Source organism: Camelus ferus, chromosome X, assembly GCF_009834535.1.
Source record: "Camelus ferus isolate YT-003-E chromosome X, BCGSAC_Cfer_1.0, whole genome shotgun sequence".
NCBI lineage: Eukaryota > Metazoa > Chordata > Mammalia > Artiodactyla > Camelidae > Camelus > Camelus ferus.
Genome location: NC_045732.1, coordinates 80,977,960 through 81,034,067, shown reverse-complemented (window position 1 = coordinate 81,034,067; position 56,108 = coordinate 80,977,960). Strand labels below are relative to the sequence as shown.

The 56,108-nt window shown below is 38.0% G+C and overlaps 1 protein-coding gene across 19 annotated transcripts; it reads left to right on the top strand.

The window, feature by feature from the left end:
* Positions 1-14,142: 14,142 nt before the first annotated feature.
* FMR1 (FMRP translational regulator 1) lies at positions 14,143-51,284 on the top strand. Of its 19 annotated transcripts, none has more exons than XM_032475960.1 (17): positions 14,146-14,464; positions 23,627-23,679; positions 27,174-27,267; positions 29,863-29,934; positions 30,196-30,344; positions 31,421-31,514; positions 31,600-31,716; positions 33,928-34,098; positions 34,196-34,274; positions 37,872-37,981; positions 38,683-38,817; positions 39,317-39,379; positions 41,659-41,745; positions 44,258-44,453; positions 46,078-46,185; positions 46,686-46,768; positions 48,857-51,284. In XM_032475960.1, exons 1-17 carry the CDS (start codon positions 14,414-14,416, stop codon positions 48,965-48,967), a joined length of 1,773 nt encoding a protein of 590 aa, XP_032331851.1. In that variant the 5' UTR covers positions 14,146-14,413; the 3' UTR covers positions 48,968-51,284. The 19 variants fall into 19 exon arrangements, with proteins under 19 accessions (XP_032331863.1, XP_032331862.1, XP_032331857.1 ...); XM_032475957.1 differs by having other exon boundaries at positions 48,806-51,284; XM_032475958.1 differs by having other exon boundaries at positions 46,039-46,185.
* Positions 51,285-56,108: the final 4,824 nt, after the last annotated feature.

Below are 56,108 nucleotides of genomic sequence, written 5' to 3'. Positions count from 1 at the left end.
TCCTTTAATTTTTAAATGATTGAAATATTTTTATTTTTATGTCAGTTCTATAGGGGGAGTCTAAACCTTGCTATCCCTAGGTACTAAAGGTTATGGAAAATATTTCTTGCCATTAATTCTAAAAAGGAAGTTTTGTCAAAAAAGAAAGAGGAAGAAAGCTCTAGAATGTTGCTTTAGAATATAACCATCATAAATTATATTTCTGAAGTTGAGCTTTCTTTCACTCCTTTAAAACAGGCAATCTATTCCTAGAGGCGAGAAGCAAAAATCTTTACCCTTGACTTACATCCTCTGCTCTGTCTACTAGTTTGCAGCTATGAGCCAGGGTTTCCCCAGCTATTACTGTTCCACGGTCAACACCGTGGACACAGAGTGTGGCACTCAAGTCAGCTGCACACCCAACACCATTCACAACTTCCTCTTCCAAAAGAAATCCAGTTTTGTTTAGGGCAGCAATGTTTCTGGCTGAAAAGTGGCAATCTTCAGGCTTCCTTGCAGCTCTGTACCATCTTGCTGGCCAATGTAACATCTTGCTGGCCAATGAGATGTAAGCAGACAACTACTGAATGGGGCTTTTGAGAAAGCTATGAATTTTCTGACTTAAAAAAAAAAGGAAAAATGAGCAGCTAGCAGACGCCTTGTGCACTCTATTCTTCCCTCTTTTTCCTTCATAAAATGTCAACTCATGGCCAAGAGGAGGAGTGGTCAACTTGTAAGCATGGGGACATAAAGGACAGTAAGCAGAAAGTAGAAGGAGCTCACATATCAGCTCCACACTGTCTGTCTCCAGAGTTTTTATTACATGTGAATAATAAACAAAATAATATAAAAATAAAACCCTTTACTTAAGTCAATATTTGTCAGTTTCAAGTGATATGTAATCAAATGTAATCATACTGATAAACAGAGCCACACTTGCAACATTCACTGACCCAGTACTACAGTAGACAGTGACAGTCAGTAACCACTTTGAATCATCTCTGAGAAATCAAGAAGATTAAAAAATGCCAGGATAATGGAGACAGACAATACTCCACATTTCAAAAAGGACATACGGACCTCCAAACTTAGTCAATTCCTGGAAGAACTCTGAACACGATTCTTACTAAACAAAGTCACACTTCCAAAGGACTTCAGTTACTGCCCTTCAGGTGAAAGTTCACTTAACTTCGGCAGCTCATCAAGCCCAGATGAATGATCAAGCCTAAGTCTGTTGTAGCTTAGAAACATTGCTCTGCCCTGGTACGAAGAGCCCTTCTTGGAATACTCCTTGATGTGAGGAGAATAAGCCGGTCACGTGTGCTGCTCCCCAGAGTGAGGAAACATTCTATGTGACTTTGTGGCTGGGGATGGCAACCAAGCAGAGAGCTAGAGCCACAATCCTGTCCGAACATCATTAATACAACACTTATCATTTGCAGACACTGGTTAGGCTCTTTACATAGATTACATAGATTAACTCATTTGATGCTCAAAATGCCATATGAAATGCATACCATTCTTATCCCCATTTTACAGATGAAAAAGAAAACTGAAGCACAGAGAGATCAAATAACTTTCCCAAGAAGACTGGCTGAGAAAGAGTTTCTTATTTCTAATTCAGAAAACTTTAGAAATACATCCTTTAATTGGTTCCATCAAACCCCCACCTCCATGAATATTGTCTTTTTCTCATGCTACTGGTCACTGACACTTTGAACTTACACAGACTCAACATTCCCTCCCCATCTCATGAAACATATGTATATAACAAATGGCAATCAGCAAAGCTCCAGTCCTCAGTATTTCAACATTAAGACTAATTTTTCCTTTCATTCTTTGAACAGGGTAGGTATCAGCATAACTCTTCCGCTGTAGCTAAACTTATTCCTGCCTTTCCTAGTGTTTATCGATTGGATTGATTTCTTGGTTTTGTACCTCAGATTGCATATAGGTTACGTGCTCCATCAATCAGAAGTGCATATGGCTGCAGGTTATAGAAAAGCCACCTTAGGAAGACTTATTCAAATAGACGTTTATTTTTCTCATACAAGACGTCTGGTGGTAGGTGGCTGCTGGTAAAGGTTCACTGATGCCACTGTAAGTCTCCTGGTTACCCCCTCATGGTTTCCATAGTTTTAGGCATCACATCCATAATCAAGGCAGGCATTACAGAGGAAGAGGCAACATCAGCCAAACTTGTCCCTTTTTCTCAAAAAAGCATAAGCGTTCCCAGAAACTTCCAAATAAATTTATGCTTCCATCTTATTTGCAAAGAAATATGTCATGTGGTCACTCTAGCTGTAGGGTGGCTGGAAACATGCATATTTAGGTTTTCCAGCCTCCAGAGTAGAGGCAGGCAACGGGGAATGAAGCTGAGAATGAAAGTGGAGTTAGCCAACCCAGTGTCTGCCACAGAATGCATGCTTATTTGTTCTTAACAGATAAAGAGAAAATAATGTGATTATCTCATAGTGAAGCAGATACTAAACTGACCTTGAACATTAATACTTCACTTGTGCAGGTTTATTGGTGACACGTTTGGGCTATGAAATGAGTCCTGACACTGAACCCCAAGATATAGGAGAAATTTCAACCCAAATGTTAATATTGAACTCTGAAGTATAGAAAGCTTGGAAGTTGTCACTCCCAGCCTTACAACAAGAAAAACATTGAGTAAACCAAAAAGCAACGACTTTTCTTAGACCCAGAGAACTGAAGTCACAGGGCAAGCCAGCCCCAAAAGTGGAGAGACAGGTGAACATAGATAATCACAGCAGAGATCAGATTACCTGAGGCAGAAGCCACTGGAGCTAATTATTGGTAGGAATACTTAAATGGTGGTTTTGATGAATTGCTTGAGGCTCAGTGTAGACTAGCATCAGCATTGAAAACTCTTGGGGTACCAATCTTAGGGGAAGGCCTACAGTTTCATGGTTTGTGCCTCCAGGAACCACCCCTACTCCAGGTTGTCAGGGTGAAAGTCAGAAAAAAAATTCCCTCCTGTTTCCTGCAGGAGAAGGGGGAATACAGCCATTCTGAAATGCACCCAGTGTTCTCTGTAACAAAGGCCTGCCCCTCAAGGGAAATCACCTTAACAGAGCGCTTCCTAACCTGGGAGAGGAGCTATTAGCCAGTGCTAGTCCCCTCTAACCTCTCACCTAAAGGAAGAGAAAAAAGCTAAAAAATGCTTCTGAAGATCACAGCCCAGGAACTTAGGGCCACTAAAAATCTGGGAGTTAATCATAAGATGATAGAATGCTCCCCCCCCCCAACACCTTGCCACCACATCAACAGGTATCCAGTATAATAGTGGATTAGAACTAAAAGAGCTGAGAGACAGACTATACAAGAAGGAGTTCTTGGACAACAGACTGAAGATTTCTAGTCAAGATAGCAGAGTGGTAGGACAGCGAGTTTGCCTCTCCTCGCGACTACAACGAAACCACAACTGAATGCTAAACAACCACTGAAAAAAGACTGGAACCTAGCAAAAAAGACCTTCTACAACTGGAAACATAAAGAGGGAACCACAGAAGGATGGTAGGAGGGGCATGTTCATAATATAATTGGGCCCCATACCCCCCGGGTGGGTGACCCACAAGCTGAAAATTTAAGTCTCAGAGGCCCTCCCACAGGAGTGAGAGCTCTAACCCTCACATCAGGCTCCCCAGCTCGGGTCCTGGCATTGGGAAGAGAAGGAGACCCCAGGACATCTGGTTTTGAAGGCCAGTGGGACTTGGCTCTGGGAGCCTCACGGGACTGGGGAAACGGAGACTCCATTCGCTTGAGAAGCGTACACGGAAATTCACATGCATGAGGTCCAAGGGCAGAGGCAGTGATTTCATAGGAACCTGGGCAAGACCTGCCTGCTGGATTTGGAGGGTCTCCTGGGGACATAGGGGACGGCTGCGGCTCACTCAGGGGACATAAAAGCTGGTGGTGGACATTCCAGGAGTGTTCATCTACATGAGCTTTCCTGGATGCTGACATCTTGATTGGATCATTAGCACCAAGACCTAGCCCCACCCAACAGCCTGTAAGGAAGCCTCAGGCCAAACAACATACACGGTGGGAGCACAGCCCCACCCATCAGCAGACTTCCTAAGCCACAAAGGCCTCTAGACACAGCCCTGCCCACCAGAGGTCCAGGACCAAGCTTCACCCAGCAGTGGGCAGGCACTGGCTTCTCCTGTCAGGAAACCTGCATAAGCCTCTAGTCCAGCATCATCCACCAGGGGCAGATACTAGAAATAAGAAAACAACAATCCCAAAGCCTGTGGAAGGAATACACAAACACATAGAAAGATAGAAAATATGAGGCAGCAAAGGAATATCTCACAGGTCAAGGCACAAGATAAAATCCCAGAAGAAGAAATAAGTGATGAGGAGGTAAGTAATTTACCTGAGAAAGAGTTTAAAGTAATGATGGCCAAGATGTTCAGGGAACTCAAGAGGAGTGTAAGATGCACAGAGAGAAGTTTTTAGCAGAGTTGGAAAATATAAATAATACCCAAACAGAGTTGAAGAATAAAATCACTGAAATGAACAATACACTAGAAGGAACCAAGAATAGACGAAATGAGGCAGAAGAACGGATCAGTGAGCTAAAAGACAGATTAGTGGAAATCACTACTTCAGAACAGAAAACAGAAAAAAGAATAAAAAGGAATGAGGATAGTTTAAGAGAACTCTGAGACAACATGAAGTGCTCTAATATTCACATTATAGGGGTCCCAGAAAGAGAAGAGAGAGAGAAAAGACTTAAGAAAATTTTTGGAGAGATAATCACCAAAAACTTCCCCCTTTCCCAACTTGGGAAAGGAAACAGTCACCCAAGTCCTGGAAGCACAGAGTACCACACAGTATCAACCCAAAGAGGAACACACCAAGGCACATAGTCATCAAATTGACAACAATTAAGGATAAAGAGAAAATATTAAAATTAGCAGGAGAAAAGTAACAAATAACATACAAGGGAACTCCCATAAGGTTATCAGCTGATTTTTCAGTAGAAACTCTACAGGCCAGAAGGGAGTGGCACAATATATTTAAAGTGAGGAAAGGGGGAAACTTACAACCAAGAATACTCTATCCAGCAAGGCTCTTGTTCAGACTTGATGGAGAAATCAAAAGCTTCACAGATAAACAAAAGCTAAAAGATTTCAGGACCACCAAACCAGCTTTACAACAGATGTTAAAGGACGTTCTCCAATCATCAAACCATAAAAAAAGAGAACAAAAAGAAGAAAGAGGGGGGAAAAAAGAGACCTACAAAAGATTGCTTTGGCTGTTCGGGGTCTTTTGTGGTTCCTTTTAAATTTTGAAATTGTTTGTTCTAGCTCTGTGAGGAATGTCGTGAGTATTTTGATGGGGGTTGTGTTGGATCTGTGGATTGCTTTGGGCAGTGTGGCCATTTTGATAGTGTCGATTCTTCCACTCTAAGAGCACAACTCAAACTGAGGGCCATTTTACAAACTATTCTTTAATCTTGAAATGTGTCCAGGGCATGAAAATCAAGGTAAAACCAAAGAACTGTTGTAGATACATGGCAATTACAGAACAACACAGGTTTCAACTGCATAGGTCTACTTATACATAGTTTTTTTCAATAATAAATACTACAGTACTATCCAACCTATGGTTGAATCCATGGATCTGGAAGAACCCTAGATTCAGAGGAACCATGAATACATAAGAATGGCGATATAGAGAGTCGACTATAAGTTATACTTGGATTTTCGACTGTGTGTAGAGTTAGCATGCCTAACCCCAATGTACAGGGGTCACTCATAAATGTAAAAATATTATTCTAGACTGGATCCATTTGCTATAAATGGCTTTACAAGGATAGAGTATCCTTGGCCAAACTCAAATAGAGTATCAGGATTAACTAGTAGTATTTTATTGATGTTTTATTGATGTTAACTTCCTGATTTTGATGTTGATATTGTCATTATGCAGGAGAGTGTCCCTATTTGCAGGAAATACACAACGGATGTATCTGGAAGTAATGGGCATCAGATCAGGAACTCACTTCCTCAACAGATCAGGAAAAAAACCTCTGTGTTGCACTTAAATTTTTTCTGTAAGTTTGATATTGCTTGATAACAGAAATAATAAAATATGTATACACATAAAAAGGACAAATCAGTAGTGTAAGCAAAGAGATGAAATCTCTAGTCTATAAATGACAGAAATTAATAAAACCACACTGTAACAGAAACGAAGAATGCCTTAGATAGGTTCATCAGCAGACTGGACATGGCTGAGGAAAGAATCAGTGAGCTTGAAGGTATATCAATGGAAACTTCCCAACCAGAAATGCAAAAAGGAAAAAAATAATGAACAAAGATAAAAACAAAAGAGAATATCCAAACATTGTAGAACAATTACAAAGAGTGTAACACATGCATAATGAGAACACCAGAAGAGGAGAGAAAGGAGCAGAAGAAATATTTGAAGTAATAAAGGCTGAGAATTTTCCAAAATTAATAACAGACACCAAACCACATCTCTAGAAATCTCAGAAGACTTCCAGCATGACAAATACCCCAAAACCCACACCTTCATGTTGAAACTGAAGAATATTAAAGACAAAGAGAAAACTTGGAAGAAACTAGGGGAAGGGGGAATTTCCTATAGAAGTATAAGGATAAGAATTATCTGTCTTCTCATCAGAAACCATGTAAGGAAGAATGAAATAAGATATTTAAAGTGTTGAAAGGGAAAAAAAAAAAACTAGAATTCTGTATCCAGTGACATTATCCCTCAAAAGTGAAGAAGAAATAAAGACCTTTACAGCCAAAGATTGAGAAAAATATTTTTAAAAAAAGAAATATTAAATTTCTTCAGAGAGAAAGAAAATGGCACAGGTCGGAAACTCAAATCTGCATAAAGAAAGGAAGAGCTTTTGGGAAGGAATAAATGAAGATAAACTAAACACTTATTTTTCTTAATCTTAATTGATCTAATAGACATAACTGTCTTTTCAAATCAATAACAGCAACAACGCATTGATGATTATAGTACAGGGATAAATGAAATTAAATAGGATGAGGGACAAGAGAAGGGAACTGGGAATATTCTTTAATAAGTTACCTGCACTATCCATAAAGCAGTATACTGTTATTTGAAAGTAAACTTAAATTAGCTGTAAATACATATTGCAAATTCTAGGGAAGCCACTAGAAGTTTTTTAAAGAGGTGTAATTAATATCCTAGCAGAGGAGAAAACATAGAATCATATAAATTCTTCAATTAAAACCAGAGAAGCCAAGGAGAGGAAGAACAAAAAAAGAAACTAAAAACAAGCGCAATGAATAGTAAACAGTTACAAAATGGTATATTAATCCAACTATAACAGCAATCACTTTAAATGTAAATGGTCTAAATACCTGAATTAAAAGACAGAGACAAAGTGGATTTAAAAAGAAAACACAACTATATGTTGTCTAAAAGAAATCTACTTTAAAGACATACCTAGACTAAAAGTAAAGGAGTGAAGAGAGATCTATCATGCTAACACGAATCAAAAGAAAGCTGGATTAGCTATGTTAATTTTAGGTAAAGTAGACTTCAGAACAAGTAACATTATCAGGGATAAAGAGAGAAATTACATAATGATACACAAGTCAATTCTCTAAGAAGAAATGTTAAATGCATATGCAGCCAACAAGAGTGTCAAAATATATGAGGCAAAAGCTGATAGATCTACAAGTAGAAATAGATCCATTGTTATATTTGGAGACTTAAACACCCCTCTGTCAGTAACCAATAGATTTAGAAGGCAGAAAATCAGTAAGGATACAGCTGAACTGAACAGCTCCATAATCAACTTGATCTAATTGGAATCTATAGACTATTTCATCCAACAAGAGCAGGATTCTTCTCAAGTTCACATAGAACATCCACCAAGAATGGTCCATAAAACATATAACAAATTTGAAATTATACAAATCATACAGACCACAATGGAATTAAACTAGAAATTGATAACAGAAAGATAATTGGAGAATCCTCAAATATTTGGAGATTAAACAACACTTCTAAATAACACATGGGTCAAAGGAGAAGTTTCCAGAGAAATTTTAAAATATTTTATACTAAATGAAAAAATAGAACTTACCAAAATTTATGGGATACAGCAAAAGCAGTGGTTAGAGGGAGATTTATATAACAGGAATGAACAATTGGAATTTGAAATTAAAAATACAATACCAGTTACATCAGCACCACAAAATGAGATACTTAGGCATAAATCTTACAAAATATGTACAGTATCTACATAAGGAACACTACAAAACCTTGATGAAAGAAATCAAATGGAGAGATAATTCCATGCTCATGGATAGGAAGATTCAATATTGTTAAGATGTCACTTCTTTCAACTAGATCTATAAATTCAAATGCAATCTCAATCAAAATCCAGCAAGTCACTTTCTGGATATTGACAAACTGATTCTAAAGTTTATATGGAAAGGCAAAAGGCTTAGCCTATAGCAAATACAATATTGAAGAACAAAGTTGGAGGACTGACTTTAAGACATATTTTAAAGCAACACTAATCAAGACAGTGTGGTATAGATCAATGAACAGAACAGAGACCAGAATTAGATCCATGCAACTATAGCCAAATGAGCTTTTCCAAAGGAGCAAAGGCAATCAATGAAGAAAAAATAGTTTTTTCAAAAAAATAGTTTTTTCAAAAAAATAGTGCTAGAATGATTAGACATCTATATGCAAAAAATAAATTAAAATAAGCCTAGACACAGACTTTACACTTTCCACAAAAACTAACTCAAAATGTATCATATCCAGCAATCCCACTCCTGGGCATATATCCGGAGGGAACTCTAATTCAGAAAGATACATGCACCCCAATGTTCATAGCAGTACTATATACAATAGTCAAGACATAGAAGCAACCTAAATGTCCATTGACAGATGACTGGGTAAAGAAGTTGTGGTATATTTATTCAACAGAATACTACTCAGCAATAAAAAAGAATAAAATAATGCCATTGCAGCAACATGGATGGACCTGGAGATTGTCATTCTAAGTGAATTAAGTCAGAAAGAGAAAAATACTGTATGATATCACTCATATGTGGAAGAAAGAAAGAAAGAGGACACTAATGAACTCATCTACAAAACAAAAACAGATTCCCAGACATAGTAAACAGTCTTACAGTTATCAGGGGAAAAAGACTGGGAAGGGATAAATTTGGGAGATTGAGATTTGCAAATGTTAACCACTATATATAAAAATGGATTAAAAAAAGACAAATTTCTTCTCTATAGCACAGGGAACAACATTCAATATCTTGTAATAACCCTTAATGAAAAAGAACATGAAAACAAATATATATATAACTGGGACATTATGCTGTACACCAGAAACTGACACATTGTAACTGACTATACTTCAATTTAAAAAAAAAATGGATCATAGACCTAAATGTAAAACGCAAAACTATAAACTTCTATGACACAGGAGAAAATCTAGGTGAACTTAAGTTTGGTAATGACTTTTTTGGATACAATTCTAAAAGCATGACCTGTGAAAGAAAAAAACTAATTAAGTTGGACTTTTTTTAAAATTAAAAACCTCTACTCTGTGAAAGACTGTTAGGTGAATGAAAAGACAGCAACAGACTGGGAGAAAATACTTGTGAAAAAACTCTGATAAAGGGCTGGTATACAAAATATACAAAGAATTATTAATACTCACTAATAAGAAAACAACCCAATTTTAAAATGGGCAAAATATCTGAATAGAGACCTTACCCAAGAAGATATACAGATGGCAATAAAGCATATAAAAAGATACTCAACATCATCAGTCATTAGGGAATTGCAAATTAAAACAACAGTGAGATACCACTATACACCTATTAGAATGGCCAAAATCCAGAACACTGATAACACCAAGGATTAAGTTGGGCTGGCGAGGATGTGGAGCAACAGGAACTCTTATTCACTGCCGGTGGGAATGCAAAATGGTAGACACTGTGGAAGATGGTTTGTAGTTTCTTATAAAACTAAACATATTCTTACCATAAGATTCAGCAGTCGCACTCCAAGGTGTTTACACAAATGAGTTGAACACTTATGTCCAAAACAAACCTGCACATGGGTGCTTATAGCAGCTTTATTCATAGTCGCCAAAACTTGGAAGCAACCAAGATGTCCTTCAGTAGGTGAACGGATAAATAAGAAGTGATACATCCAGACAACAGAATATTATTCACCCCTAGCAAGAAATGAGCTATCAAACCGTGAAAAGACATAGAGGAACCTTAAATGCTAAGTCCAAGAAAAAGCTACATACTGTATGATTCCAACTCTATGACATTCTGGGAAAGGCAACTCTATGGAGACAGTGAAAAGATAAATGGCTGCCCAGGGTTAAGAGGTTAAGTTCATGAACAAATAGGTGGAGCACAGGGGATTTTTTTAGGGTGGTGGAACTGTCCTATATGATACTATAATGGGGAGGGCACATGACATTATGAATTTGTCAAAGCCCATACACTATATAACACAAAGAGTGAAACTTAATGTAAACTAATGTATGGACTTTAGTTAATAAAAGGTATCAATTTTGGCTCATCAATGATAACAAATGTACCATAGTAATGCAAGATGTGAATAACAGAGGAAACTGGGAGAGAGGTGTCAGGGAATTGATATGGGAACTCTCTACTATCTGCTCAACATTCCGGTAAATCTAAAATTGTTCTAAAACATAGGTTATTATTTAAATATTTTTCCTAAAGTCTAGTTCAAAGGAGTTGAGTGTTCTAGTTCAATTGTAGAGTGTGTCACAAAAGAAGTAAGGCCTTAGCTGGGTCCAAGAGGTACATAGGATTTCTAGGGTTGGAAAGGACAAAGGGCATTTCTCTTGGGATTGAGGCATCAAAAAGACTTAAAAGGGCTCAAATTTCGAAGGAGCAGGAAATAACACAGAATAAATCAATGCAAAGACAACAGGCAATCATTTAATGGAAGCTAGGGGCCCAGACAAGTCTAGAAGTGCTGAAGCATCATTCCAGTATCAGATAAATATAAGCATGGAGCAGATTTGACCCAAGCTGGGTCCTCAACACATATTCATTCATTCTTTCGATAAATATTTAGTAGGCACCTGCTATGTTCCAAACACTGTGGTAGGCTCTGGGGACAAGCAGTAAATAAAAGAAACAAAAACCTGTTTTCACCGAGCTTACATTCTAGTGACAGGAGACAGAACCTGCCTGATGTTTTCAAGAAACAGCAAAAGAGCCAGTATGGCTGGAATGGAGGGAGGTAGAAGGTGAGATGGAGGAGATAACAGAGGCCAGTGGGTGAAGGGCACTGAGGCCAGAATAAATAAGGACTTTGGCCTTTACCCTGAGGCATTTAGGGAACAATTAGAGGGTTTTGAATAGCAGAGTGACTTGATTGACCCCCGAATAGGGTCTGTCTCTGTGTTGAGAAAAGACAGGGGATAAGAGTGGTTGTAGGGAGACCAGTGAAATGGTTACATTAATCCAGGTAAGAGAGGACAGGGATTTGGACCATGGTTTTAGCAGTGCAAGTGGTGAGAAGTAGATCGTGGACTCTGAGAGGATTTGCTGATGGATTCGATGTGTGAGAGAAGGTCAAAATGACTCAGTTTTAGGCCTGAGCAACTTCCTGGAAGAAGGGGTTGCCAGTGACCCAGAGAGAGAACAATATGGGAGGAACAAACTCACCAGCAGGGCTGAGCCCGGGTCTGAATTCAGCCAAGCTGTCCTGCTAGGAGGAATTCACAATCCAATGAGGGAAACAGAAATATAAGTGATTCCAGTATGTTAAGCATCACAGTAGAGGTATTCAACATTACTGAGTCCCTGCTACATGCCAAGCAGTGTGGTGAGGAAGCAGGAGGTATGTTCTTTAAGAACACAAAAAAATTTTTTGCAAAGGTTTGTAAAGACATTCACAGGAGTTTTCACCACAATGTGACATCAGGGAGCTGGCAATAACCTAGACACCCATCACTAGGGAAATCATGGTGCACACACAGCAACGTGCATATAGCTCAAGAACGCAGTGCTGAGTGAAAACAGCGGTAACAGAGATTTACAGTCCGGTACCATCACCATAAATGTAAAAGGGGTGCACACAACACTGCATGTCTTAAAGTATCCACGATCTTTATCAAATACATTGCAATTTGTGTCTGAAAGAAGAATGAGAGTGGGTCTTGAGGAAGACAAGGGAAAATAATACAAACAATATAAAATAACATAAATAAGACAGGGGCCTTTGCAGGGACTGATGATGACAATGTGTCGAGAATTGAGGAGCAAAGCTAACTCTCTGCACCTGAGATACAAGTAACACGCTAATAGGAATCCAGCTGATAACCATAATAAGATTATTTGTGGGGGCCAAGAAGCATGTGTAGAGACGTGAAGGCATGAAAGTGCATCACAGGTTCAGGAAACAGCACTAAGTTTAGTGCGGTGTGTAGTGGTTGTGAACGGCTGATAATATTTGAAAGCCCCAAGTAAACTGAACAACACCCTACACATGGAAAGTATAATCATTCTAATCAATCTGTCCCCATTCACTACATCGGGGTTAAAGCTCACGCTCGGCCCCGCTTCCATACCTATGATGAGATTCTCTTTCGGCCCTATTGGAATCTTTGCATCTTGTGACTACTCCAGAGACCGTAGTTCAATAGGTCATTCCTGTTTACCGTGGCCTCAAGGAATGTGGCCCTTGATCTGAGGCTTTCATGCTGGAGCTCTGGCTAGGAGTGGGGTGGGAAGGGAACTGGAGGCCCAAGGATGCCTTGCATTCTGGGGCACCTGCCTGGGGCAGTTCAAACCACCGCCACCAACTCAGTGCTGCCAGTTAATTCTCACTGGTCACATTCCAGCTGGAGTCATTTTCCAGCTCTGACCACCCCTCTCCACCCCAGACTGGATCCTGTCCCACTATCCTAGGTGGATCTATTCTTCATAGCCTTTATCACAGTTGCAACTCCAGGTTTACTTTTCTGATAATTTGATTTATGTCCATCTATGCCTCTGGGTTCCAAGTTCAATGCTGGCAGTCTTTTCTTTCTTTTTCTCTTTTACCAATGTTTCACTAGCAGCTAGCACAGTGCCTGGCATATGGTAGGGGCTCAATAAACTCAGTTGAATAGAGGCCTTCCAAAGGAAAACTAGGTCAATGTGGATACAAGCACGGTGCAGAAGAAGGAATGAGAGTTGGGTTTTTCCACACTGTGGAGGGTAAAGGGGAAGAGCTGCAAGGAAACAAGTGCACGGCCCTGTAGATATGTCGCCTGACTGCTGTCCACATGCCCACCCCATCCTCTGGTACAGGGTGGGCATACACCATGCGTGAACTACCAGGAAGGTAAACTGTAAAGCAATTAGCAAGTGTTTAACAGATTTTTTTCTTTTTTTACGTATGCCAAGTAAAAGTATGAAACTGAAGCGAGGGAAGTATGTGGTCAGTGCTGGGTCTGAGGGAAGACTAACATTTCCAGAGATCCTGACACAATGCACTGGCTCTCAGAGGACACAGGATGTGTCCACAGGACAGCCCAAAGTCTCCTGGGGAGGGGGCGGCGTTATTCTCACCTTCTGCCTCTAAGGGTCACACAAGTCTGGGTCACGGTGGTTGCCACTGTCACTAGTTCAAAGTCTTCTTCAATCTATCTTCAAACTAATTCTTCACCTTTATTCTTGTCCCCCACTGAACCTCCAGCTCAGTCAGGCTCTGCCCCACTTTAAAAAACAAAAACAACCTCCAACCCAAGCCAGCCCGGACTCGGGTAAGTGAATACACTTGATGGCTACGGAGGCCCCTTCCCACTCCTCGGCTTCCCCGTCTAAAGGAACAGGCGCTCTGGACCTCGCCAGGCGACGCGAAGCAGCGCGACCTCAGCCAGCGGTGCGACCTGTCGCCGTCCTTCTCGCTTCCCGCCCGCCGCCGAGCCCACGCACGCAGAGCCCGCTCGCCTTACGTCGGGCCCGGCCCCCCCCACCCCCACCGGCCGGGCTCCAGCAGCGCGCAGGCGCGCGCTCCTGGGCCCGCGAGGGGAAAGAGGGCGGGGCCGAGGGGGCCGAACCCGCGGGGGGAGGGGCGGCGCCGGTCACGTGACGCGGTTTCACTGTTTACACGCGGAGCGGCCGGAGCGTTCGGCCTCAGTCAGGCGCTCGGCTCCGTTTCGGTTTCACTTCCGGTGAGGGGCCGCCTCGGAGCGGGCGGTGAGCCGACGGCGAGCGCAGGAGGCGGCTGTGACGGCGGCGCCGCTGCCGGAGGGCGTGCGGCAGCGCGGCGGCGGCGGCGGCGGCGGCGGCGGCGGCGGCGGCGGTTGGGCCTCGAGCGCCCGCAGCCCACCTCTCAGGGGCGGGCTCCCGGTGCGAGCAGGGCTGACGAGAAGATGGAGGAGCTGGTGGTGGAAGTGCGGGGCTCCAATGGCGCTTTCTACAAGGTACTTGGCTCCAGGGCAGGCCCCATCTTCGCCCTTCTTTCCCTCCCTTTTCTTTTGAGCCTCGGCCGGAGACAGGCCCGGGGCCCTCTTCCTGAGCGCTGCGCCCGGGGGCCAGGGCGCGCTCGGCGGGATGTGGTTTGAGAGGGAGGGAAGGACCGGACTTAGGGCCTGTAGGAAGCCCCTCGAGCCTCGCTGCCTCTCCTACGTGAGGCCCCGGCGCCTGTCGAAATTAGAAGCGGGCAAGGAAAAGGGGGTGCCCTTTCGGGGGCCGAGCCCCGGCAGGGAGAGCTGGGGATGGGCGAGGGCCGGCGGCAGGTAGGGGATCCAGGCGGGAAGGGCCGGTATCCGCACGAAGTGACGGTGACGGCTTATTTTCTCTTTTCTTAAATATCTTCTCTCAGTGGGATCCGGGCCTGACGTGTGGGTAGTTGCCGAGGAGCGGGGGGCGCTTCCGTCAAGCCACCTCCTGCCTTGCGAAAAGGGTTTGAGATCTCCTTTGGCTTCTCTTTTCCGGTCCAGCATTGGGACTTCGGAGAGCTCCACTGTTCTGGGCGAGGAGTGTGAAGAAAGAGTAGTAAGAAGCTGTAGTCGGTACCAGGTCACAATGGCAACAAATTTTTAGTGGCCTCTCTCTCTGGGTTTCAGAAGAGATTTTAGATCCAAAAGTTTCGGGAAGACTCTGACATACCCGAGTAGTGCTTTAAAGAAGTTGGTAATCTTGAATATTCGTGGTCCCCTTCCCTTGTTATAAATGTGGGAAATTCAGAAATACAGATGCTTCAGCGTCTAAAAACACTGGCAACTCTGCCACTTAAGAAAAAAAATTAACTCTCCAAAGGCCTGAATATATGCCATGAAACTTCAGGAAATTAACTGAGAGTATATAATTACTAGGGATTTTTTTCAAGTGAGTGGAAATGATTGTTCTGTGCTCCAAGTACTTGACTATCTTCTCTGAATGTGTAATGTTGCAGTGGATTGTATTGTTGAGGTTTTAAATAGGCATGCGTGGTTTTACTGCAAGTTTTTCTTTTGTAAGTTACACCATTGCAGAACAACTAATATCTTACATTTTTCAAAAGGTTTAAAAATATTTTCATGTGTTGGCAGTGCGTGTGTTGGTCAGTTTATAAGTTTTCGTTTCCTCTTGAATGTCTCTAACTTTTGTAAGTAATATCTCACCTTACTATAGTATTTTGGCATCAGAAGATGCACATAGAAGGAAGCTTGGAAATTAAATATTGCTATTGTCCAAACGCAATTCTTAAATTTATTTAGAATAACATAAACATTTCAAACGAGCTATAGGAAAATAAACATTGGCTTAACTATGTTATGTGTTTACCAATTTTATGGAGCTATTTGGAGATTAGTGTATATCATTAGTGAGTAAAGTGTGTAAATTGTTCCATACTTTTAGCAAAATGATAAAACCTTTAGCTGTAAAAAGAAGAAAAAATAACCCAGCATTTATGTTCTTAACAGCCTCACCAATAAAAAACTGTTCCAAGTGACTCTGCAGTCAAAATTCTGGATGCATTTATTTCAGTGATCCATAATTTCTGTTGGTTAGTTTGTGTAAAATTGTTCTCTAATTTCTTCTGGTTTGTGTAGAGTCATTGTTTCCTAGATTGGTAGTTTTGCTTGCTAGATTTGTGGCACTAACTGTAACAAATATGAGCAGGGGCTAATGGTTGAGCAGTGTGCTAATTTGTGATACTAGCTTAGACAGGATGCCACTCTTACTTTTTTAGTGGAGTTTGTTTGCTATAGAGGGCAAGTAGCACATCCTGGTCTTGAAGGATTCATTGTTCCATTCCAGCAATCTATGATTTGCTCCCATGATTTGGCTTGCAAACTTATTGGAATATAAGAAATGCCCTCTATCTCTCTTCTTAATCCCCCCTATTTTTGTTTTTTAACAAAGTTGTTTACTTCGAAGGTGAATAAAAGGAATGTGTTGTCCCTTAGTTCCTTGAGGGGAAATGTGAAACATGAACAGCCGTGTGCACAGAAATTGCTATTATGTTTTTTTAATTAAGGTTTATTTTAAGAAAGCCTCAAATGGTCTGTATTGGTGGAAAAATGGTTTCTATAATGAAAAGGTTTAAATTTTTATACAGCTCACAATATTGATACGAGTCATAAAAGTAAAGTAGAAGTAAAAGTAAACTGAGTTGCCTGTCCAGTGGGAAGGGCAGAAAGGAGGGGAAATAAAGACCAATAAAAATGAACTGTTATGGAGAAATGTTACATTTATGAGAAAATTAGGAACCTGGGTTCATCAGATTGTAAAGCCTTAAAGAACTAAACAACTCAGATGGCTTCAGTATAATTGAATTCAGACTTTGATTTGCCTAACAGAACCCCATGTTGCAAGGTACAATTCTCCATCTTCTGAGCACATGGTCCAGATTTGCAGTATAGACTGGGTAGAGTGTAAACTGGGAACAATTGGATTGTTTTCTCTAAAACATTAACTCAAACTTAGGATTCAGAATTAACAGAATGGTGAAACCTAAACCCTAAGATTGTAACAGCTTATTTCTATTTTTCCCTCTGGTGTTTATTCTGAAAAACTTGAAAGAAGTTAGGTTTAGTAACTGTCAGAGCCACTACTTGTGTGCTTAGGGATTTCTTTGACTTAGAAAAAGTTAGTCACATGTACAACTTACAGAGCCTTATGTTATTTAAGACATGATGACACTTGAATTATACCTCACAACATTTTTACAAAGCATTTCCTAAGCAAATAATGTTGAAATAAGGTCCTATTGTAGGGAAATGTACAATCAAGGAAGTTTTTTTTAATGAAGACGTTAGTGGCCCAACATGTCAGCTACATAGCCTGTAAGAAATCAGTTTTACCCACAAATAAACTTGCATAAAGCACTATTCACATTTTCTCTGAAGTCTCTAGATCTAACTTTGCATACAGGTGTTATTCTTTACTTCGAGGAAGTAAATTATTCGGGTCAACCACATTTTTTTCTTCCCAGGCTAAATAACCTTTCTAGTGTTTAGTATCTTTGTGGAAGCATCATTATTCTCCTTTTGAACTGAGCATTTTTCAGCTTTGTACTCATGCACTTTGAAAACCTCCAAATTATTAATTGAATGCAAAATTCAGTGGTATAATAATTGGGTTTCTGATTCCTGCCCACTATGAGAATGTACCGCCTGAGATGACTATGGTTATGATAACTGTTGATAGGTGCTGAGAGCTTTCTAGGTGCCAGGGACTGTTCAGGTACTTTACCTCTGTTAATTTATTTAATCATCTCCCACAACCCTGAGGTACTATTGTTATTCCCATTTTATAGATGAGGACATAGATGTACACAGAGATGAGATAAGTGACTTACTAAGTGTCAGAGCTAGTAAGGGTCAGATCTCAGATTTGAGATCAGATCAAGTCTGATTACTTGAAATGATGAAATTTATCTTGAAGAAATGAATTGGGTATGATTTCCTGCCGATTTTTTAAATTTCATTGTAATCTTTGATTGTATTTGTTACTATAAATTACCTTAACATTCTGTAAGTACAGTTGCAAGGCGATACTACCTTTTTTTTTTTTAACTGCTGATACAGAGATGTCATGAAATATTCAGCTTATGTATCGGCTTCCTTTTTATTAACTTTTGCACCCTGGCATATTACCCTGTACTTCTTCAGATGAATGCTTATCAATGAAAGATAAAGTTAGGTATCTTTGTTACTGCTGTGAAATTTGCTTTTATTACACTGGGAACACATAAGAACTGAAGTATTCAAAAGTTAGAATACATACACAAGGAAGATTAATAACTCATTCAACACTATTCTCTCTGTACTTGTGTGTTGTCTTTGGGTCATTGTGAACCAGAAAGAATGCATTTTTCTCAAAACTTGTGGTAAATGCCCAGGTGAAGTCAAATATTCCTGGACATGCACTGTGGTTGGAACGGTTGTTGATAAGGTTTATTTTACTTTTCCCTTTCCGTTCATTCCCATACATTCTTAGTGCCCATATACAAAGGGTGGCAAAGCAATAACTTGCTTTTTATTTGAAGCCTTGGGTTTGAATCATATTTTATCACATTTCATATGTCCTTATCATCTATCTCCTACAGATTTTCTCTAAGAGGGATATTTTGCAATGCTCTAAGTTTTCTCTAATTAGAATTATCATTGTACTACATGTACTGTCTTCAGTAATAATGCAGTAGTTGTTCATTGGTGGTCAGGGCCTTACACAGAAATTTCTCTGCACAGTCACCTCTCATTTGTGAGAGAGTTTGCTGCGTCAAGGGGTGAGACATAGTGGGGGAGTAAGAGTTCACCCAGATAGAGATGGACTTTCTTTTAGTTTCATCATTCCTGGTAATGTAATGTTTGAATTGGACATCTCTAGTCATTACACACTTCAGTATTTTGTGATTGCCCCTGTGGCCCAGTTGCCAATGAGTTGGGAGATCCCATAATGATTTTTTGATTTCCTGTTTATTCCTCCCGATAAGGAGACTTTGTCTTTAACTGTACCTTTAGCACCTTTTTCAAACCCCAAAGATTTTCATCACTTTTTTTTCCTTCTCACAGTCTACATAACCTTTTAGTATTTAATATCTTTGAGGAAACAGCTTCCTCTTTTTCTATCCTAATTTTTAAATCTTTTTTAAGTATGCTTTTGTTGAGATACAACTTTTCAAGTGCAAGAGTGCTTATGATTCTGCATCTTTCAAAAAATATACCCCTCTCTGCTTTACCTCTCATTTGTTTACTGCCATCTTTGTGCCACGCATTGTGCTAGGCACTAGACATGTGTGATTTCATTATTCACAGCCACTTTAGATGGCAAGTCCAGTTCCCTTGTATCCATTCTTTACTTGCAGACAAGGAATCTGAGGCCCAGAGACCAGTTATGTCATAGAACCAAAATTTTGAACCTAGCTCTCATCCAGTCCCACGCAGCTCCCTCCATGTATTCGTTCAAACCCATTCAGTTGCCTTCTTTGGTAACCTCTCAGGAAACCCCTGACCTATCTTCTCATCGACTTTGCTTCATGTAGACAAGTAGAGATCACAACAAAATGTAGTTTCCCAAGTTGGTGGTGGGTGAGGTGATAGTGTTCTGGGCATGGCCAGGGGAAGAAAGGGTATGAATGGTAGCATAAGGGAGGGTCAGGGCCAAAAAGAAGGGTTATTGGAGAAAGTATGATGAGAAGCAGCAAGATAGGACCTTTGTTGGAAGTGAGGGTTTAGCAAAAGGCCTTAGAAGTCACAGGAGGACTTTGTCTTTGGTGAGAGTGCAGGCCAGAGGCAACCTGTGAGTTTCTTTTATTCCACTTATTACAGCAGCAACAAGATGATATTATATGCCTGCTGTATTCACTTAATATGCAAACAGTGACTAAAAATGACTGGTTTTGGAATAGTCATGCAAACATTCATATACAGATAAGCCTCATTAACTTGAAGGCAATGGCCCTGGTGAGGCTGTGATGATTACTCAAACCATTTCTGACACTCTGCATCCGGAACTGCTTTCAGAGCATTTGAAAGCTTTTTTTTTTTTTTTTTTAATAGTCACAACAGTTGCAGATCTTCCTCCTTTGAAGGAGTGCTTAATTTGAGGAAATAGGCAAGTGTGGTAAATGAGTATGATTAAACTGTGCAATAAGTTTTTGGCAAATAGAAAAAAATTAAAATAGAGCAGTGAAGTAATAAGACTACATTTTAGAGTGCTTTCAAGGTAAATTTGAAAACAGTCCCCAACATTTGTGAATGTTTGAAATCAACACTGTCCATTGGAACTTTCTGTGATGACAGACGTGGTCTCTGCCTGTGCTGTCCGCTATGGTAGGGACTAAGTCACGTGTGACTACTGAGCACTTGAAATGTGGCAAGTGTGACTGAGAGACTGATGTTTAAATCTTATTTAATTGTAATTAATGAAATATAAATATTCAGATATGGCCAGCAGCCTCTCTGGTGAACAGCAGCACATTTTAGACAAGGACAGTAGTATTGGAAGGATACCAGATTTAGTGAGAACAGTTCTTCACCCACCTGAGGCAAGGTTCTCTTAGTAGACTAAAGGATTTAATATTTTCAGCATGTGGTAAACAGTAAGGAACTAATATTAATTACTTGTGGAAACATAAAACTGTAGACAAGGATGAAGACAGAAGCAATGACATTTTTTGGTAAATAAGGGATTAGCTCCGAATAGGAGTCCCACCCTCAAAAAGCAGATTGTTGATTTCGTATTAGCCACCATGTAAAAACAGGGGAGAAAAGGGGTGGGGGTCTGTTCTTCCATCCTCCATGATTTGTGGGACTTACAAAACTAAATGACCGATTCTTCCAACTTTAATTGAAACATCAAGACTTTCTGTTGCTGAAGCAATAGTGAGGCAACAACCCCTTAGAGCACTAGGGGTGTGCGCCCTTATGAAATATAGTGTATTCTAAAATATCATGGTCAGTATTAAACTAGAGTTCTCGAAATATTCTGTGGAGAATATGTGTGATTTAAATATAGCTGAGGAGAACTGAGAAAGATCAAAATGATAGGAAGAAAATGTGGATCCTCTCCCCCTCATTTAAACCAACAACAATACATACACATGCTTGACTTAGAAATAATAATTTAGCCAGCTTGGGTATAGCAGAACACCTGGATTCAATTATAGTCCACCTTGATCTTACAAGGAAACTTTTTTTCAGCATAGCTTTGCTTTTATTCTTTTAAACATAATTGCAGAAGTTATGTATCTCTGTTTAGCTTCCATGTACAGTCGACCCTTGAACACACCGAGGCTTAGGGATGCCAACTCCCCCTTCACACAATCTGCCTCAGAAACAAAGAAATTGATACAGGCTCACCCAAAGGCAGGAAGATGAAACTGTTTGGATAGACTCAGAACTCAGACTCCTCGTTCCTTTGATTCCATGTATTGTGATCTCTAATTGATCAATTAGAACTTAGTGAATTTAAAGGTCTGTAAATTGAAAACATAGGTACTATGTTTATTGAAAAAAAAATCTGCTTAGAAGTGGATCCTCACAGTTCAAACCTGTGTTGTTCAGGGGTCAACTGTAAATGCTTTACAGGGCCCTGCCTTGTTTGCCATTGTTTTTCTTAAAGAACAACTAATTAATACTTTTACTGATCTGTTTTAATTTGGTATTTTGAAAAGTTGCAGTTTTTTAAAAAATGCTTTAACTCTGGCCTTTAAATATGTTGTTGCTTACCAAGACATTTGCATTGAATCATTTGTTTATTTAACACATTTATTGGGTACCTACTATATACCAGAAATTGTGCCAGTTACTGAAGATACAGAACCTAAAGAATGGTCTTAATCTGAACTGATTATCTTCCTACTATCCAAAGTCATGAGGATTTACTGCTATAGTTTCTTTGTAAGAGTTTTATAGTTCTAGCTCTTACATTTAGGTCTGTGATGCATTTTTAGTTGATTTTTATATATGGTATAAGGTAAGGCCAAAATTTATTCTTTTGCATGTGGATATCCAGTTTTCCCAGCACCATTTGTTGAAAACACTTTTTTTTTCTCCACTGAATTGTCTTGGCTTCCATGTCCACAAAGAATTTCTTTCTACCACACCCCAAGCTGTTTCTCCAGGTCTTAAGCTTTTGTTTCTGCTGCCCATTAGGCATGCCTTTCCTCCCTGTCCTTCACTCCCTAAGCTGGATAGCAACCTCACCCTTTTCAGTTTGTCTTCCCTGATCAACATACCACCCCCCCCTCAAAGTACACATACCTTTCCTCCCAGGCTAGGATAGGAACCCCTTAGGCAATGGTCCATGATAACAGCTATTCATTGAGTTCTCAGTAGATATTCTGAAGTCCAACAGTAAATAAAATAGGACCTATGTTGCCCACCCTCAGGAAGCTTACTGTCTAAGAAAATGGGCGATAATAATGTAGTGGGGTAAGTTTATAGCAGGGATGTGCATAGGATGCTATAAGAATGCAGAGGACCAAATTGAACCTGGTGTTCTGGGTTTCCCCATAGGAGGTGACATCTGAACTGAAACCTAAAAGACCGTTAAGAGATAGCTAGGTGAAAAGAAGGGAAGGACAAGAGGAAAGGAGGAATAGCAGCATGTACAGAGAGAGGCCCAAGTAGTTTAGCACTGCTGAATCCCAACCTCCAAGGATGTGAAAGATGAAGCTGGGAGAAGTCGGCAGCAGGACGGGTCACGAAGGGCCTTTTACGGCCAGAATAGTTTGACCGTAATCCTGCAGACAGGGAGAAACCATGGAAAGACAGAAACATGTACAGAACAAATTTGAGTAAGAAGCTTAAATCTCTCAAGCCATTTTAAAATGAATTAAGATATAAAGCCCCTTGAGTTTCTTTATGCTTTATCCTACTTCTCTAATTGTCAAAAACAAAACCTCCTTTTCTGCACCTATTAAAAACTTAATTTTATAGAATTACAGACAGCATGCTGATTAAAGAATTCTTGATAATTAGTTAGCTATTACTTTTGTTGTGTCGTTCTGCAGATTACTAGCAATTGCGTCATCAGATTTAAAAGATTTAAACCTCTGTACTTCATATTACTGTTTTGCTCTCCAAGTGCCTATGAGATTGAGAATTTAATTAAACTCTGGTAATTGGACTTTTTAGTGGTATTAGCAGCATATTGTTGGAGAGAATTTAGTGTACTTGTGTATACATAGATTTGAGATTATATTTAGTTATTTATGATTGTATTCTAAAATTTTATTATGAAGAAAAACGTAGGTTACAACAGATTTATACTAGGTGGCATATAGCTCTGGAACAAGTTTTTTGTTTCTGTTAATTCTAGCCTGAAGTGTACCTCCAGCTTTGCGCTCACCACTTGCATTGTAATTTTCAATTTACTTGTCTCTCCTTTTCTTATTAGATGCTGATCTCTGAGCAGTTTTTTCTTGTTTTATTTTTAACTAATCAGTATTTCTAGGGCCTAGCACATAGTAGGTATCTAAATATAGATATGATTCATGAATGAGTGATCTTCACAAACTGCCAGACTTTCGTTTGAAGCTCCATTCTGTTCTTAAACATAAAATGTTCGGTATCTCTGTAAAATGTAACTAAAAACAAAAATGACATTTAAGGTTAGAAGTTAATTTAACTGTGATATTTTTCTTACAGGCATTTGTAAAGGATGTTCATGAAGATTCAATAACAGTGGCATTTGAAAACAAGTAAGTGTCTTGATAAAATTTGAATAGTTAGGTTCTTTAATATTTTTATGCTAATTTTTATTTTTACTCCTCATTAAAAAAATTTCAAGTCTAGTTTGAGTGTTTTTCAGGAATGGATCTTCATGTTATTGACCAGGAAGTTCCTGAACAGCGCAGTATTAAACCAGTGGGATGGCTGTTCCTGCTAATGACCTCAGAGATCTCTTTTGTATAATCTTGATCCTTACATCTCAGCCCCCTTGAATGTGAAGAAAGATACCAGATTCTTCTGTATTAGTAACTGAGAGTTTAGATAGGAATATTTGTAAATATTAAAAGATAAAAATGAATGGGTTCATGGGTATTGGGAAAGTAGATGTGAGTTTTGTAATATTAAATCTAAAATTGATGGTTTTAGTTGTCTAGTACATTTTATTGGAAATAATTGTTTGCCCATTAACATTTTTTATCTGTTTCATATGTTTATGGTCTTTAATAGCAGTAACTGATCTTCTCTGCATTCTTCTGCTAGTTGAGTAAATAAAGGTACTTTGAGGCCTAGGAACATTAGCTATATATACGAAGACATCAGTAGTATAGATGTTAACGTTTCATTGGGGAAGACAATTCTCTTGACTGAATTTTTTGAATGCTAATAAACAGCTGTTTTCAGACAGGCCAGTCAAGATTCTAAAGTATGTATAAACTTCTTAGACAAAGTGTAGATGTGGTTGTGATCTTAGGATTTTACTGAACTCTGAAGGTGGTCAACAATGATAATGTTTTGGCTTTTATTTGCCAAGAGAAATTAATAGTGTATCAAAAACAGATTGCAAATCTATAGAGGGATGAAATAGATTAGTGGTTGCTTAGGGTTGGTAGAGGATGGAGAGCCATAGCTAAAGAGTATGAGGTTTCTTTTTCAGTTGATGAAAATGTTCTGAAATTGACTGGTAATGGTTGTGCCTATCTGTGAATGTGCTTAAAACCATTGACTTGTATGGGTGTTTTGAAGATTGAAAAATCTTGTTCAGCATGGGTGACCACCAAAAAGCAATCTGAAAGTGTCTGTATGTCACAACTGAGACAGTTCGGGGAGTTTGTTGTTTAATGTCAACTAAAATGTACTGTTTAAAAAAAATTGATTTGTACATACTCTTAAGTGGATAGGTTATATGGTTATGTGAATTATATCTCAATAAATCTGTTAAAATACAGTATTTAACTCAGTCATGCTATAATTAGACTGTTAGCAGAATCTTTTAGCTACCAGCAGGACAAAGTACAGTTGACCCTTGAACAACATGAGTTTGTACTGCATGTGATCACTTACATGTGAATTTTTTTCAAAGTAAATACTACAGTACTACACAATCCAAGGTTGGTTGAATCCACGACACCAACCTCAGGTATGGAGAGCCGAGTATAAGTTATACATGGATTTTTGACTGTGTAGAGGGTCAGCATCCCTAACCCCCGAATTGTTCAAGGGTTAACTGTAGTAGTCTCAGATGCCTGAAACATATTTAGGAGGACAGAGATAAAAGGATTTAGAGTACCCTACCCTGTTCTCAGCTCTAGACAAATAGTCTCGGCCCAAAATACAAGTTTGGATAATAGAATGAATACCTTTCTCTGAATACAGAAAGCCAAAAGTTCCAAAATCTGCCTCTTTGCATGTTTATCCATGTATTATATGCTAGACAATAGCATCACACCTCTAGCAGAGGGATTTTTGATAACTCGGAGAGTAATTTTTTTCTTGTAATTATACTCTTATCTGCTTACTTCCATCACTAGGTAAACACTGTTTTCCAAAAACAGAGAGCTATCTTTATTTGCCACTCTAGTAGTTTCTCCTATAGTCCTTAATCTAAAGTATTAAGCAAACACTCATTTCCTCTATTCATTTAAGAATGTGTCTAGTTTATACACTGATAGATCAGTTCTCTTTTGTTTTCAATCAGATTTCTACTATTAACTTAAAATTATTCTGTCTTTGGACCTTCTAATTCTCTCCTGTACTATAGCTGCATACAAGGTTCTCTTCAAGCTATTTGTCATCCTGGGAATTTGAAATAGATCAGCTTTTTCCTTGTGTTTGTGAAGTATGCATGAGATTCAACACTGGGTTTGAGCATATCACCAGGATTTGATAGGTCCGTACTAAATCAGCTTCTTTGTACTTCCTTGTGTTTTTTGTTTTTCTGTTAAAAAACAAAAAACTGATAATCTGTAAAACTTCAGACACTTTCTTTCCTTTCAGTCGTAAAGGAACTCCTATAATACCACATTATTTTAGATGCTTTGTTTTTACCTTCTGTATTTTACGTTTTTGAATAAAGAATTTGAATTTTTATCTCTGTATACTAAAGACTTAAAATAATTCTTCCTTTTTTGAAACCAAGAAAATTATATTATGTATTATTATATGCTTTACAAGTCAAATTTAGCAGTACATCTGTAACATGTTAAGCCACTAATGTCAGTAAATATATTTTTAAAAAGTTGTTCTGAAGTAAAGACAGTTTACAGTTTTCAAGGGTGTATAATAATTCAAAGAAAAGGTTCAGTCTAATATATGCCCTAATAGATTTCCACAAATTCTGATTCAGTTACCTACTCTACTATCTTATATAATAGCTCTTCTCTAAAGAATAAAATACGCTTTTCTCAATAGGATTTTACTAAGAAGGCCCTTTAGCAGTAAACCCAGAAATGACTGCTTTAGCAGTTGAATCCTCCAGTATTTTTACAAAGTTTATCTTTTAATATTTTATATCATTGTGGATATAAAAGAATAATTTGGTGTTTTTCAAAATTGTTCCATATAATTTTAAGTTAAAAACCAGAGGCAACTTACTGAACTCCTATAGGCTGTCTCCATCGGGTTTCTGTGGTTTAGGAGACCCCACCAGGCCAGTGCATGCTGGTACATCATACAGATCAGCAGCCAGCTATCCATGGCAAGAATTGAGCACCTCGCTGGATCTAAAATTTAAAGGGGGAAAAGTGAGTTGTGAATTGCTAATGTGCTGACTGCCCCATTTTGCTTGGGAACTAGAGGGCATTTAGGACCAGTTTCTGTGGTTATTGGAATGTGGTTAAAATTCTTTTGCAAGTAGATGTATGGTGATACTACTAACACTTACTGATACTAACGTATTTAATTTAAGCATTAAAAGAAATTGCTGTTGTGGCCTTAAGTTTAGAACTCTTAGAGGTTGAAATTACTGGAAGAAAGACTTGTTTGGAAAATGGTAATGTTGTTATATTGTGTTTAGAGAAATACTCCAAACAGAACTACAAGGCTGCTGTGCTGCATGCAGACTCTGTTGAAGTGTCTCTATGTTGCCATTATGTCCCACTCAGCAAAACACTGACAGTTTTAAAGCATTTGCTTCTTTAAAGTAGAAAAACAGAGGGTCACACTTAACTAAAAGTTGATGGCAGCATGGTCATTGTTTCCATTAAGCCAAAAAGCATGTAAAATAATTTCGTTTGCTTATTTGCAGCTGGCAGCCAGAGAGGCAGATTCCATTCCATGATGTGAGATTTCCACCACCTGTGGGTTATAATAAAGATATAAATGAAAGTGATGAAGTTGAGGTAAGTTTCCCCTGCCATCAAGTTATTAAGCACTGAAGAGGTAGGAGCATTTAGCTTGCCTGTACCTTTTGTACCCTTTGTTTAACACTTTTTAATCTACCTTAAGAATTACAACTGTGATACAAATATGCTTTTTGACTGAGCCATCTTAATAATTATTTGAAATAACACGTTATTGACGCTTAAATGTGGCTGCCTAAGGGCGCAGCTTTGAAAGTCACCACTGATTTCCTTTGCCCACTAGTATTTCTTTTTTCCCCCTCCCCTCAATCTTTCAGTCTTTTATTTGAATAATATATTATTAGTTTATAACTGTGTCTCCATTTTAAGCAAAATGAGTTAGGAAAGTTAATCTTGCAAAGGGAAAAACATTATCCCTTATAGTAGAGCAGCATCGTACAGTTTCTTTAAGCAGCAGTAAATCCTCCTGGCATATTTTTAAAAACTCATCTACAAGTTTTAGTATATACACATAGAGGTAAAACATCTTTTTGCAGGAGATGCTGTGAACCACCTATTTATGTGCCATTGATGTCTTTGACCAAAAGGTGCTATGGAGATGTAACATGTTAACCACAACATTGTGTTTGTGATTTCTCTAGCCACTGAAAAGTGTTGTGAGACTTAAGGCCCTTGAAGTCTGCTTTATGTTGTAGTCGGTCTGTATAGTATTCTCTCCTTCCTCCCCTTTCACTACTCCATTTTAAGCTGCTTCTTTCTCCACAATGCCTTGTTAACAGTTGCAGTTTCATGAGTATTTGTGGTATGAAGGAAGCAGCTAAGTAGACGTTGGTAGAGGTCAAATAAAGTGAACTGGGTCCTTGAATTCTTATTTTCTGTGTTACATACAGATGGTGTAATGAAGCAGAAGAGTCCCAGCCTTTGATGAGGTCACAGTCTAGTGAGGATAGCTAATATGGCAGATGTGAATAAGTCCTAGGAAGAAAAAAAGAGGATGGACGGTGATGTAGGGGCAAGAGTGCTGTTTTAGAGAGGGCTCAGGGAAGGTCTTTGGATGTCCAGGCCTGTATTCTTTTCTGTACAGTTTTAAAGTGGAAGTAGACTGGAGTACTATTTATTTACCAAAAATGTAGTCAGTACTTACTAGGTGAAAGGAACTAGGCTTGGTTTTGTGAGGGATCCCAGTAGGGAACACAAACACTGTCTCTACTTGAGGACCTTTTGCTGTTCACATCCCCAGGAGACTACAAGCTCCCTTAAGTCAAGAACCAGAACTTCTGGTCTATTTCAGAAGTCCTCATAATATTTGGTTGGATAAAGGGGACAGGTTGTTTTTTTTTCCCCAACTGAGTCACATGACAGGTGGTAACCAATGAGATGCTGATGCTATGATGACCCACTAACAGTAATACGTAACTGAGATTATCACTCTGGCTAGAGCAGAGCTGAAGGGAATTGACTGTCGCAGGAGAGGAATGTAGGTTAAATTAAGTTGTATTTAGTCACTGTATTGTATAATCATTAACTTAGGTCTTTTGGTCTGTCTATACCAGGAATGCTCATAATAGTGATGGCTAAAGGGGACTTTTTTTTTTTTACAACTTAGTCACATGACAAATGGAAACCAATGAAACGCTGTTGCTAGAATGACCTCATTGTATTACATAACAGTTAACAAATAACTGAGGTTTTTCTCTGGCCAGAGCAGAGTTGAGAGGAAGTGATGGGGGCAAGAGGGAAAGGTAGGTTGAGTTAAGTTGTGTTTAGTCACTGTGTTGCATAACTGTGAACTACAGTAGTAAAAGGGAGACGAGAGTTGGAACCTTGAGTTGCTTGTCTTCTCTCCTGTCTTCTCCTCCCTGTCCCCCTTGTCCTTCCTGTGTCTTCTTTCTACTTCTGAGTATTTGTCTCTCTCCCCATGTATTACTGTGTTGTGTCTTTCCCTATTAACCTTGATTTACTAGTGTCTTCACAAAGGTTCCATGCTGCACATCATAAGTGAACTTTGAAGTGAAGTGATCATCAGAGAGATCAGTTTAGAAGAACTGGTGCACAGTGTATGAGAGCAGGAAGATGGTATCCAGAGGATGGCCAGCGTGGAGTTACCCATTTTAGTGGAGAGGGGTCAGACGACCAGAGATGGACCAAGGATCTGTCCATTTAGTTTGCAGGAGACATGAATGCCAGAGTGGTAACTTTAATGAGCTAACTAGTCAGTGGTCTTACCCACTTAGTGACCATGCATCCAGTCAGTCATTTGTTTTTTAGAGTAAAACAAAAACAAGTTTGTCTTTACATTTTTTAGATACATTTTCATAGCTCACAAAGTACCCAAGGAAAGTATGCCCAGGTTTACAAATGGTCAGCTTTTCTTGAGCACTCCTATTCAGAGTACTGATTACTACTGGGGTAATACAAAGAAATAGGAAAGCACTTTTTTACAGGGCGCTCATAGGTGATCGGGTAGTTTCTGTACCCACTAGTGATGTGGGTACAATCTGGTTTAAGGTATAGAGCATATGGGTTTGAAAGACACTAAAGATCATTTTAAGAAATTTTCCTTGATGTCTGATAATTTATAGATTTCTGAATGATGTTAATCATAAAATATTCTATGTTGTAATTTTTGTGTAGGTTTATTCCAGAGCAAATGAAAAAGAGCCTTGCTGTTGGTGGTTAGCTAAAGTGAGGATGATAAAGGGTGAGGTAGGAAAATGCCCATTTAAATTTTTTTTGTTATGCTTTTTCCCTTTTCTAAAGCCAGGTATACTACATTTCTGTCTGGATTTCTATTTGAAAGTAATATTAACTTGAGTCATTTTATTAAAATATTTACATGTTCAGTACATTTCATGTGTTTCAGTTTTTTTTTCCCTCTAGAGAATTTAAAAATAACTGAATAGGTATAGCTTTTTGTTCTTACTTTAAACAGTGTTACCAGGAATGACTTTGATTTATTTCTCTCAGTTTTACGTGATAGAGTATGCAGCATGTGATGCTACGTACAATGAAATTGTCACAATTGAACGTTTACGATCGGTTAATCCCAACAAACCTGCCACAAAAGATACTTTCCATAAAATCAAACTGGATGTGCCAGAAGACTTACGACAGATGTAAGTTGGTATACGAGAAAGGCTGAGAACTTAGAGGTGCTATGCAGTGAATTTAAAAGAATATAAATTTTAAAATAGTAGAAATCAATTTTAAATTCAGTGAACTTTGGCAAAAATGGTTTGCGAAAGTATTGAAAAAACATATTTAGCTTTATCCAGTTATATAATTAAGCCAACATTGCACTTGTTTAAATACACAGCTAATATACATTTGTTCACTAAAGTTGACATTGTTTATAGAATTTTAAGATTTCAAAGTTGATTAATACAGATATTCTGTCATAAGTCACAAAATCAGTTTCTAGATAGTGGAGGTTTCTTCAGGTTTTTTTCCCTTTTAACTAATATTTTCAGACAAATAAGTAACAAGTAGAGCAAAAAAAGCTTCAAGAGGTCATCTTTCGTATAATCCTTGATCTGGAGTAATGCTTAAAGAGTTTTTAGAGAAGAAATTCCTCTTAAAAGATTTCATCAAGGGCATGTATTAAGTTTGATTTGGACATGTCACACTATAGATAAATGTTAACTTGTAGTTGAAAGTACATAGAAATCCTGCTTTTTGATGGTAGAGATTGTGTATGTAAATGTTGTGCCTTCTGATTCATATACATTTCCTTCTCTCCCTTAAATTGGTTAGCAGTTTTTCTTTAGAAAAGAAACAACAAAACAAAATTGGGTACCCTGTACCTATTCCTAAAAGTTTTCAACAGTTGACTCAAGAAAATTACTGACCTACCATATGTAACTGAAATCAGGAAGCCTGCAGAGGAGTGTGGCTCCCCTAAAGATGTCACCTTTGGTAATCTAAGACAACCAGTAATCCCTTAAGAACATGACTGTTTTTTTTCCTTTCTCTATAATCTCAAATGCTTGATTGGGCTGAGGATTTCAGAGATATACAACAAAGGAACTAAACTTTTAAATGGTTATAGCATATTTGCATAAATCTAGTTTAATATGAATCTACAGTTCTACAACATGCAAATCTCTCTGCATATATATATATATGTATTTATACACCAGTAGTTAGTAATCATTCATCTTAACTTCACAATGGATACTCTTTTTATTTCTAGGTGTGCCAAAGAATCGGCACATAAGGATTTTAAAAAGGCAGTTGGTGCCTTTTCTGTAACTTATGATCCAGAAAATTATCAGCTTGTCATTTTGGTGAGTGTCTTTGAGTGGTCTATTTTGGTGTATTTCATTTAAGGCATTTACTTTAATAATAATGGTGTTGATTTATATCCTTTAGTCTATCAGTGAAGTCACCTCGAAGCGCGCTCACATGCTGATTGACATGCACTTCCGGAGTCTGCGCACTAAGCTGTCTCTGATACTGAGAAATGAAGAGGCTAGTAAGCAGCTAGAGGTGTGTGGCTTTCCCTAGTGCTGCTTGTCAAGCTATTTAGAACTAACTGTGCAGTTACGAAACTTGAATATAGGCAGCTTGTCCTTTGTATATTGTTTCTTAGCAATTCCTCATAGTGTTTATTTTCAAAAATTAAAATTTTACAAAGCATAATCATACTAGAATCTTTCACATCTGAGGTTTTAGAATTAAGCAGCAGTTTATGTATGTTAAGGAACTACTGGCCAACTCACTTTTTACTAGAAGTTCGTCAAAGCTGCTAATGAAATGAGGCAATGCTTCTTCCATATAACATGTTATCATTAAAGTACTAGAGACTATTTAAATATCTAATCATATTCCTTTCATTATGTATGTTTATCTCTGTTTAAAAGGGTATAGAACTTCTCCATTCTAATTGGTTGTCACTCTTTAAAACTCCTGTCTTCAGATTCCTGCCAGAGGCTATTTCCCTAACTTACTATTTCGTCTCTTAAGGTGCATTTTATCTACTTTTATTAATCCTCCAATAATTTCCATCATCATACATTTATTTTCATTGATAAGTATCTAGTACTTCCATCCATTACCATAGGAACTAAATGGATTTTAATTTAAAGTGCCAACTCAAGTATATCACTGTCAGATTCCAGAGTTCCTCATCATTATTCATTTCATTAGAGGGAAAACACCATGCAGTTGAAATAGTAAAGAAAAAAAGGAGTTCCAAACTGCATTTTAAGAGAGAAGGGAGTCAAGGCTATATTCTTGGAAAACCCTGGGAAACTTACCAACTTCCAACTTAATGTGTGACTGCTGAACTCTTAGTAGGAGAGGAGACATTCATATCTCCTTTAACAATATCTCCTTTTGCTACTTTGTTTTCCTTATGGCCATGGAGGTCTGTTTAATTGGTTTTTACCCTCATTCTTTCTTGATGACCCTGTGTTCACAAGTTTGTGGTTTCTTTAGCAATTCTCTCATAACCTTTAGGCCAGAACAGCCTCCTTAATCTCATTGTGAATATTGTGCAAATATACTCATATACCTCTTCTTAAACATCTAATTCTTCTCAAATGATCTGTTATCATACCTTTGGCTTATCACTTATTAGTGAATTATCAGTTATCACGCTTAATCAGGTGAATGAACCAGAACTCAAAAAACATGACCTCTTGAAAAATCCTAAGAATATTTGATACATTTTGTTACTCTAATCTACAAAGAGGCTATTATACTTTTTAAATTGTTTACAGTAGTTATACTCATTCATTCAAATTATTGGGTATGTTGAATAATAAGAAACTAGCATGCATGCCTATCTTTCCTCACTACTAATATTAAAGAGGTCCACATATTCAGATAAGAAATTTCCATTTTTTGACATGAGCCACTAATATGTTTGGTTTTCATTAATGGCATGCTAGAACTAAACATTAAATTTTGGTAATACTGTTTAAAGAGAGTGATTATCCACAAGTTTGGATAACCTAGTTCAGTCATCACTGAATATTGGAAAGAATTCATCATTCTTGTGGATCCAGATCACATGGTCTTACAGACTCTGGTCTAATTTTAGGTTGCAGACACATATGTAAGATAAGTTGTAAATCTTTGACATTCTGTAATCATTCAGCTTAGTTACTGTACCAATAATTTTTATGATTCCTTTACTCGGTGGGTGAGGGGTGTCTTTTTAATGTCATCACTTCATCAGAGGGATGTCTAGACCAGAGTATCTAGTGATAAGTTATATAAATGGCACTGTTTCCAGAAAAAAATACACAGACACACACACACCCATATCCTTTAATAAAAATGAAATGAATATAGTTTTCTGTAAAGATGGTATTTAAATTTTTTTTATTTAATTAAAATTGAGTCTGTCAGACCCAGTGAGCTGGTTTTTATCTGGGAACATTTGATTTGCTTCTTAATTATTACATTGATGTCATTGGTTAACTAAGGCAGCCTTGCAAATAGGTTTTCAAGTTACCTTGGGAAAGTTGTCAATAAACCCTTTCCTGTTAACAAAAATATATCAAATGACATAGACCTTCAGTAACCTAAAAAATACACTGTGTGAAATACTTTCTTAAACCTGTTAATTTCCAACTGAAACTAATTTGCAGGACCCTGATATACAGGGTCAAGATAATTTACATGGCTGACCTAAATATAGTTGTCTTAAGAGTTGATAAGCATATTAATCAGATGTGCATTTCTCTTCAGAGTTCAAGGCAACTTGCTTCAAGGTTTCATGAACAATTTATTGTACGAGAAGATCTGATGGGTCTAGCTATTGGTACTCATGGTGCTAATATTCAACAAGCTAGAAAGGTACCTGGGGTCACTGCTATCGATCTAGATGAAGATACCTGCACATTTCATATTTATGGGGAGGTAAATATTTTACTAAATAGTTTTTTTCTCAAATAAAAAACAGTATTTCAGATGGCTCATCTTTTGTTGATTTAAATATTTTCCCTATTCTTACTAGGATCAGGATGCAGTGAAAAAGGCGCGAAGCTTTCTTGAATTTGCTGAAGATGTCATACAAGTTCCAAGAAACTTAGTAGGTGAGTCAAAAATTGCTGTTGACACGCACTACAAAAACAAAAGTTAGGTAAACAACTTATTTATACACATAGAATTCCATTTTCACTCATTTGAGAAGTCATTTAACTGAAGCTTAATCTTTGAAATACTCTGTTGCTGTAGTGTACAGAAAATACTTGGTAAATATACTCAAAGATTACATTTTCAGAAGGTGTGCAAAAGATACTGCTTTGCTAGCTCAAACCCATTAGTGCTTGGAAAGACAAATTCTGCACAGCCTCTTCACTCTATACTTTTTATATCTTAAAATTAAGTATGTTTTTCCAAAATGAATGACATTTGGGGGCTTTTTATAATTTGGAGTATTGATATTTGATCTAAGTGGAAGATCTGAATATAGGTTACTTAAATTGAGCAAGTTCCAAAGCTAGAAGTAATTCTGAATGTCTCTAGGGAGGGCTTTCTGCAGCATCAACCATAATTCTTCATCTTGACTTGAGTACTGTTGTTTCATGACCGTCACCATCTTGAGTACCAAGAAATACCTAGGAACTCTGTACCAATACTCTTAAATGCTACTGTTGTCCTTAGTAGAATATATCAAAACAAAGTGCAGTTTTGTCAAGAATACTACACGTTTTAATTTGTAAATAAAATTGGAACATACTGCCTGTACATTTAAAATGAAATTTAAACTTGATATCATGACCAATTATATACAAAGTAATGTATGCCCTTTGGAAGGTTTAAAGAACGAGAAAATAAGGACTTTATGTGCATTTTCTTTTTTTTTTTGTAATTTAACATTTTTATTGATTTATAATCATTTTACAATGTTGTGTCAAATTCCAGTGTTCAGCACAATTTTTCAGTCATACATGGAGATATACACACTCATTGTCACATTTTTTTCTCTGTGAGCTACCATTTTCTTCACATTCAGTTCTACTTAGCCTGTGGTTTTTTTTGGCACCATAGAATTATAAACATCTTCCTATGCCATTAAAAAACACTTGGAATAAAATTTTTCTCCCAAAGAAAATTAGTTTGATTGAAGATAAAGTATAAATACTAGTGAAATAATGCAGAATTAGTCTCTCAACTATATGCTACAGATGACTGAGAACATGACTATGTAATGTTATGGAGGTAACTTGCACAGCAGTTGTATGTATGGAAAATATACGTATAGCACTATCCTGGTTTACCTCAGGGTAAGTGGGGTTGTGAATGATATTTTCCTCTTATTTATAGTTTGTCAAGCAATTGCATACATTTTATAGTTAGCAAAGTTACTTTAAATGTCATAAAATATAGCCATTGGACAGTTTTTTTTTTTTTCAAAAATTACCTAATAGACATTAAAATTCATTTTGGAGATGGCATGATGGTAGGGGAATGTTTTTGGGTGTAGGTGTTAGATCTAGATTTCAGTCCTACTTCACTTTTTGGTAGCTATTTGACCTTGGGCAACTGACTTAGCCTCTCTGAGTCTACCTTCCTCACTTTGAAAACAAATGAGATAATAGTGTCTACCACACAAGGTTATGATAATTAAATAGGAAGATAAAGATAGATAGGTATAGGTATACATAAATACATAGATACATATTATCTAAGGTCTGGACAGAGTAGAGGACTCTAAATGTTAGTTCTTTCCTTCCCCTTATTCAAAACAATTCCATTCAGTTCAGTAGAGCAGAATTAGAGTAAGCTGTCAGTTGGGGTTTGGAAAAACTATGTAATGTAGAATTGGATTATTTTCCATTAGAATTAGATTCCACCTATAGTCTTACCTGAAGAGAAGAGGATCCCAGAAGTGATATTTCACCAGAAAACCTGATTTTTGTTTTGTTTCTAACTAGTAAAGTATGACAGTTTTGGTTTAGAGATTGTCTTCTCCGATACTGGAAGTTTTGGGAGTTTTCAGAAAACGTTTTGTACAAAAAAAGATTTGATAAGGCAGGTCTTTAGTGAGATGTCTAAGCAGTATTGCATGAGTTTTCAAGTCCCACAATATGATTTATAATTTATTTTTCCACAAATTCTTTTTGTATGTATGTTGATTTATCTTTCTAAAAATCTACTTGTTCTTCACCCACTTTTACAGTGAATTGGTTTACTCAGCTATAGTTAACACACAGTATAAAGGATAGTTAAGATATTGATAGAAACATGTACCAAAATCTCATTTTTCCTTCTGCTAACTCACTTCAAAGACCTTTATTAAAATCAACATTAATTCATGAAAATATAAGTGTTATAGATTAAAAAAAACTGTGGGAAGACTCCATGTAACTTCTCTCCTCCCTCCACCCCTTTTCATTGAAGAGAAGACGAGCAGAAATAATTGACAGAAAGAACAAGATCAAGAGTCTTGATTTAGTGTTGTCACTTGTGTTCCCTGACCACTGACTGGTTAAAAGAGGTTATGGGGGTGAGTGAGGCTGCCACACATGGCAAGAATGCCAAGACTGTGCTGATTAGACAAACCCCAAGATCCTGTTTTCCCTGAGTTCTTATCTAAGATTGGCTCAAAGCAAAATTTCTATTCCAGTTTGTTTTCCCCCATCCCTGCCTTATATGAGATGATGGGGCAAGCACATGATGGATGTGGCCGGTGCAGGGGGCTTTCATTACCCTTGAAAGCCCTTGGAATCAGATGTAATTCACATGTACATTTCTAAAAGCAGTTTTTCCTTAATATTTGTAATGTCTTGCCTTATACTAATGCATGATAATGGCTGTGAAAGCAGTCATTTCCCAGTTAAGTAAATCATTGAATTGTATAAAATGAAGGAGAGACAAGTGCCCATTTGTTGCTGGTATTTGAAATCTTTGGAGTTCTAACAGATGTTTTTGAGTAAAATTTAATCTTGAATTAGTTTTAAGCTTTTTCACTGTGGTTTTAAGTTATCTTAAAGTGCAATTTCTTAATCTTTTACTCTGATCCCTTCACCTTCTAATATACTGAAATAATTTGTGAGTAATACATAAGAGTAATAGCCTATAACACATTTTGCCTGAAGACGGTACACTTTTCATATGTACGTATAGCTGCTCAAACCGCTTTTCAACTTAGAGTATCTTTAATAAATGTGCCATATAAAATTTTGAAAATACTTGCCATGGGCAGAGAAGCAGATTTAAATCAAGTACAGATAGAATTGAAATTGTCAAATAAATAAAAGAATGAATGTGTTTTCTATTATCTATCCTTTTCCTTAATTCCTTTTATCAAACTTTGCAGTGATACACACAACTATACCAGCACGTTTAAAGTGTGCCCTGTTATGCAAAATAAGAGCCTATCTTTGAACTGCCTAAAAATTCAAAATTACCCGTATATTAATCAACTCTAATACCTGACTAAAGGAGTTTGATCAATGATGACCTCATAACAACAGAAAGCCAATTTGATTGTCTTTTGGAAAGGAACCTCTGTTTTGGTTTTAAGGTAGACAGACAGACAGATAAAAAGATATAGATAATTGAAATTATATGAAATTTTGTATATATATGCATATATAGTATGATAGTTTATGCTGGGGGTGTGCTTACTGGTTTAAGGTATGTGTTTTTAAAACCAAACATGAGATATATATTTCTTGGCTTAGGCAAAGTAATTGGAAAAAATGGAAAACTGATTCAGGAGATTGTGGACAAGTCAGGAGTTGTGAGAGTGAGAATTGAGGCCGAAAATGAGAAAAATGTTCCACAAGAAGAGGTATGTTCTAGTGCATATGTTTCTGGTTTGTCTAATAAAAGTAAAAATCTTACAATTTTATTTGACATAGTAATTTAGAGGCCTGTTGTATGCACATAATGTGAATGTAAAAATTCTATCAGGCATGCCGGTTAATGTTACAATTGAAGATAATAGTCTCTGTCTATTCTGTAATACTGTGATTTCCAGTTAGTCACTTTACCCTCTTTAAGTCTTATTTCTTGATCTTTAACATGGGTAGTCATAAATGTAAAAACTCTAAAGCACTTGTCAGTTATTAGTTAATGGTGCTGGTAGGTAAAATTGGGACAGTGGTTAGGTTTTCTGGCTTTCATTCTTTGGCTTTTTTAGTTTGTGTACATGTATACATGTGCTTTGCATTTTTTTAAGCATTTGTGTGGGGTTGGGGGAGGTGAGGGCAAGCTCTTCTGTGCAATGGTACTATTTAAAATAAAATCCCCCCCAAATTGCCATAATTTTCACGTTTTATCTAGTTTCTCTTTTGTGAAAGGTTCTTTTACTGAAGTTAAATCTTCGTGGATTTTTACTGCATAATTTTTGCATTCTGTAATTTTTGTTTACCAAAACTGTTTATAATAATTTACAGTCTTATGATGTGATAATTGATATAATAATGCAGCTAAATAAATTCCTAAAAATTGATCCTTTTTTCTCTTTTGTGTTTTGTGTTTTTCACCAAGGAAATTATGCCACCAAATTCCCTACCTTCCAGTAACTCAAGGGTTGGACCTACTCCCTCAGAAGAAAAAAAACATATAGATACAAAGGAAAACAGCACTCATTTTTCTCAACCTAACAGCACAAAAGTCCAGAGGGTAAGGAATAATTGTCACTTTGAATTACACTACAAGTACTTTTTTCGACCCAAATGTCACAATTGGTGTTTCAGATATTTTCTCTGCTTAGGCTTATAGGCTACTCAAGCTGTATTTGTTTCAAATCTGATTGCCAGCTTATGAAATATTACAAACCAAAGTGCTACCTACATTTCAGTTTATTCACAGTGACAAATCTTATGCTGTAAACATAAAATAAGGGATTGCATTTAATAGTCACATTTTTCTTTTGAGGGTGGACTTTTTTTTTATGCTATATCTCTTGAAATTTTGCAGGTTATAGTAGCTCAAAAATGTACCTTCTGTTAGATGCATAAGTTTCTACGTAAAGCCATATTTTAAAAACTGATTTTCAGTATTTGAACTAACCTGTTTAGAAACGGATTTAGAAGTCCTGCAGTGAAAGTCCTGCGTTCAGGCTTCTGTGTATCATTTGTTGTAGTTAATGACATCACTTGCATTCCTTATACTACTTTAGGTGTTAGTGGTTTCATCAGTTGTAGCAGGGGAATCCCAGAAACCTGAACTCAAGGCTTGGCAGGTAGGAAAACATTCCTTGAAAAATACATTTTAATTTTATATTTTAATGTTTATTCCCCTTGTTAAGAAAGACTACAAATGATCATCAGGATTAACGGATGGTGGAGGAGTGTTGGTGGGTTTGTGGATCCTTTGCCATGGGGAGAAAGCTCAAATTCCTTCCTGTTGCTTATAAGGCAGTCACCTGTCCAGTAGCATCTCTTCCCACTCCTCTCCGAGCTTGCACTCTAGAGAGGCTTCAGCCATACCTGAACTACTTAGCATTCTCCCAGCAGTACTGTCCTCTCTCTTCTAGATGTATGCATGTTTTCTCTTCTTGGAGCACTTTTTTCCTCTAACTTGCCACCTTGCTTTGACCTTACTCCTTGTGCAGCTTTCCTTGTGTACTTGCCAGAGGTCCCCTCCCCCTGACTGACTCAAGAGCCTTTCCCTCTTTCATGCTCCCGTGTGCTCACCCCTGTCATAGCACTTACTACGTAGATATTTACTGGGTATCTCAGCCACATTGTGAGTCACTTAAGGGCAGGTGCCTTACCTGGCCCATGAGAACTATTTATAGGGAAAACAAAAGATTAAAAGCAAAAATGCCATTTTATAAAGAGAAATATAACTGCAAGTGGATTTCCTCTCTGCTGGGCAGCTCAGTTCTCATCCCAGAACAGGGAATCACTTTTTTCTGGTGTCCCTATTAAAGACCCCATTCTACTCTTGCCTTTCTTTGTCTTAAACTATTCTGGTCCACTAGTGATGTGCTTAAATTAGACTGACACTTGGGTTTACCAACAGTTTAGATATGTTGAAAGAGAAAATTTTTTGAAATTATTTGCTCTAAAGTTGATCAAATTAAATCTGTGACATAGGGTTTTAAAGTTTATTTTGGTCGTATGTGATCCAGAGGGAAAGCATGGCATTTCATCATAGGACGTTTTGAAAAATAATATGATTAATTGCTTAGTAACAAAGTCAGTTGGGGAAAAAGCTCAGCAGTTAAAAATGTTTTTGAGGAAAAGAGATCTGATTCATAGGCCTGATTATTTCCACAGTTCATAATTATTCAGTGCAAAAAAAATTCCATATGAAGCCCGTGGCACCTGATTCTTTAGGTGGTCATTGCTACTAGGAAGCAGTGCCTTGCCTACCAGGTGAATGTCAGTCTGCAAGCAGTATTTCCTAATTGTTCAGCTTTGTGCCCCATCAACAGCCATGTTCATGTGGAAGGAAAAAGAAAAAACCCATTCCAACCCCACATACGTTTAAGATGCTGTGTACTGAGTGCAAGCAAACAAAAGCAGCCTAGCAGTAGCCACACCTATCAGACAAATGCTCTTTTAAAAGAGTGATAACTTGCTAAAGAGACAGTTTCTTGGCTTCTCACACCTAGAAACTTCACCTGGAAAATTCTAACATATCTACGTCAAAGCTTCTGTGTGCTTTTCTTTAGTCACTTGTGAATATCAGTAACCATGTGAATTTCATCAGTAGCAGAATATTGAATTATTCTCAACTTTGGATGTCATAGTTGCCACCTATTAGTTTGCGTAACTGACGTAGGCTTCCCTATAACTTAAGACAAGAAGTAGTTTTTTTCTCATTTGTACTGATGGGCTAGAAGTATATGTTTTTAGTATACTCCTTTTTCAAAATGTATCCTTATATTAAAGCAGTACCATTGAGAGATCAAACTTTCCTTATGACTCAGCCCTTTAATAGTATTCAGACTACATTATTGAAATGTTAAAATGCTAAATTTTATGCTCATGGATGTGTCTAGCTTTTTTTCTCACAGAATAATTACTAAGTGCATTTTAATTTATCCTATTTTTTTTGTTTTGTTTGTATTCTTGACTTGGTTAGCAAAGTTGATTTAGTTTTTATTTTTCTACCCTAGTATTGAATTTTGAACTATTTTTTAAATAATTTTATCTAGATGAAACCTGTAGTAAATGAAAGTATTTAAAAGTATTCATTTTGTTTATGCATCTCTTGTTAAAGCTTGCATAATTTTGAGTTACATAATTTGAGTTTGCCAACATTTAATAGTAGTGTTTAAATCATAATAACATGACACATTTAAGGGGTTGCTATATTGATCTGTGTTTATACACAGTAGATGTGTAAAATATACCAACTACTTTTGTTTTATGTATTGGTTTGTATTTTCAACAAACATTTGTGTACCTACTATTTATCAGACCCTGTGATAGGGATTTAGTCATCGTTTGCATTTTTTCAGAGTAACTCATCATTAATTTTATAGGATTATTGCCATTTCTCTTTCAGGGTATGGTACCATTTGTTTTTGTGGGAACAAAGGACAGCATCGCTAATGCCACTGTTCTTTTGGATTACCATCTGAACTATTTAAAGGTAAGAACAGGAAGAGCTTTAACTTTTAATCCTTTTGCACTAAAATCTAAAAACTCCATAGTAAATCTTAAAGCAGTTAAGACATTCTAATCTGTACATTATGATGAATGACCTGTAAAAGATAATAGAAAAAAATACTCACTTTGTTTAGCTTATTATATTCCTTCTGAAAACAGAAGTCAATTTTCCATCATTATAAATTTAAGGACCAATATCCCACTTCTCAATAAATTTCCCTATTCCCCATTATTCTCCTGCTAAATAAACCCTTATACTCACTGTAGGCAATCCTTTACAGCACCTTTACATCCAGTTGATCCTTTCTAGCCCATGTGAGTTTTTCCCAGGCCAAATCTTGTGTCTGTAACACTTGCCTTTGTTGTCCCTTTTATGTCATTTATCAGGGAAATCCCAGAGTTTCATGAAGTCCTCTGTTTAAATGTTTACCCTTCGAATTTTTCTCTATACTCTTATACAAAATATAAACAATTTGTGTCTTCTTGTGAATGATCATTTTAGTTAGTATTTGTATCACTATACCTCCTCTAAGATTGCAAACTGGGAAGCAGGAACCAGGAGGCTGCGAGGTATAGCAGGAAGAGCACTAGATTGGCGATGCAGCAGTTTGCTTGTAGTCTCTCTTCTGCCGTGAGCCAGTTCAATGACTTTAGGCAAATCACTTCCCTAGACTAGGTGCTTTTTAAAATTTCTTTTGGCCAAAATGTTCTGTGATTCAATAAAATAGAATTTTATCCATGTCACTTTTATAATTTCTTCTTTATAACTACATATATCAAAAATACATTGCAACTGGTACTAAATAGCATTTTATAAATAATCCAACTTTCTGTTTTCCTATGCTATTTTAATAAGAATTTTTGATGATTTCTTGAAAGAAAGAAATTTAAACAATTTCTAGTTATATGCAGAGAAGGAAGGAAAATACAATAGCCAGGCACTTCTTATTCTTATGATGATTAGTTAACAATTAAAAGTGTGGAGGTTTCATCCAGCAAGGTCTGCATGGATAGGATACCCCATTGATTTGCTTATTTGTTTTTATTTTAAAGTGTGTTTTACGTGTAATCTGTTGTATGTGTTTTCCTTCATATTCTTAGCTTAAATAATTTTGAAGACCTGAAGAGTTAGGGTTGCATTTTATCAATCCCTTGTTCTTTTGACTAATATTAGATCTTTTGATTTATTCTTTACAATTGAATATCTTTTTTGGTTATCAGCAGCTGTCCTGTTGCCATTCTTTCCATCACCAGATCTTCCCTTGATTGGGCCTGGCATCTCTCACCAAAAGGTGACTGCTTTGCCCCAGTGGGATAACCTGGACTACCATTCTGTTTTGCAAGATATAACCCCCATTCCATGAGCTATAATTGTACTTTTGGAGTAAGCCACTCACTCAGCTGCAGTCTCTCCTTTGCTCAAATCCTTTGTAAAACAAATTCCGGTTCAGAGCACAGATGAAACTCCTAGATCCTTACTTATCTGCCCTTTTCCAGAAGCTGCCATAACCTAGGCTTTAGGAACTTAGCTTTTCAGGGACTTCCCCAGTGACTGTTCATGTAGACAGTCCCTGAGATGGCCTCTGCTTGACTGAGACACTCAGTGCTACTCTAGTTGTGGCTGCAGTTCCCTGTAGCTAGTAAATAGATGTTTTGGGGTAAATTGGAAGGACAAGGGTTAGAATTGAGAGTTCATCTGAATTTGACAGAACACAGCATATTGGAAGCATTGTGTGTAAGGGTCTGTCAGTGTACCCCAGGTGTATATTTTAATCAACTGAATTTATACTGTTTATCATACTTGTTGTAGTAGAGTTGTTGTTTTTAAGAGGTTTTCAAGGCATGATATAAGACCTCCAACTTTTTTGGTCAACTATTAAATAGTCCTCTCCCACAATAGAAGGAATATAAGCATCTTTAGTTCATTGAAAATAATTGTTTCTTAATTATATAGTCATATCCAAAGACCTACCATAGTATATGTTCTTTGAAAACAGAAGATGTCCCAAACTCAATGTTGTTAATTCAGATATTAACTGGAAAATCTATTTCAATTAAGATTATTTACAATGTGTGGTTTTTAAGGTTAGCTGGTTAAACCTTAAATGTCATTTATTTGTATTTGTACGTTTTAGAGTTGTTTTTTTCAATATCCTATTATCAAGAAGTCCCAAAACTAGTATATTTGTGCCTTAGCAGATTCTATTGGATAATAGTGCCAAATTAGATAACTTTAAATTCTAGCAGTATAATTTTAATGCTGAGTATTTTTGTTATATCTCTAATTCTGGACATCAGTAATCTGTTATCTATAGTAATTTTCTTTTTAAGGAGACCATTCAATTTCCTGATAATTCTGTGTAACAGTGTTTACTGTAAATTTAGAACTGAAATTGAAATATTTCCAGTATACTTTTTATCTGATGAAAAGGAGAAAGGTATTATTAAGCAAAATGTCAAATTATTTTTACTGTTATCTTGTATATTTTAAATAGGAAGTAGACCAGTTGCGTTTGGAGAGATTACAAATTGATGAGCAGTTGCGACAGATTGGAGCTAGTTCTAGACCACCACCAAATCGTACAGATAAGGAAAAAGGCTTTGTGACTGATGATGGTCAAGGAATGGGTCGAGGTAGTAGACCTTACAGAAATAGGGGGCACGGCAGACGCGGTCCTGGATATACTTCAGGTACAAACTAAGCATTTTACTCAGTAACTTTATCTGTTCCTAGACTTAATAGCTGCTAATCTCTAATATTCATTAGAACCCCATTATAACAATTTCTCACTACCTGGTTTCCAATTCACAGTGGGACAAATTGTGTTGCAAGAGACATATAGAGTAAAAACCTGATTATAACACATAGAGTTCACAGGGCAGGTGTGAGTTCTGTCCACATTATGACTGGGGATAAATCTGCTTAAGCCCTTGTATGTTGATGACTTTCCTAAGGCCTTTCCTGATTTTATTACTGTATAGCCAAAACTTTTTTCATTTGTGTACTGTGGCTCATTTTTTGTCAGGCATGTGCTGGTCATACTTGCTGGATGGACTGTGTAAATCAGGGGTCTGCATCCTGTGGCTCATAAGGTGATTTTGAGTGGCATGGCCAAAATCAGCCCTAGGCACAGTCAAGAAGTAGGCGAAGTTTCTCTTTGCCTTCCCAGCTCTTCTATCAGTGCTTCTTTCTTCTCTCCCAGTACCTTTCACTGAACGCTGTCCCACCTGCCAGTGCCTACTGTCTTTCTTGCTCAACTGTGTATCTACTATGTAACTTGCTAATGATGGTGTAAGGTATAATCCATCTCACAAATATTTGCATTTCAAAAAGGAACTCTTTAAGATGGAAAAGTCTTCAAGATCCACAGGAATGAAGCTATAATGGTGAAGCTATAATTGGTCATTAGCTCCAACAGAGGAAGAGAGAGAGGTAGTAGAGTTGATATTCTGGAGTGGGGGAGAGACACCTACTCCTAAGGCCAACCTTGAACCTAACCCCTAACCCCTCTCCCAACAGTCTGATCTTTATGCTGTTGAAGTCCCACCTCACCATGGAGCTCTTTTCTCCCACTCCCCTCCCCTGTGTCAGTAACCTACCCCCTCAAGCATAACAAGTTTGTTACGATAATTCCTTTATAAAGATCAATTATTCCAGTGGGAGTGGGAGGGAAGGTTGTGGACCAAGCATCAGGCAGCATATCCCCACTCAGCAAGGTCCAGTCCCTGATCCCACAGGAGACCCTTCCCTGAGATAGTTGCCATGGCGGCCTTCTCTGCCAGCCTCTCAGAGGTGACCAGAGCATGTGCATTCCCCTCTGTCCCTGGGCCAAACCTCGTTAAAAGGAAATCTCTTTACAGAGGTTTTGTTTATCAAGGTATTGCGTTTAACTGATGTAGACAACTTTTCCTCCAGAGAGCGCAGATGTTTAAAGGAGCACAGCTGTTTAATGGTGTGGCATACTCAGGTTTGAACTTAGACGGCTAATAAAATACCTTTAATTTTTTTTAATGAGAACCAAAAATGTTTAAGACAAAAATTACCTCAAATATTGTGAAACCCTTCATTCTGAATTTAAGATAATTTGTTTTACAAAATGGAAGGTGATAATAGTCTTTGGTGGGCTTAGAAATTGGGAAGAGTAATGGATTACCCCTGAAACGTCTCTGGAAGCTTCTGTTAACCTAACTTTTTTTTTTTTAAGTCGGACAACGGTATATAACTTTTAACTCTCGATAGGAACTAATTCTGAAGCATCAAATGCTTCTGAAACAGAATCTGACCACAGAGACGAACTCAGTGATTGGTCATTAGCTCCAACAGAGGAAGAGAGGGAGAACTTCCTGCGCAGAGGAGACGGCCGACGGCGTGGAGGTGGAGGAAGAGGACAGGGAGGAAGAGGACGCGGAGGCGGCTTCAAAGGTACAGAGGTTTTCATTTGTTAAGAAATAAAGATGACTTTGTAACAACTATCTGAAGTTCGATGAAAAATGTTGGTGATTCAGTGACATATTACCAAGGCCCTATTTACCCTGCTTTGTACTGGTCACCATAGGAAAAGCTCAGCCTTTCATTCGTGTAGTTAGCAACATTAGACAGCCTTCCGTCTGGTTCATGTAGAATATATGAATAAACACTGATAACTAGTTAGTTTATTCAGATATTCTACACATAACAACTGATCATTAGTTCAAGTTGACCTGTAACACAGTTGATGCAGAATTGTGATGCCTTAGAAACATTTTCTGTTTCTTGGTAGCATGGTAGATTATTAGCCAGTATGCAATTGGAATCACTGGGTTATTGATTATATTTTAGATTCTGTGGTTGGTATAAATAAATTTGAGGATGTGGGAATAAGGAATTTCCAATAAGCAGGTTAGAATCAGTGACTATTGAACCTTTTTAAAATGTCCATATAGGAAACGACGATCACTCCCGAACAGATAATCGTCCACGTAACCCAAGAGAGGCTAAAGGAAGAGCAGCAGACGGATCCCTTCAGGTAAACCTGTGTGTCTCTTTTCATCTAAATTGTGTGAGTTATAGTAGTTTGAGATTTATGAGTTTCTTTTACCTTTTTAAAACGTGTTCAGAGGTTGTGAATTTGGTATATGTGAAATATTTTCTTTTCAACATTCTAATTGTCGGCAATCTTAGTCCTTTGTGACAAGTATACAAAAAAGATTCCTATAGAAAATATATTAAGTACTTGTAAAGACTTTGATAGCCACAGAGTGACTTCAAAACCACATTGGTAGTCCCCTCACCCCCACCCCAGTTGTCCAAGAAAAGAAACATCCAGGAATGTACCAAGAGAGACTTGAGTAAAGTCCTGTGGGTCCCTCCTCCCCTGAGTTGCAGGAATAGGGTGTCCTCTTGGTGTGGAAAGTAAGGAAAAGAAGGTGTCTAGCTCATGAATAATCATCCTGATAGACAGAGCTGCTGATACTCAGCTGGCCCAGCTGCATCAGTCAGCTCCTTACTAACAGCCAGCCGCTGTTCTGAGAACCCCATCTCAAATGGTCATCACCTGTGCTGAACCCACTGTAAAGTAATTTTCAAATGACCTCTGAGCATGTCCAGACACCTCTGCAGAGCGCTTTGTGTATGTTTTATCTCATTTGATCTTTCAGCAACCCGCTGAGGTAAGAAGTTTTATTATTCTGTTTTGTAGGTGAGTGTACTGAAGTTTAGAAAGATTGAGTCTTTTACCCACAGTCACATAATTAGCATATGGTGGAGTGATATTCGATCCCTGGTATCTGATTCCCAGAACCCATATTCTCTTCTGCTGCTGCTTTAACTCTGAATTCTTAATCCAAGTAGTTAGGGTTCCTTCATGACTATGGATTGATTTGGGACCAATACACAAGGTTAACGAGAAATACTTAAGAGCAGGAACTTCATAATGGAATGTTCCTTAGAATTCATAGTGGTTGTAAGTTGGTGTTAACTATTGGTGGGTTCTTAGGACCAGCATAGAAAAGACCTTAGACCTAGATAAATAGATGGATGAAATGATGTACATACATATGCTTTACAGAGATGTAAGGCATTTATGTACCAGTTTTGTAATTCCCCTCTTAAAAACCAAACATTTAAAACACACACTCAGGACCAACACTTAAATACATTTTGAAATTACAATGAACCATGTTGGGATTATATATAGCATTTATACTTGAAATAGATCAATATTTTTAGTTGTTTTAGGCTTATTGGTCAATATTATCTTCCTTTTGCGTAGCATCTAGAATTCCATTAGCAGTGTTTTAAGTGTTCAGTGTTGGCACTTAAATCATCATAAATCTCAGAATACTATTTTTAAACTGTCTTCATCTTTACACTCTTCCTGGGATTCCAGTCCTTCCCCACTTTAGTGTCTTCACATTTCCCTATACTGTTCTTCCTCTTCAGTGTTCAAGTTGTCTGATCATGTGACTCACCTTACTGAAATACAAGCTATTGGAAACCAACACTCATATTTTTTACTGTAAGACAGTGGGTGCCCTCAGTATAGAGAACATAATCATACCCATGATGGATATAAAGGTGTCAACTAAAGGCTAGTTAATAAGTCAGTGAGTTGAGTTTCTACCCTGGTAACATCAGAATAGTAAGATACTAATTTGTGTCTCTCCTCCTGGGTTTCACAGTCTTTGAAGAATAACCCATTTTTTTTGAGCTCTAGTATTATAGACATGTGTATCTTGTAATCAGTAATAGTAATTCATTTTAACTGTTTGTTTCTCACTGTTTTGTTCTGCATAGAAGAAGACACGGTAGGATTGTGAGTTTTTATCTAACTTTGGACGCAGTGAGATGACCAATGTGTTCCAGTTAAAGAAGAAGAGTGTTTTAAAACCATAAGCCAAATAAAGATCCTACCTGACCTTAATTTCTTGCACTTCTTCTATTCTCACCCCATTTCCCCTTTTAACATGTGGAATTTACACTTCGGGCTTAAATTTCTTGTCAGGCCAATTACAGATTATAATAGGATACAGTCTGTGTATATAACAACTATAACTTGTTTTAGATCAGAGTTGACTGCAATAATGAAAGGAGTGTCCACACTAAAACATTACAGAATACCTCCAGTGAAGGTAATCGGCTGCGCACGGGTAAAGATCGTAACCAGAAGAAGGAAAAGCCAGACAGCGTGGATGGTCAGCAACCACTTGTGAATGGAGTACCCTAAACTGCGTAATTCTGGAGTTATATTTCCTATACCATTTCCGTAATTCTTATTCCATATTAGAAAACTTTGTTAGGCCAAAGACAAATAGTAGGCAAGGTGGCACAGGGCATGAAATGAACACAAATTCTGTTAAGAATTATATTTTTTTGGTATTGGCCATAAGCAACAATTTTCAAATTTGCACAAAAAGAGGTCTTAAAATTTTGAAACATTACTTTTAAGCAATTATGTATATTTAGCACTTCAGGAAAGGATTTTAGTTTGGTTTATTTTTTAAATACCTAGCAGTGGTATTTTTTGTTAATTTGGACTATTTTCCTGCATTAGGTGATAACTCACTGGTACATTTCAGTTTTTCTGAATAAATAGCATTTATGGTAATCATATTAGACTTCTGTTTTCAATCTCATATAGAAGTCCACGAAATATTATGTCATTTCATGTCCTGTGTCAGTTTATGTTTTGGTCCACTTTTCCAGTATTTTAGTGGACCCTGAGATGTGTGTGATGTGACGTTTGTCATTTTCATTAGCAAAAAAAAAGTTGTATGATCTGTGCCTTTTTTATATCTTGGCAGGTAGGAATATTATATTTGGATGCAGAGTTCAGGGAAGATAAGTTGGGAACACTAAATGTTAAAAAAAAAATGTAGCAAACCCTGTCAAACATTAGTACTTTATAGAAGAATGCATGCTTTCCATATTTTTTTTCCTTCCATAAACATCAGGTTAGGCAGTATAAAGAATAGGACTTGTTTTTGTTTTTGTTTTGTTGCACTGAAGTTTGACAAATAGTGTTATTGAGAGGGATGTGTAATTTTTTTGTATAGACAGGAGAAGAAATAACTGTCTTTTCATTTGAGAGAGGCTAAAATGTTTTCAGCTAAGAACAAATCTTCCTGGTCGGAAGTTAGTAGGATGTGCCTGCTCTTTGGCCTGATGACCAGTTTTAACTTAGAGCTGTTTTTATTTTGTCCTCCCCGAGTTTTGTGAAGTTTTTCATGTTTTAATTTCAAGCTTATTTGGAGGAGATGGGAAGGTCATTTCCACATGTGCATAATAATCCTGTGAAGTACAGGTACTTTGTCTAAGAAACATTGGAAGCAGGTTAAATGTTTTGTGAACTTTGAAATACTAGGTCTAATGTATAAGCAGAATTGGAAAGCAGACTAGGATTGGTTAACAAATAATACCTTTTTTTCTTTAGTTTTTTTTCTCTTTTGTTCTTTGATGTGTTGGGTTTTGGTTTTGAGTCTTTTTTTTTTTAATGAATGAAATTTCCTGAGGAAAAATATGTGAAGGACCTTCACTCTAAGATGTTATATTTTTCTTAAAAAAAAAAAATGACTCCAAGTAGGGGTACCACTGAATCTGTACAGAGCCGTACAAACCGAAGTTCTGCCTCTGATGTACTTTGTGAGTTTGTTTCTTTGAATTTTCATTTTACGGTTACTTTTCCTTGCATACAAATAAGCATATAAAAATGGCAACAAACTGCACATGATTTCAAGAATATTAACAAGTCTTTTAAAAATATTGCCAAACATTAATGTTGATTTCTAGTTATTTATTCTGGGAATGTATAGTATTTGAAAACAGAAATTGGTACCTTGCACACATCATCTGTAAGCTGTTTGGTTTAAAATACTGTAGATAATTAACCAAGGTAGAATGACCTTGTAATGTAACTGCTCTTGGGCAATATTCTCTGTACATATTAGCGACAACAGATTGGATTTTATGTTGACATTTGTTTGGTTATAGTGCAATATATTTTGTATGCAAGCAGTTTCAATAAAGTTTGATCTTCCTCTGCTAAATTGACGTTGATGCAATCCTTACAAATGATTGCTTTTAAAATTTTAAGGTAGGAAAAGAAATCTATAGAAAGTGTTCTGTTACAAAATGTAACTGTTACCATTGGAAATTTCACATGTCATAGGAAGTTAGCCGTTATCTACCAAGTTTCAAGAACTTGATCTTGTTTAATAAGGTGAAAAAAAATCAACAAAATGGTACAAAAGCACATTGTGCCATTACAATATGCACTAAGTCTCTTTTTTTACAAAGGCTGAATTCAGCAAGGCGCTAACTTGCTTAAATGTGAATTACTAACCTCTAAAACTGTAATTTGAGTCACATGTTTTCAAATGGAGTTGGAGTTGATTCATATTACAATATTTGTGTGCTAAACGTGTATGTTTTTCAGTTCAAAGTCATGATGTTTTTAAAATCTTATTAAAGTTTCAAAAATCTGAAGATTGTTTATCTAGATGTAAATTTTTATTAAAAAGTTGCACTTATGAAAAAGCAAAAAATTAGTCTGACAGATGTTTGCTCCTGGTCTTAAATTTCTAAATATAACAAAAATTGAAGCCATGGGGGAGGGGGGAGGTATTTATCATGCAAAACATATAGTATTCCTTGCACATAATCTTTTATGTACCCTTAAAAGGCAAAAATGTAAATATTTGCAAATAATTCTACATTTTCTCAGAGGATTTGAACACATTAATTACATAGGTTGCTGCTAAACCATATTAAACACATCCTTCTGTCTGTGCACACACAAACATGCCCTGCCAGTTAGAAAATATTGAATTTGTCTATGTATTTAAAAAATGTTTTGATGTCAGTATCTCGGTAATAAAAGAAATGATAGGTTTGTAGGCAGAATGAGTCTGAATTGGCTGTTGTGGTCCCTTCAGGGAACTGGCACAGCCTAGAAAAGAAGATAGAAATGGAGAGGTGATAGTGTCAAAGTTCTACCCAGTGTTAGAATCCCGAATGATCCAGTGATGTGGGACAGTCTCTGCATAAATGGTTGGTTTTTTGTTTTTGTTTTTTTTTTCCTTCAGAAAAGTCCATCTTTGTTTTCTGCTTTTCTAGTTTCTCATGCTGGTACTTTCCTGGATTTCTGTTACCCGTTCTGCCTAGTTTTGGACTCTGGCACAGTCCATTAGAGGTGGGAAATAGAAACCATCTTCAGGTAACTGTAGGGCTTTCCTGGTTTCACGTTTCAGTGCTTGCTACACATGAACAACCTGTTGGCAGCAGAGGGCTTGAGACTCAACTTGGCTCACTCAGCAGCATTTCTCTCTTCTGATCATGATCTTAGGGCTCCTGGCGGTTAGGAATATCGTGCCTTTTAGAGTCAATATACTGATTTGATCACTATTGAGCCAGTTTGGTTCACGGCCATAAATAGCATCTTTCCCTCATAACCCTCTAATGCCTCTGATGACCAGTTATTCTGAAATAGCTATTACCAGATGCTAGTCTAGATTGCTCAGAAGGTTTAACGGGTACCAGTATTTCAATCTTGAGCATCATTTCTTCTATGTGTGTATTTAGGACTTTAAAATTTTTATTTGGGGCTATCTAGAAATTTTCTTTCCATTTTTCTCAGAACTTTCCATGAAGAAATAGGAAAATCTATTTTTATGCTAATGAGTTTTATGTTAATGAGAGAGGCATTAAAGGTCTTAGCAAGTTCCACTCACTAAATGATTAAAGGCCAAGCTTCAAATCTTTGCAAGTGGCACTTGCTAAATGATTAAAAGGCCAAGCTTCAAAACTAAGTGCCTAAAGGTCTTCCCACCAATTTCTGTATATCGTACACTTGATTACAGGGGTAGGTTGGAAATTGGAAGGAAGATTAAGTGTCAACAGATAATGGTTTGAATTGTGAGAATTGGGGAATATTATCATTATTCAGTATCATACAGAAGTTAGATGGTTTATGCTCAGAGAAGAAAAAAAAAGAACTGTGTTATTTTTGGTAAATACTAAGGCGTCTTTGTCAGATTTCCCTGGCGATCAAAACCAGTAAGGTATTGCATCAAAGGATAGAGTGATAGTGCCCAAAGAATATCTGTCATTAAGAGTTTCAAGTGCTGGAGGGAAGGGCATAGGTCGGTGGTAGAGTGCATGCACAAGGTCCTGGGTTCAGTCCGCAGTACCTCAGTTGGTCACTGAATCAGTAAATCAATAAGTAAATAAACCTAATTCCCCCCGAAAAAGAGTTGCAAGTGCAGCATAGATACTGCATATTAAAAAGGAATCTGAGGAGTTACGTTTTGAAAAGGGAGGGATCAGGAAGTAAACTTCACACTTGACCAGGGCAGAGAATAGCTCTGAGGTAACCGGAAAAGTTACTTCAGGTCTCCAGGTTTTAGTTTCTTGGGTTAAATAAATGGTTGCTACGGTATCCTGACTCCAAAGTTGTGTAAGGTATTCATCTTTTATATGGAGAAAGCTACGGAGAGTCACTGTTGACGAGCTACCCACCTGATTTCATTTGGTTCTCATTAAATATTTATTGAACATTCACTGTATAGCAGACACTTCAAGATTCTTGGCGATACAAAGATAGTATTTCACACCTCCAAGAAGCTGATGTCGAGTGGGAAAGTTGAGTGAGTCAGTGGGCAATCCCAGCATGTGGTATGTGAATGCTGAGACGCACAGGATGCGGAGGAGCACACGGGCAGCAGCCCGAATCGGGGTGGGGTACCATCAGCCAAGGGCTTCTCAGGTGAAGTGAAATCTCACCTAAGATGACAAGTTGGAGGAGTTAGGCAGGAAAAAAAGAGGCCGGGGCTGATGATGAAGGCATGAAAAAGCCAATTCGGGGCACTTCCTGAAGCTTCGGTGTGGTGAGGACATAGAATTTGAGATGGAGAGTGAGAGAAGTGAAATGGGAAATACTGTCAGGGAAAGCCTACGGTGTCCTGTTAGAGGTTGGACTTGAGGGAGACTGATGGGCTTTAAACAATCAGATTTACCCTTAAAGAAGTGTGGAGAGACAGACAGGATTGCACATGACTCCAGGAGTCTGTGTCAGGTTGCCTGGTAACCAGCTGGCCGGAGGGACTGGGCCCAAATCCAACTTCCTGGGGGCAGCTCTGCCCCCACAGTCCAAATCCACCTTCCCACAAGGCCACAGGTGCTAGCAGCCTGTGTTCCCAGACAGCACCCCTGACAGCTGGCATTTAAGCCCTGGTTTGATCCTCTGCGTGCAAGGCCACCTGCAGGCTTGCCCTGCGGAAAGGTAGACTCCCAAGGAAGAAGCACCTTCCCCTGGGGCGCAGCCCCGGGGTACAGCCAGCAGTGCCCTGGCCTCTGCATGTCTCTCTCTGGGAGAGGATGGGCATCCACGTGCCTCTTCTTGCTGACCCTTGCGGCTAATTTTCCCTCATTGAAACCTTTTCCTTTTGCATGGTGGTCTGCTGTTTGCCTTGCCCACTGCATCACAGATGGTGCCCCACATGAGTCAAACTCCACTTACTCCAGTTCTAGCCCTTGGGAAAGTGCTAAAGGGACCAGCTAAGCCATACCATGGCTGGATGACATCCCTCCTAGGACTAATGGTGGGAGACCTGGCTGAGCTGAAATCACTGGTGAACATTATTATTGCGGTGCTTGTCTAGGGCCATGCCATGTGCCACTAAGGCCCTGCAGGGTCCTCTCTGTAAGGTGGATTGGGACCAGACGATCCCTTGGCACCCCCTGGTTCATCCAGCCTCGTGAGCCTGAAGGAGAAAGAAGTTGAGAGGAGAGAGCCTTTGGGCTCAAGTGCCATCGGAACAGTACACGCAAGGTAACCTCTTAGGCCTGATACCTGTCCTGCAGTGTAGCTGCTGAAATGAGACTCTCAAAGACACTCCCCATCCCCACAGACCTCTGTGCCACCCAGCAGACTGATTTTCTAGTCCGACTGCTAGAGAGCCCTTCAACCCTGATTTGAGTCCCTTCAAAAACAAACTTGGCCCGCGGCCCAGTCCTCTGCCCTCTTCATGGGGATCGCTGACTTTCCACCCTAGCCTGTGTGGCCTGGAACCTGGGTGCAGGGTGGATTCCGCAGACCTACCAGGCACCGGAGCCCAAGGAGCTGTCTGTCTTGGACCTGACAGACCTGCAGTAAATGAATTTCCCTGGCAGGATTTGGGACTGGTTTTACTTACACCCTAAAGACTTGGCAAAATTACTGTAGGTCCCATTGTCCCCTTTGATGGGCCCAAACTCACAGTCCCTTTGTCAGACTGCAGAATTGGTACAGACATGCTGGGTCCCCTCAACCCGGCAGAGCACACTGATCTGTTGGGTGGGTGTGGGCATTGCCATCCCTTCTGGTGATTGTAGAGCATCTTGTGTTTCCAAAGCCTGCCAGGCTTGTGCGCTTGAAACAGTTTCAGATACCAGGAGGTGAGAAAGAAAACCTACAAGGCTTATTCCTTTGTCAGGAAGGAGTGGTAGTCCACACTGTCTTCCTACTCCCAGCCCTGTTTAGCCAGCGAGCAAATCCAGTATCTGTGGTCCCTGATTGCAGATCATTGTGGCTTTAATAGTGGCCACGAAGTCACTTGAAGCAACTGATAAACCAACAGATGACTGACCTCACTCCATCCATTACTGGCACTCAGTGTATGGCCCTACAGCTGAACTGTCCAGGCCAGCCACGTGTGGCTGTAGCATGCTCAAAGTTTGGTCTGAATTGAGACATGCAATTCTAAGGGTAGAATACACAATGGATTTTTAAGATTTAGTTTGAGAAAAAGAATGAAAAAATGTCTATTTTTATATTTAAATGCTGAAATGCTAGTATTTTGGATCTATTGGGTTAACAGAACTATGTCACTAAAATCAGTTAAACCTGTCTCTTTTTACCTTTATTTGTCACAGTGACAACTAGAAAATTTTAAATTACATGCATGACCCACATTCTACTACTCTTGGACAGAATTGCCTTAGACATTGCTAATGTCCTCTTCTCTAGTTTTCTCTAGGAAGAAGAAAAAAGTTATTTTATTCTCACTTCGCAGAGCATAAAGTTCACCTTTATTGTCCTACCTCAGGCATGTTGAACGTCCCCAGCAATACTTAATAACTCCGATGTATCAGTGATGAGTTGGGAAAGCCCATTCCATTACACTGATGACATTTTTGATAGTGGCCCCCAGAGAGGAAACTTTTCACCATAATGCATGCTCTCCAACCACAGCTGTCTACAGGTGGCAGGGCCTTGAATGAGGAAAAGATCAGGGCCAGGCCACTTGAGTGCATTATCTTGGGGGCTATTGGAGTAGCAGCCCAAAGAGATATTCCACAACCTAGTAAGGAAAAACTGCTGATCTTACAGA

Bases quoted from the DNA above. Each gene is read 5' to 3' on its own strand.
- FMR1 (XM_032475951.1), top strand. From the start codon at position 14,414: ATGGAGGAGCTGGTGGTGGAAGTGCGGGGCTCCAATGGCGCTTTCTAC. The intron at 41,746-44,257 runs GTAAGAACAGGA...TATTTTAAATAG, and splicing joins ACCATCTGAACTATTTAAAG to GAAGTAGACCAGTTGCGTTT. The intron at 46,769-48,805 runs GTAAACCTGTGT...AACTTGTTTTAG, and splicing joins CAGCAGACGGATCCCTTCAG to ATCAGAGTTGACTGCAATAA.